We start from the raw sequence: 64,377 nt of genomic DNA, 5'->3' as shown, positions 1-64,377 counted from the left end.
AAGGAATAAAACAAAACTAAAATTGACAGACTAAGAAGACAAAGCGATACACTAGGTAAAGAGAGCGCGGGTTGCAAGCAATCTGAGCAGAGGTTCCCAAACCTATTTGGTCCCCTTTCCAGAAAATAATTACTCAGCGCCCCCCTGGAAATCTCCCCTGATCATTCCAGCACCCCCCAGGGGGAGGTATTGCCCAGTTTGGGAAGCACTGGGTTATAACTTGCATTTTGTGCATTTATTGGGAAAATAAAGTAATCACTATGACTTTAACTCTGTTACACAGATGAAACATGTATGAACGGTTTTTCAAAATGTTCTTCTCTTCTTTCTTCATGCTTCCACCGCCCCCTTATTTTTATTCAATGCCCCTAATTGCGCCCAAGGCTACTTCTGCCCCCTTGGATCATTCCAGTGGGGCAGTATTGCCCACTTTAGGAACCCCTGATCTAGAGCATAAACCTTTTAATTATCTGTCCTATGTTTTCCATCAAAAAATAAATAACAGAGGTGTATCTTTTACATTTATTTTAGTTTAGTATCCCTTTAATAACTTTGCAATGTTTCTAATGTTTAGCGCGATCGCATTTCCCAATATTTTCCACTAGGTGGCAATATAACCCAGCTAAAGCAGGAAACTTCCCCATGCAGCCTGTGGATACGTGGACGAAAATACTCGAAGCGTGGTGTAATTCCAATATGTTATCAAATACAGACACTCTCTCAGGAAGGGGGGGCATTATTTGGGACCAATACTGTTTCTCGGAATCCAAATAGTTACTTTAAAGTTAGTACTAACAACATCTGCTGCTATATATATATATATATATATATATAATTTATGTAGTGCTATCAAATTGCACGCTAGAGTTGTGCATTTGGATTCGTAAAAATTAAAATTTTAATGAAATTTGCCTATTTTGTACAAATGTCCAAAAAACAGGAGGACCCCAACAAAACAATGCCGTGGCTCTGCCATTTTCCAGAAGTATTCCAAGAGGTCAGAATAATGCAGACAGATCTGCAGAGAAGTGTTTATGCATCTCTTATTCTCGGCAAAACAGAACGCCCCACGGGGACAGCCTCTTATCTATTCCTCCAATCAGGGGAGAGGATGTGTGCGGAGGACCTGGCCTTTTGAAGAAGCGCTCCAAGAGGCCTGGATACCGCAGTGGATAGCGGGGAGAAGGGAACCAAGAAAGAAGGCAGAAGATGTGAAGGACAAGAAGAGGCAAGACAAGAAGCGGATCTGCGTAAAAAAAGGACACAAAAGCAGTTGGCAGGGGAGGTAGAGAGTCAGTGACAGAAGGTGTGAGGGAGAGTGAGAGAGCGTAAGAGTGAATGTGAGAGACTGAATGAGCGTGAGTGACAGTGAATTTAATTTCCAAATGGAAAACGCCCTCTGAATTTCATTCATACCTTTATGGTCCTTACTGTAAAGAATCCCTTCTTTTGTTGTCTATGAAATCTCCGCTGTTCCAGTCTCAGAGGGTGACCTCTTGTTCTTTGTACATTTCTGTTAACGAACAGGTCACTGAAGAGCTCTTTATGTTAGCCCTGCATATATGTATACGTATGCATGTGTTTGCATGGTATATGCAAGTGTGAGCGTATGAGAGGGTGCTGTTAGTATACATGTGTGCATCTTACTGTAAAGTGTTAAGAGTGCGTGTGTTAGCATGAGTGTGTGTCAATACATGGTGTTTAGAGTGTATGTGGCATACAAGGGAACTCTCTGGGTGAATCTCTGCCTCCCCAGATGTCCAGGTCATCTTCTTCTGCCCACTGACAGGTTAGGAGTGTTTGGCTGCCCCTTTCCCTGCCTACTACCCCCAATCCCTACACACTAAATGCTCGCCCTGTCCCTTCATGAAGCAACTCCCGAAGAAAACGTAGAGCTCTAGGTAGCCTGCTCTGGAAAGTTCCCAAGTATGGGCACTGGTAGATGCCCCCTAAGCCTGATAATAACTCATGGTGTGGCCTCGACTCCTTGCAAATGAATTCTGTTTACTGCCGTAAGCAGGATAGCATTAGTTTGGTAGCCTGCCTTGGGCCGCATAGAATCTAAATCCGGCTTTGACTGCACTCCATAAAGAGACATCCTTTACCAAATTATTTATATTTACACTTTTGTTCTATCAGCAAACACTGAGAAATGGCTTTCAGCAAAATATTTAAATGACGCTTTAACTTTAATAACCAGCATATTAAGATATATATATATAAATATATATATATATATATATACATATATACAATGCTTGGAACTTTTGTCCTGTTTTGAGTATTTAAAGTTAAATGGGGTAACTGTAATCTTTAGACAGTTGTTGTTATATACATTAAATTGGTTTCCATAGTATTACCAAAGTTCATTTAAAAAGTTTGGAAAATATAATTTTCTTGACTTAGCACGTCAAGAAATGGGGGAAATGTGGAAACACAAGGAAAACTGGAAAAAAAATGTACAATACCAGTGGTTTCCAATTAAATATAGGAATAAGTTGGATATAGGGAACGCTCTGCTGGAACAGTCTTCTTTGTTAAAATATTGAGGGGTTCATTGGTTTCCTGTAGCTCCAATTCAACAAATATAACAAATGAACTGTGGATATTGTGTTCTTTGGCAGTCGTGTCTCATCCAGTGACTCATAAAATAATGTGCCTTTCTGATCCCTGGCATATAACATTCTGTTAGAGCTCTCATCTCGATAAATGATTATACACAGGCAGCTGTAGAACACACAACACTGGTCTGAAGATTTCCTTTTGGAAAAATACGACTCATATGCCATCATTTAACCATTCCATTGTCAAGTGAATGGATGAATGTACACGCAACATGTTCTATCAAGTTAGGGTTCCTGCTAAGTAGTAAAATCACAAAAACTTGAGTGGCAACAAAACTATAAGATAATATGCTTCCATTATGTTAATTATATTACATTAATGACATGTCAGCTTAAACATTAAAGGGACACTACAATGCATCATCCATCGACTAATGAAGAATGTATTGAAGGAACATTATGGTACAATATTTACCAGAAAGAAAAAAAAAACACTACTTTAGGAGAAGCTGCAGTGCCCCACTCCCTCTGTTGTCAGATTTCTGTGCAAGTCACTCATTGACTTATGTGTAAAATGTGTTGTATAGACTGGTACATTCAGATAATACTAATTTTAACACATTTTGTTGCATTTGTTAATTCATATGGATGTCCTAAAATGAGGAAGGAGCACAAATAAAAAAAATAAGAGAAAACTTTGAATTTTCATGGATTCCACTTACCGATAATTCTCTTTTCCCTGCTATTACCTTGGTGGAGACAGATTTTTCTTTCATGGGTAGGCAGGACTCTAAAAGAAAAGTAAAAACCCCCAACCCTCAAGGGCTCCTCATTGAATAAAAAAGAAGACTAAGTTATACTTTATGCTGCAAGAATGACAAAATAATGTAAATAAGAAGGAAGAAAAACTGCCACGAAGGTAATAGCAGGAAGAGAGTTGGCAAGTAGAATCTATGTTTCCCTGCCAAAGCTGGTGGCACATTACATGGGAAAAGCATACTAAGACATCAACAAAATTCAGGCAGGTGGGATGTCCCAGATATCATTCTAATGTCCTCCAAAACAAATGCGAATTTTTTCTCTGAACCCCAAAGACCATTCTCTGTAGATGCCCTGTCCCAACTGTGAAATTTCCAGTTGGCTTATGTCTTTCAGTTGCTGAAAAGCATCTTTGTGCAAGTACCATTCGCCTGGGTTTAACAAATCCGCCTATGCGGATTTGCTCCTTTGATATGATGGGCCAAAAGAGAGACTTGCCACTTTTATGCCTTGTTCCTCCCTGGTGATTTGTGGAGGCTACCACCTCCCTGTTGTCTAATCGGATCGGAGCTGTTCTGTTCGCAAGAAGGTGCTGCCAAAAGACCAGGGCCTTTTCTTCCGACCAAAGATTCTAAGTTTGCCAAGAGATGGAATTCGGCTCTCCCCCAACTGTCCTGAATAGTTTGATCCGAAAAGTGTGCACCCCAACCTCAGCTGGTGGCATCTGTAGTGATGAGCAGAAGTGCAGGTGCCAGCCAATATCTCTCCCGTGGAAGTTGGTTCTGGTCTAACCACCAATGCAGAGAGGACAGAATTATCTTACATGATGCTCTAATAATGTTGTCTGTCCATCCCATCGAGACAGTAGAAAAGGCTGAAGCGGTCTCATGCGCACCAGAGCCCAAAGGGCCGGAGTATCGTCATGCTGTCATACATCCAAGAAGTGGCATTGCAGTTTGGAAGGTAGGTCTGAACCTGACATATTAGGCTTGTTAGTTTCTCCTGCTTCACTTGAGGTAGAAGTATCTTTCCCTGGAAGCTGATGCGTCTGGAAGGGACGAGCTAAAATTTTCCCCAATTGACCATTCGCCCTAGCTGTTGGAGTAGCAAGCGAGTGATCTGCAGGTGTTCTAAGAGTAGCAATGGTAAGCTTTCATGCAGGAGCCATTCATCAAGATACAGGATGACTAATATACCTAGACTCCTAAGGTGTGTCTAAGGGCAGTGCCTGCTTTTCAATCCATAGGACCTGAGAAGTGAGAGCCGTCCTCCAGGGGGGAGTGCAGTTCTCTTAGCCACAGCCACATCTATTTTGGGCGCTTCCCATTGCTGAAGCTGTTCGACAGGGAACAGTAACTTGTTCTCCTAGAGAGGACTAATTTTCTGACGAGATGTTCTTCCTTAATAAGGTCAGCAAGTGGCTCATGGACTGGAAAGGAGGGCAAATACTTTGAGAGGCCCTGAAGGAGGCTTCTTTTTAGGGGCTTCATCCTGAGATACACTCATGGCTGATTTCACTGCTGCAATAGAGGTGTTGATTTCTTCCAAATAGGACAAAAACGGTGAATCCTGAAATTCTCTTGCTCCGAACTCTTGCAGTCTGAGCCAAATTGAAAGGGTTCCAGAAATACAGGTTCAGGGGATAGAGAAAAGGTTCTCTGTGTGACACCCTGAGGCTCAGAGCTGGAAGGCCATGAGCATGAATCTGTTGGTAGGTAGCTTCCAGTGACCCGGGGCTATATGGACCCAGACTACCCTTAACATAGATGGCTCAGCCAGTCCATAAAGACACAACCAAGAGTCCAGAAATACAACAAATTGAGGGAGAGAGTCCTCCTACCTGACGTAGGCAGAAAAAAACAACGAGGAGCCCTTGGGGGGTATTTGTTCTTTTCTCTTAGAATCCTGCCTACCTAACTCACGTAACACGCCACTAAGGCTGGCAGGGAAATTAATTGGTTTGTTTGTGGATTGAAGGTGATGTTGGGCTGAACTAATTTCTAAAAGGGAGGGACATAGACCAACATTGGGCCCAAGGACACTTTCACTTCAGGGTGTGTGCTCAGGGGGCAGATATGTATTTAAAAAAATGTATTTATAGACATGTACACACATTCTAATATTTAGGGAGCAATGTACTCTGGCCAAGGTGGACTAAACCAGAGGAGGCTGCAGCCCCCCTGACTCGAGCCAGGAGTCAGATCGTCTTCCTGGGAAATCAGGCCCCCTGGTGTGCAGCTGCTCAATGGGTCAGTTACAAGGGATATCTCTTGCTCTCCCAAATTGGCCCATTTACAAAATAAAAACAAAGTAAAAAAAAAAACAACATATATATTAGAGATGTACCGATATACCGGTGGCTGAAATATAACGTCCGAAAAGGGCATTATCGGCAAAAATGCAGAAATAAAAAGAAACGACCAAAAATAATTGTCCACGGGGGCCAGGCTGCTTACCGGTGCATTGGTCACACAAACTGCGCCTGCAGGGTCTCTCGCACCGGCCAGGAAAAGCAGGAACCTAGCGGAGTCCTGTGAATGCTCCATTCCTTCTTCCCTTGGGGGGCGGGAAAAGAGAAGTTGCTCGCACAGCCACACACAGAGGGAAGCAGCCGGGCCCCTGCAGAAGTCTGCGAGCGAGAGATCTGCAGTTCAGGTAAGGGGGTGGGTGTATGAGCAAGTATGCATGATTAAGGGAATAAATGAGTATATGAATGAGTGAATGAATGTTTGTGAAAGAGAGTGTGATAGCATGGGTGTGTGTGTGTGGGGGTGTGTGTGTGTGGGGGTGTGTGTGGCATAGAGAGCCCGTAATCACACTCCTATCATGCCTGGGTTCCAGCATGTACTGGCTACCTGGGCATAAAAGGAGTGTGGTTGCTGTTTAAAAAAAAAAAAAAAAAAACACACTCCTATCATGGTAAGTCAGCCAGTACATGCTGGCATCTGGGCATGATAGGCGTGTGATTGCTTATATATATTATATATATTATATATATATATATATATATATATATATGTGTGTGTGTGTGTTATTACATTTTTTTTGTCCAATTTTGGTGTGTTACTTACTTTTAATAAGTGTGGGTTTTATTATTATTATTATTTTTTTTATTTTTTTTTAAAGGGGGGGGTCATTTTCGGCCAAGTGAATCCTGAATTTTCAGGTTTGGTTTAGAATTTTCATTTCGGTGTATCCCTAATATATATCACTTAAACAAAAATGTAGTATAGGGTGATATAAAAAGGATGGATGCGGGTTACAACCGTATTCAGGAGTTATTACCGAACAGCTGTGGCACCTACCATATAGATTTAAATATTTAAGCTAAATTGTAATTTTTTTTTTATTTTTTTTAAACTATATTACTACAGTTTTTTTTAAAAAAAAACCTTTTATAAGTACGGATTGTTTTATGTATTTCTATGATTTTAAAAGAGGGACCTACTTCAGAACAAAATTATGCACAAGTTCAAATATGGAAAAGAGGTAAAAAGATGAAAGGGGAAAAAAAACAAAAAAAAAAAACAAAAAACCCTGCTCCCAAAGGGGTTAATGCATATGATGGCCGAGCGTGCCCTATAAATTTGTGGCATCTCCCTAGCAAATGCAGTTCATATGGATTTGCCCCTTTGCCCATCCACTAGCTATTTTCTGCGCAGGAAATGTGATCGGTGAAACATACATCTTCTGGCACATGCTATACTTATGGTCAGTCAGCAGCCACACTGGTTTGACGAACAATCCTGGGTGGCAAGCTAAAGCTTCCCCTTTACAGTAAGTAATCAAACCCCGCCCCCCCATTTTGAGCAATGCATATAAAAGTTAAGAATGTTCTCACATATGCAATGGTTGTTTAGGGGGCTCCCTGAGAGACTGGGTTTTCCCTTAAATACACAAGTTAAACAAACCATGACATCTGCTTTAACAAGGAAACAGGTGACTATGAAAAGGCCAGGGCATTTTTCAGTTATGAATATGAATTGCTGCTCAATACACCCAGGAAGTTATAAAATAATTACAGACTTGATTTGTTTGAGCATTAATTACTTCTATTAAGGGAAATACCGGGTGTATATCAGCAGCGATCCCTCTATTCTGCTCTGGGATCTCATACCTGCTTATTCTAAAAGCGGTCGGACAGGATACTTGGGATTCTGTATTTAATTTGCCTGAAACTCATGCTTGCCGCAGGGCTTTTTTCATTTGTCGTGTACCTGGTTGGGAATGTCATTAAAAATTATCACTAAGGATACTATTATGTTGGCAATTAACAGTAAACAGTCAAAATAGAAAACAGTGTTCGCTTTTGCTATTTTACTCTGATATTAACCCCTTCTGTACAGAGAATTGTTTCTGCAAAAGCTTCCCATTACACAAAGCTTAAATAACTTGTTTATGTTCTTGTGGGCAACCAAAAGCTGGCGAGATTGTTTTGAACCCAAATTATGTTTGCTTCTGTTTCAACTACACATTATTTTAACATAACTGTACACTAGTCTTACAATCTTTTTGCACTAATGCTGAGGAGTTCCTAAGTTTGTATATAACGCTTTATATTTTTCAAATGTAACTTCGGCGGCTCAAGTAGGACATGCATAACAATTGCTTAAAATGTTAATCTACATGGCCCTAATCTGCTCAAGCATCTCATTTCAAAGTCATGGTAGTTACCCATCCCTGAGCTGCTGCAACTGCCTTAATTTTCAGCGATGGTTTCCCACTAGATGTTTGAACATTCCTGCAGAGATTTGTGTCCAAACATATTAGCAAGGCCTGGACAAATCGCCCATGTCCTAGCAAGCACAGTCCTGCTTAAACGTGTCCCTTTACTGGAATTAAGGGACAATTAATGAAACATCCCTGGGAGATCATTATTCATTCACCTTGGCAATGGAATCGGGCAGGTAGCATTCCATGGCATCTGTCAAACCCAGTACCTGTTCCTTGAGTCAAACATTTAGCGCACCTGGGAACACTTTTCCACCACCCAAGTCCAGCCGACTGTTTTTAGATTGATTTCTCAATGAAGACACAAGACTCTGTTAATACTTTATTAAAACTGAATTTATGAACACCACAATGGGGTAACATTGGCTCAAAAATTAGCTGATAAAATACCCCAAATGCCATTTTACCTTCTAGATTTTTTTTTTATTTTTTTTTTTTTAATACAGCATGTATGGAACTGACAATCGGCAAAACAAATGTGTGCAGGGAAAACAGCCAATGTAAACTTCAATCACTTTTGTATTGTTTTACACAGATCCAGCGCCACTTAGAGAAGCGCCGTTGGATCAGTGTTGCACTCTCAAGGACACATGTGTGAGACAGAGGACACAGCTCTTCAAGTTTTTAGGCAACAACAACGTTTCCATTGCTTAATTGGATTGTGCATTTGGGGGAGGGGGGATGAAAGCCAAGTTATTTTCACAAGGATAATAACTGGTCAGCTTGTTCTACCCCAGGCTGCTTTGGCACGGCAGTCCTTTGCAAAATAAAAAATGTTGGCAGCAAGGCAGAATTTAAATTGCATATCCCAGTTTTCCCAGCACCTCTAAACTATTGTTTTTGAAGCTGTTATATTAATTTAAGAACGGAGTGGATTCAAAAGAATTTAAGAGCTATAACATTTTCCCAGAAGTTTCGGATCTATTGATATGGGATAGCCAATCAACACAAAACCGGCTGAAACTATAGCACACCCCTGCTGTCTTTTGTATTACAAAAAGAGGCCACAAAAAAATTGTTTTAGATCCTTCTACAAATACATTTTCATTTTTAAAAATATACGACATTCACATGGAAATGACAAGCTATCAGAAAACAATCATTGACAGAACACTTTAGAAAGGCAAACGCTTCACATACATACATATGTATATAGACTGAATGTGAGATTTTAAACAGTAAACAATAAAGATGCTACACAACAACAGGTGGATTAAATAGTTTCCCAGTTTTAGCATTGGTTCCACCTGCAAATTTCTAAAATAATTTTAGTTTAGTGGCAATTACTCACTAGACCATCAGCTCTCCTACCCAGGCTCAGGGCGTCAAGCAATGCATTTAACACAGGTGCTTTAAGACTACATGCCATTCTTGGGCACACAAATTCAACCTCTTCACCCTCAGAACAGAATTAGGTAGTTACAAACAAGATCAGCAAGTAGGCATCGTCTCAAGCGTTTGGGCAAGATAGCGTAGTGTATACAAGAAGCTGGAAACTCGGGTCAAGACCATTTAAAAATAGACAATTACACAAACTCCCTGTTCTCTTAAATATTTTAAAAGTTAAATATTGAAATCAATACTGAAGGCCTTATCTCCGCAGGATTTGTTCAACAGGAATGTAGACTATAGTGGCCTGACAAGGGTTTGATGGTCAGTCCACAAGCACCTCAATAAGTGCAGGTATTGCCTTTCCTGGCGTTACCAGGCATGTATCTGGTGTTGATCTTTGTAGTTATTCTTTTGCTTAAAAAGATACTAGAAATTGTTTTAACATATTAAAATTTACTCTAATCATTGAAAACATACTGAAAGTCCCTTGCTATGTTCTATTGTGTTTTCTAACACATTTATCCCATATACTATGTGTGTGTTTTCTTCTATGGTTTGTTACAGTAATTCAAAAACGAGTCTATGGACACGCTAGCCATCATATAAACTTCAAGACATGATATGACTTTCCTTCAAGTGCAAATGCATGGAGGGAGTCATCACAATCTCCTCTATGCATTTACATTGTGTCATTGCCAGCAGGTCCTTGGCTTGCAGGAGATTCCTCCAGCTGAACACATCTCCTGTGCAGTGGTTTTCCACCACTGGTTCACTGGGGATTTCCAGGGTTCCAACAGGACGCCCTATACACATTCATAGAAAAAACATTCCCATGGATTTAAATGGGACCACTTTCCTGCGAGTGCCTGGGTGCTTCAAGTAGCCAAACTAGTGCCAGACAGCAGATTGGTTTGCTTCCGTGTTATTTTTTTCTTTTTCACAGGTAAAATTGGATTATTAAAGTACATTAATATATATTCTTTGCCAGTAGGGCTGTATGGCACACTACAGTGTCCCTTTAACAATGGACGAAAACGGATTATTGGACGTACAAGTGACAGCATTCACATTCGCGACACCACTTCTGAAACTGAGTAAGGGTGAGCTAACAAGAATCAAGAAATTACAGTTTTACCTTAATCTACTGATTTATAGCTGTGCATACATCCTTTAGAAATCGCACAGGGATAAAGAAAATGCAGCAATGTAGTGAAAACCATGCCACCATCTTGGCCTTGAAAATAACCTAGCAGAATATTGTTATTTCAAAGTAAATATTAGACATTAGATTTCAAGGGATGCTGTATCAGGTAGTATTACAATCAAATATATATTCAGCTAGATTAAAACTGTCTCAACGGCATGTTCTGGTTTACAGAAACAAAAGCAACACCACCTTTTTCTGCTGGAGGCAACGTTTATTACAGATTCCAACTTTTTTGGCAAACATTCCAATAAATCACATCTGTAAACAGTATGCTTCCCTTTTTCATTGGCAGCGTTCATTGATGAAGGATAAAAAAAAAATATATATATCTATAATATCTCAGGTTTATTCAGAATGCTATGAACCAAAAAGCTTCTGTTCCCGTGTGAAAAAAAGTAAACTGGTAATTTGCACGAAAATGCAAGTTTGTGCTACTGGATGATCACAGTATTTCAACGTTAAATAGATCTGTATTTTACTCAATTCCTGGATTTCAGGAGAAAAGACAACACTTTAAATATACATGTAGGTAAATAGCTTCTTTGCATATCTTTTTCAAAAATACTTTATCTGTATATAAATAGTCACCTACATGGTTAAATTTCCTTATTCTTTACCCAAAAAGTACATTGGTTAAACACCTTCGCAAGTAGCAGACCTCCCCTCTGCATCGAAGGAGTTTTTCTTTGTATAATAATAATCATAGCCCCCCCTGTAACCCCCCCTCTTTAATGTTAATAACTCTGAGAAATTGTTGAAATGGAAATGCTTTAGTCTTCCACAATACAAGTAGCAAATTCATAGGAAAAACCCTACGATAACACTCATCAGTTGATTTAACCTGAGCGTTTGGCCTATTAGATAGCAGCTTTGTGTTTTCGTCAAACATGCTCACAACCACTCAAACCCTTCCACGCTCGCAGGCACGCTCCCAGACGCTGATAGGCCACAGTGTGCTTCCCGACGCTTTAATAAAGTAGGAAGCGGTGTAGCTAATACTTAACTACACAGAGTACACACAAGCAAACACCTTAAGGCATCCGTTGAAGTGGGGGTACGATTTGCAAGGTAAGTTCAAGTTAAAGACAGACTATATAGAATTTTTTTTTCTTTTTTATATATTCACCTTTCTGTCCATCGACCCTCCATATTTTTTTGTTTTAAAAATATATTTGTGCAAATTTTTTTTTAAACCTTCAGCCACTTAAGGCAAAGGGTCTGCATTAAGAAAAGATCAGAAGACAGACATTTATCCGAAAGCACATCATTCTTTGCTACATTTTAAAATGCGCATCGTGTCTCGTGTAGGCACTGAAATGCCAGTATCTGCACCGACTTCCACAGGATAAATGCGAGTCCAGAGGACGATAAAGGAAAAACGAAGCAGCTTTTAAATAAAGCAGAATAAAATGGGGAGAGGCCAAAGAGAAAGAAAAAACAAAAAACAAAACAAAAAAAAGTCTGCTAATACTGAAACTCCTGAAAAAAAGTTTCCTTTCTTAATCCTAGCGTAACACATCTGGAATTTTAAATAAATAACGTTAAGTATTCACATCTTGTCTGAGCAAAGCTTTAGTGCCAGGACTTTGCCTGTCGTTGGTCAAATTCTCCAATAAGTCTCTTAATGTGAGCAAGCTTGTTGTGCAGATACTCGCATCGGTACTTTTCTTCATAATAGTTGGGACTAGTCTGGGGACAGAAAAAAAAATAAAAAATAATGTAGGTGGTTAGCACAATGGCCCACACAAATCCCTCAATACAAGTGGTCGGGCACTGGATTTGCTTTGTTCTACACTATCCAACAGCTCGTTTGGTCAGACGAAGAGAAAAGGTTCTACTTGGACAATAGACCCATGATATTGACTAAAATACAAATTTAGTGATTTCAAACCCACTTTCTTAATTGCTAATCAGATGCTCGTAATGGGGTGCATTTCCCATATGAATCTTTCCTAGAATTATATCTTTATGAAGGGCATAATTATAATAAGGCGTGAAAAAAATCTCAGCACAATTAAGTTTACTGAGACTACCTACAAGCTTGCGCTCCGCTTGCGCGAGGTAAAAGGGGAGTAAAACATACATCTGAAGTGATTATGAGAAAGGCGTTATAAAACTAACCTCTTTTAATTTGCGGTATTCCTTGAGAACCTCTTCATGTATAACCTGTGAAAGAAAATACATTAATTACAATTACACTAAAACCTTCCATTTAAATGTGTAAACCTACAATACGCTGTGAATGTTTGTTGAGTGACAACCTCCATAATATATAGACAAGTATGCTAGACAAATTGATTGTTCTACCAGCACCAGTAATCTTTAATAAATAAAATACCTTATACTCTTTAGAATCAGTAGAAAGCCCCTTGCGCTGTGAATCGAGCTGCACAAATTTCCTAGTAACACTTTCAACTCTAGAATGCAAACTCCGATATTCATCATACTCCGAGTTGAAATCCTCTTTGTAACTTTGCCTCTGCTCGTTCGTCACAATGACAGTGTATTTGCTGCACATGAATAGAAAAAAAAAAAGTTATATATATATACACAAGCATTTATATAGTTACATATTTTAAGCGCAGAGAAATCACCAAAAAAAAAATAAAAAAAAAAATGTACTTACACCATGTAGTCCGGAAGTTCAGTTGTGGATGAAGGATCAGAAGCAGGACAGGTCTCTTTAGTTTCTATTAAAAAAAGGTTAGAAAACGGCCCAATGAGTATTTGTACACAAAAAGGCCAACCACTAGGTCCATAAGAGATGTAGGGTGCACACGCTATCACACCACATGATATAGGGCTTAGAGCTCCAGCACAATATTCTAGCCCTTTAGGAGCCAATGTGCTAAAACAGGGTTTTTCCGCAGTGGGCCACTTCATCAGAAGTGTGTGCCGCATTCATTTTCCATGGAGAGAAAAAATGGCCCTACTTCCAATATGCAGAGTGCATAATAAAATTGTAACAAAAATGACCTGACGAGACTGATCGATAAGTAACCTAAAGTGTCACTAATTGATTTGGTTGCAATAATTAAAGAAAATGTTTCGTTTTTATTCATAATTTGTGCGGTTTTTGTTCTTTACCCTGGATGACCCCTCTCTCGGACTTATAGGAGAGAGACATGAAGTAGCTGTCATAATGATATCAGCCCACTTCTGTCGGGCTCTGCAGCAGCTGACCCTGAAGCACCTTTATGTTACCACATGGGTACACAAGCCAAAGCTGAATGTTTTAAGTTTAGATAAGGCATGGGTCGCTTGTAATTAGCTGTGCTATATTACAGAAAATGTGTGCATTGCCAGAGCGTTATAGCCGTTTGTCCAGTCCCTATGGTTTTCGGAGCTCGTTTCAGGAAGCTTTTCCAGTTTTAAGAGTAAAAGGACAAAACATCAAGAGTAAAGGGTGCAAGGTTTAGGGCAACACTACATTTGCTTGCTGAAAAAAAAAAAATATATATATTAAAAAAAAAAAGTCACACTTGTATGTGAGTTATACTATAGGTTGTTTGGGCTTTTGAGCATTATACATTAAATGTCCAGCATCAGTTTTCAGGGTTATAATATTGTATATTTTTTTATTGGACCCTCTTAATTCAGTGCAATGCAGATGAAATATACTTGAAAATTACACAAAACAAAAAACTCAGAAGACAGCCAGCAATCAAATCAGTGATTGACAAGACAGTATTAAATGCCCCTGCGTTAACTAAAATCAAAACAGTAACAAACAAAAGAAAATGGAAGTATTAACAAGACAGTATGCTTCATGAAATTAACTAACGCTTTTATGAAACCACGATAAAGCATCAGTGCCTTTAAACCGGGCAAAATAGCATTAAAGGTAAAAACGGGGACTGTTGGTCAAACAGGTGGCCTTAAACTACTGAAAAACTCTAAAAATGCTGTCCCACATGACTACAGATAGAAACTTGAGAGAACCAGTGCTAACAGTTACCTTTCTGTATGTGTAAACTAGGGGACTGCATTGGGAGGCAGGTCCCACCAAAAAAACTTGTGGGCAGTCAGGCACTACCTGTGGGTCCCGGTAATCCTGTGCAGTCCAGAAAGGCTGCCCTCCCGCTGCTCCCTTACAGCAGGGCTTGACAAGCTTGTGGGGACAATTGTTAACCCCTGCAATGCCACGAATGTGTTATACACAATTGTGGCATTGAAGGCGTTAACGCTGCACTGTCACTCTCATGGAGCGATCAGGCAGCAGGGGAGGATTGGGGCTGGTCTCCACACTCATGTGGAGACCAAAGAGCCCTCTCCCCCTGTCCCTGAAGCTGCCTCTGGCAGCTGGGACACAATTGCTGGTCTATAGACCAGCCATTGCAGGGGGAGTCTGATGACTGCTGTAGGCTTCCATGCCTACAGGAATCAAAGGGCTTGTGGGGGCTCGTTTTTGCCGTTGCTGGTCTGCCTGGAAGCCCAGGCAGACCACCAGCAGCAGAGCCCCTTACAAAACGTGAATTAACCCCTAAATGCCGCAATCGCAATGGAAGCCTACAGCACTGTGATTGGCCACAAATGTGGCAGGAGCGGGTGGGATTGACCACAAATGTGGCGGGAGCGGAATACCCACATTGCAGGAGCGGGCGGGATTGGGCAAAAAATCAGCGGGATTAAAAAAGCAGTCCCGCGCAGGGCTCTAGTGTAAACAACCTGTTTATTGCATATATTGTAAACTATTTTGTGTTACTGTACTCTTCAGTCCATAGAACACTTTGAAAGCTTCACAAGGACAGAGTCTCGCTCCAAGAACCCAATTTACACTGACTCACATGTGAACACAAATATCGTTTCATTTTTAAGCCAAGCAAAAAGTTTGGTATCAGCATTGTGCTAGAGGTTGAAGAGAACGGCCCAAGCTGAGCCACAGCCAACATTCCCGGTACAGAAGGAGGACACACCTGCGGACGGACATCACTACCAGAGAAGGAACAGTAAAGAAAGGGACCTGATGCCATAATTTTTGGCTTAAGTAAATTGACAGTGGCTGCGGTTGTTTGCCAATAATTAGGAAGATATCCTCTACGAAGCCAAGATCGGCCACATCATTATCTAATTTGCTGTCCTAAACTTTTTGTCCATCTCCCAACACCCATACAAAGGCTGCATGAATCCAGTAATAGGAATGTAAAATGAGTAAATATCTGTGTGTACACACACACACACACACACAGTTTTGTATTAGCATTGTTACATAGGTCTTGGCTTATAGTAATTTAAAGCTTAATTTTAACACAACAGATCTGCTTTAAGCCGGGTCTGGCTCAGTGGAAGGGCAAACATTTCCTGCAGTGCCCCAACTTTGGAGTGTGCAGCTCTTGTGCCATTGTTTTTCAGCTAGTGCTCTACATACTTAAAGAACGCTCTACATAAAACAAGCAAAATTACCTTTCTTCGTATTCGGAGCAGCGCTCTCTTCAATAGTAACCGATTCTTCTTTCTTTAAGTGAAGATGCTTTTTTCCCTTCGAGCTTTCATCATCAAGTTTTTTACGTTCTTTATCCTTTTGCTTTTTGGCTTTCTTTGCCTTTTTGTGCAATGTGCTGGTTTTATCGTCCATGGGTTCTGACGGTCCCAACTTAATTGGAGTTGGTGCAGACTTTTCCAGAGGAGTCCTAGAGGTATATTTTTCTTGCTGGTCCTCATAGGTGCCACGGTTTTGACTTAAATTGTCCACTGGCAGATCTTGAGTTCCCCGACCCTCAGGCGTACTGGGAGAATTAGAGTTCGAGTTTATATTTTGCGGATTGGAAACTGGAAGGCGTGCAGGAGGAAGTGGTGGAAGCGATGGGGTGGCGGCAGAAGGCGGTGCTGGAGGCGGTGCTGGTTTCTCATTGGTTAAACTTAAATGCCCATTTAATGTCGGAGGGACTCTGTTCGTAAGATGAGATATCCTTGGCTTTTTATTCATTAATGGATCAATAAAGTCTGTATCCAGAGGTCGTTTCTTAAGGGAGGAAGAAGCGAAATATATATTTTTACTACAAAAACATGCCAACACAAAACCAAACACAAACAATATAATTTAAATGAAGTTGTATGGTGATGGAATTGTAAAGAAAAGTCACTAATGCTTCAAGACAAAAAAAACTTCCATTGACAATTCCAAATATATTAAATCCTAAAAAAATAACCAATAAATAGAGTCTCAAAAATACCTGGGTAGGAGATGAAGATGCAGCATTTAAAGGAGGAGAGTCTGATTGACTGGTGCTGGTGGCATTCTGAGACTGATTAAGTTTTCTGTCAAAAATGAAATCACATGCTTGGTTATGGACTTAAAGCAATATTTCATGACCACTGCATTAACTGGTGCTACAGCTAGCGAACATGCTTTAGGACGATCTAACTCTGGGGGTTGTAAAAACCAAAACCCAGAAGAGAGGTCCTGGACAAATTTATGAGGAGCCTTTATACAAGCGGAATTCCTTGTATTATTCCTTCTGTATTTAAAACAGAGGAATTGTGGCATCTCTCTTCTTTCCTTTGTGTTTAGTTTCCATAAACGAGAACCACGCACCACTTGAAGCAGACCATGAAATTTTGCTTTTGAAAGGTTACCCGCATCGGAATAAGAGCGGAGAGCATAAAATTACCTAGAGAGCACTCTGTCTAAAAGCTGTTTATCACCCTCCAGGTAACCAGGCCAATCTCTCTGGATCTCTTTGTACACAAAATCCTTAAGTGTGTAAGAATTGTCCTTGGGGTTCAAATTGGCAACCTAACAAAAAAAAAAAAAAAAAGCACATTATGCAAACTTAATAAAACACACTACACTTTACATATTAAGACAGGCCAGCTTGGCAGCCTATACATTACATGTACAAGATAAATGCATTAATGTTTCACAAACCAGAATAAAACAAATACACATGGATCATTAAGCAATTAAGTCCATGTAATACATTGCGTATTTTTATTTTTGTAATATACACACATATACATATATATATACACACACACACACACACATACACATACACACACCTGATCTAGTATGTGTGCTCTTAATACAGACAATGTACACTGTGCTTTACTCATAACGTCACTGTGGAGAGGGAATACCTACCATGTATGTGACTAAACACAGACATACATTCTAACACCACTGTGGAATGCTCTGGGATCTAGAGCACTTGGATTCTCCAGTATGTCATATTACAATCCAATACAACCAAAGTATTCCAGCTTACCCAGTTTCTTTAAATTGATGTGCTAAATAAAAGCTATGGTACAAAAAAAATGTGTTTCTATAAAAAGGTGCAAGTTACACGGCGGAGTGGAGATTACTTGGGAGTGGCACCTGACTGCAATGGTGGATAACTGAAGTAGTATTCCAGCAGAAGCAGTAGAGGTTAATACTGCGAGGGATCTTGGGACAGACACAGCTTCACTGAACACCAAGGACCAAATAAGGGTTCTCTGTCTACAGAAGGCAAGAACAGGCACACTAGCTGGGCTGAGTGGTTATATGCCAACAACCCTATGTTTAGGTTTCTATATTAATAGTGCCTACAAGCAGATCCCCCACCCCCTCGAAAGATGGGCTTAGACATATCCAGACATGATACATACTTCGGAGGGTAAATTAAACCAAACGTTTATTGAGTATAGATAGGACTTCTAGAGAAAAGTGCCTTCAAGGCAAAGCTGACAAAAGACACTGAACATGGAAAGTGCCCGGCTTTGCTCGGCACATGGAAAGCCGTATCTGCGTGGATGTTTGCTAATTCAGCTTCTTATCCGCCTGCCGCGGTCAGAGCACTGGGTGTATCACACGTTGGCAGCGAACAGTACAGGCTTGTACTGTTTCAGCAGAAAAAAAAACAAAGACCCCACTGAATGAATTAATTAACCCTGATAATCCTGTGGCAAGAGTACATGACGAAAAGAACACAAGGTGGGGGGTGGAATAAACACGCCATAGAGAGGATATCTACACGATATTGTTGAGACAGTAAGATGTCAACCGGATTCATCATCAACTCCTCTAACCGTATTAGAAAGCGAGGCTCGGGCTTTAAACATTTTTCTTTGCATAAAGAATGTGTCCGAGCGTAAGACGATCACGGTGAAACGTAATGCAAAAATACCCGGCGGAGCTCTCTTAGGGCATGTTCTCCATTCAAGGTGTAGCACTGCCCAATAAGGGTCTGCATGGATATTGCAGCAGAAATGATCAGCTTGCCGCAGCTAAAAATAACCGAGGGTATGCTAGTTGCGTATGATGAGCTAGCATTATACCGCAGCACTAGCCGTGCTGACATCTAGCATGCTGTGAGGGAACGCAGAAAGCCATCCTCGTCTGCTCTGTAACACGGGCTTAACATCACCGGCCATCAAGCTCACAGTCATAAGCCCTACGTCTCTAAGCCAGTGCGCCGTATCATTTCACATGCATTTACCTATCACTACGCGTTATTCTTAATCACCTTAGAAGATACAGAGATGGGGTAATATTCTATGGGTCTGCAGGAATGCCCGGAGAGAATGCGTTCTATTGGATGGAGCCTCTGTGCTACACAAAATATTTTAAGAAGCTTAATTATTTTTCCCCCCCCCGTTAACTGCCTGGAGGGGCCAAATCATACAAAAAAAGCAGACTGTTGCGATTCTCTTTTTATAAAGACAGTGTCATGGCTTCAACAGATAGATGTGATACTGCGACAAGAACCATGCTTGACAGAAAGCAAATGAACAGATAACGGGACAGGGTATTGCCCACTAGCACTAAATTTCCTGGAGGTGCGGGAGGTTACATCAGCTTAACACAAGCCTCCCCGTATATTTTCCCAGTAAGAATGAGAAAACTATTATCCGGAACCCAAATTTCATAACTAAAAGGGCACCGATAGGCCAGAATGGGCTAGAAGCCTTTTTAGATTGTAAGCTTGTTTAAGCAGGGCCCTCAACACTCATTTCTGTAGGTTTACCCATTGTACAGGGCCGTAGAATACAATGGTGCTCTATAAAAATCATTTAACAAGTTGTTTTTGTGAACTAGAAACAAAAAACACAGATAAAGGATACATAAAATACAGCCCCATTTACGGTCGGACTCATCCAGCACAGGATATATTAATGTACATTCACCTGTTGAAGCCGGTCTCACCTGTTGTAGAATAACACCGAGGGAGTTCTTGTCTTTCTGATTAACGCCATCCTTGTGTAAGCGAGCAAGGATTTCAGGTTTTTTATATGGCTTCAGTGCTAGAAGGTGAATCACTCGTTCCCTATACGGCCGTTGTGCAATACTGCTGCTTAGGTTTGTCTTTCGTAGGGTGCTTGCAGGGTTAATGGGTGTTGACCGCTTCCTTTCGGGTGCTGTATCTAGAATACTATTTGCTGGTTTACGAATCTGGACCCTCTTCCCTACAACAGACCATAAAGACAAACATTAGGAAGAAGCAAGGATGTCCAGGGAGATTCGGGGGGGTCTTTGGTTGAGGTTCCTCAAACTTTAATTCCACATTGAAAGGAGTATTATGCTTACATGAGTGCGCACTATATTCACTATACTCACGCCCACAACATGTTAGGCTCACAATACAAGCAGCAAGGATGGGAGCGCACAAGATCGGGAACTGTATTGATTGACCCACAACTTTAACGTAGGAACGTTGCTTATAGACTGAAGTCTAGAATCTGACCACAGATAAGAGCTATTCTGGCCCATCTGATGTGCTTAACGCCGCGTTACTGTGGTGCTTTGTACACAAGTGTAGCTGAGGGGAACTGGTCACAGCGGCTGATTTTAGGAGATAATAGATAGCGAGGCTCAGCATTTTCTGCTTACACGCTGAAGTGCATGCTTCAGGCATTGTGCGCTTCATGCCCTAGCCACCCCACCCCCAACTCGGCCCGAGACACGTTTCAAACAGTGACTTAAGTTACTGTGACCTTTGACAGATGCAATATGTTTTAATAAGGAAAACTCCATAAGCATCTCACTTCTCCAATTACTTGCCATGAAGCCAAACAAAATGGGCTTTTTAGGTCCTGACACACTAGACGGGTGGAATGGTCAAGTTTAAGATGGCACACGGATTCTCAGCAGTTCTACTATTTCGTATCCCCAACGGAGTAATGACAAGTAATTAAAACTACGTTAAAGGAATATGACGTTATAGGAATATGATTTTGAAGGGTACACAAACATTAAAATGGAATCGGTACAACAAAAAAAAGCCATAGAGCAACATATATGCAAATTCATGCAACAAGATACGAGGACTGGGGATACATAGAAAAGCTAATTTCACAGCAAGAATTCAGGAACTGAAGCATTCTACCAAACCTGTATAAACACTGCATGACATTTCCTTCAAATCAAAATGCTTTTGGTGACAAACTAGACTTACAGGCCCTTTAAAAAAAAAAAAAAAAAACTACACAACACACGTCTGCAACCGAGAAGCTCATATGCATTACAAGAGCAGAGGTATAGTTCAAGAGTCAGCCATCACTGATCAGGCAGTTTGCCATACCTTTAGCGGCTGGTGTATAAAATGGTCACAAACATTATTCAGAAGCATACTAGGAATATTAAGCTATACAAGGTAGTTTTTTAATGCTTCCCAACAGTTCGTGTTTGGTTACATCCTTATCACCCTAAATACGTATTAAATCGGCTCTTGTGGATTTTATCAAGAACCACTGTCAGTGAACAAATGAATCGGCCCCTTGGACAACTGTCTTCAGCAGGGACCTTGTACATAACTGCTTGTTTAAACCAAAACATGACAGAGCTAGGTTACCAAACTGCAAAAATGGTGTAAGTTCCATACCTACATAGGGGCCACCAGGCTTTATAACCTTTGTACTACGGCTCCGTGTTTCTTCTTCTGCCTGGGTCATTCGGTCTCTTGTCAGCTGGTAGGAGTCATTAGTGGCACATACTGTTATTTTATCTTGTATGAATCCCAGACAGTTCAACTTGGACAACCCCGAACTGCAGAAGGAAAAAGAATGTTATGAAACAATACATCGGATCATAAAAGACCAAACATTAACAAGAATATTACACCGGGTTTAAATTCTTATAAACTACTAAAACGATCACCATACCAATTGCCACAATATAGACACGCAATGTATAACCGCAGACAAGCTGGCATGTGCCATCTGTAGATGCTGTAGAAGTCCCCACTACAAGCAGCGTTCTTACCTCGAGACAGTTTGCTGGATGCAGTCAAAGCTACCCTGAGGGTTATCTTTGCCCACATTTGACAGGTAAAAGTTAAAATTGTGCAGGTCACTGTGACTGTCTGACTTCGGGATCTTGATACACTGAGGGGGGAAAAGAAAAATGAGTTCCCAAGAGCTACGTGTATGGGCATCGACACAGCAGCTGTGGCATAAGCCTCCAATTCAGGATATGCTTGAAAATATTTGGAGTTTAGAAGACAACTTAAGGACTAGTAAGATATAAGCAAAACGAGCAAACCTATATTTATTTAGCTAATGTTAAGATTTAACCAATTTAAGAAATATGGTGGACAGCATAACCTTCACAGGGAGGAAAGGTAGATGCCTAAAAAGGCAACATACATAAGATGTATTAACGAGTCACACACAAAACATTCCATGTGTAGACGGAAAAATGTACCTCACATCAATTTACACGTTAGTTTTTCCCTATTAAAAAAACCGATAGGATGCAATTTATCACCGGGTTGCACTCGCGTAGCTGAAAACCTCATTGCACAACAACACGGCTAACCATTAACCTGTCAGGCTGTACAAGCTTGTGGACTTTGACTATCAGTTTGTCTTATTAGAATAATAATCTTCGCATGAGAAAATATTCTGTAATACTGAACTTTCTTGGAGCTTTATCATGCAAACTTTCCATGTTTCAGTGCAACTATCTACATATTTACAACACAGCATAAGGCCTACTGAAGGACCACACACTTATCTGGATATCTAGAATTTACCCATCGATGGCGGATCACAAATAAGTCGGGAAATTGAGAACGGGACAGGTGGCTGCTCTATAAAAACTGTTCAGATTCATAAAATAAAAACATTAACGCAATACTAGAAAAAGGTAGTAATTCTCCTTGGAAGACAAGTGACAGAGGTCTTGTGCCAGTGACACCCTTGGGTCAATTTTAACGGGCATGCCTGCTGCTGCCAACCATGACATGAGGGGGAAAGCAAATGATGTGAGGCCTCTAATTTACCGCTCAGGCCTGAAGCAAAGTAAACAGGTGCTGCTTACATTCGGAGGATAGAGACATACAAAGCTCGGTCTTTGAGCAGAACCACAACCAATATAGCTTTAAGTATCATATATTCATTAAAACTTACAGCTTGAGTTGTGTTTGTTTAACAAATGGAGCAGCCATTTTAAAACCTGTTCACAGTATTTGGATGTTTATTCCTCCACTTTTATGGCCGGGCGTCGGGTAAAGTTACATGCAGTGTTTTAGCTGGGATATAAGGAACAAATCCTAGAGAGTACAATGTGTATATATTATATTATCAATAAACAAAGGCCTTATAAAGGAGTAATCTCACGCAAAGTGGCAAGCTTGGAGGAACCCGCAATTCCACTAGTTTCACCTGATTGGCACATGGCGTTCTTGAATAGATTCAGGTATTCTATTTCAGGGAACTTCAGGAGTAAACATCCAACTTATATGCACTCTGATCTGTGCAGCCAAATGGACGGAAGCTTCATCCCCGCAGCAAGGCTATTGCTGGTTCTTGGTAAGGACACGCGGCCGTAACAGGACTATTATTACGCCTCTAGAGCAGACACCCATAACGTAACATTTATGAAGGCAGCATGGTGCTGAGACAGTGCTGCTAATCGGCCTGCTCTGCTAGATGGGACAATTTCTACAGCATCCTTACTACACAGATCACTGATGTTTAGCTTATCGTTCAGATGAAATGTTAATCAATAGCAATTTATTTGGGTTCTTTCAGTGGATGAGTGGAGTTATAGTATTTGCAGCCTAACAGCCCTTCGAATGCAAAGTCAGCATAGATCTTAATGTTACGAGACTTGCATATACTTTTTGCGGATCAATTAATTGCTCATGCATTTTCCAGGCAGATGCGTCCCATGTTTCCGCTCATTACCTGTTCTTGCTAAAATACAGGGTTTCCAAGATATACAAAGGACTAATTCAGTTACATGTTCCAGAGGACAGTGATGTATCTGCTAAGGAACGCCAGTAACCAAGCTTTAAGATGCCTCCATCCAACAGGCAACTGTATTACTGAGAACGCTGCAACCCATCACCCTTAACACTGAGGTTAAGATGTGTGCTCCATAGTATAGTCACAGCAAATCTGTATGCTTCTTCCCATCTACACAGTCATGGAATAATATTCTTGAAAATAGTTGTTTCTTCAGTAAAGAGTTGGCAGGAGAGTTAATTCCACCTTCATTCACTATTATGAAGGGTCTACCACTGGTAAGCTCTTCTAGTAAGTGGGGCTAAGCTGGCCATGTATAATACATAGCTGAAATGATGAGAAGACAAGACAGCTCACTGATTAGACAAATGGCCCCCCAAAGTCACAATTTTCCCTGCAAACAGTCCCGTCAACTGTCCCTTGAGAGAATAGACACCAAAGCTCAATCATGCCGTTACAGTAACCGTTTCAACACAGTAAGCCACCGAATTTCAGAACCTGTCAAGGCATCAACCTTAATGAAATAAAGCATGAACTTTGTAGTTGGCACATTCACTGTACATCTGAATGTTTAGCAAGATGAAAAAAAATCCAATTTCTTTTACCCTACTTAGCACCAACTACCTACCACTTGTACGGTTTGTCAATCAAAATAATACAACTTGTAAAAGCCAAAGGGTACTGTTCCATACATTAGTTTCATGCTACGTATATGTTGTACCAGTAAGCCTGTTGTGCAGGCCAAGTACCATCTCATTTATGATAATTAAGGTCAAGTAAGTATATCAATACCAAGAGGAAAGACTATGTATGCTCAAGGCTTTGTGTATTCTTCATAGATAAAGTAAAAAAAGTTGACTTTCAGAACGTAGGCAGCAGTATCAACAATGACCTTTAATCCAAACATGACTCAAGGACTTCTTGGTAATAACAAGCACAAGTGCTGAATGTTTGTCAGAGGTAACTTTACAGTATTTACTGTTCCTATTTGTCATACTGGAAATGACAATATGGAGATGTACGGTCACATTTACAGCCAACCATTAAAGGGAAAACCGATCTACTTGATTCCTTGAACCCATGTAGTTAAAGCTGTAAGAAATAAGGTGAGAGCGGCAAATACATTTCTACAGCACACATTGTATGGAAACCCAAAAGACGACGATTTATTTTTATTTATTTTTCTAGACACTGTAAAGTATCCTGAGAATGCTAAAATCTTGAAAGTTGGGTTGATAGTAAACATTTAGGAAACGTGTGTTTCTCAGTAGGAAGCTTGTTTCTTAAGCCTGGGGAACTTTACAGAAATGGGTTTTGGGAAGTACCTTTCTAGAAAGTATTCTAGAAAGCTGGAAATTAAAGCCACGCATCCAATAAACCCCATATGTTTTCATTGTAAAACCGAGACCGGTCCTACACAATAAGACTAAAGCACTTCCTGAAACTGCTAAAGCCTTACAGTACCAGGGCACCAACTGGTCAAAAGAAGGCTCTAATTGTTTAAAATGGGAGAATAAGAAACGTAACGTGTCATACATGCACATACATGATTCCAACGCCAGTCAATATTACTTCAAGACAATTGATCTCAAATGTACAAATGAATAGCTAGAATAAGAAAAATAAAGGCGCATACTTACCCCTTGGAGTCCCTGAAATTGAATTGATGGACGTGAAGTTACAGAATTCTGAAAAAGAAAAATACGTATCAACAAACGGCTGTGGAAAAGCGGAACATTCTATTGTATGCAATGCTTAATATTTATAAATCCCAAGGATAAAAGGTAGTCGGCAGGCAAGACAATAGTGCCTTAAATAAAATTTAAAAAAAAAAGTGTGTCTCAATAACAAATTTGAATTTCCTCTATTCCTAATTTCTGCTTTTTGGCATCAGGCTACAAGACTAAAGTAAAAATAGTTCATGTAATTAACCCCTTAAATTGTCACGTCTTTCACCAATAGTAAGTTTCCTTTCTCCCTCAAACTACATTATGTGAGACATTCCATTAACCGAGCATGGAAGTGGCTTTAAGAACCATCATATAGGCAGACGTAGTAGGGATTGGCCGTCGCTGGTCTGCCCAGGCGTCCTGTTGCACCATTTGGGCCACATAGTCTATGTACAACCACACGACGTTATCACCGCATCCACGCATGGGACAAACAGATAGAAAATACATTTTAAAAAAACTACAAAAAAATAAGGGGACATGCACGCAAGAAAAATACAAATTGTGACGACAAATATATAATCTCAATTTCATTACTGGCTCTAGCCATTGGCTGGCGTTTCAAACTTCCATATCTAGCCCAAAACATTGCTATAATTCATCATCCACATTAAGACCCTTTCAGGAATAAAACTGAAGTGTCTTAAGAGCAAAATCATACATAGAGAAATACTATTCTCCTGAAAGTAGAAGCAGTCACGTAGACCATATAGATAGAATCACTGAATGATTACACACAGTATGTATACTAGGTACGTTCAGACAGCACAACTAACGCAGAGTAAAGTAAAGATTTCACCGATGATGTCTACACCTACTGCGGAGACTCGCTGGGCTTCTCCTGTGCCATTGGAGACTAAAGCCCTTACACATAGAAAGATTTATTCCAACGCCAGCTCCAGGAGGGCACAATACCCGAACATTATGAGAACACATACACTATATTTATACTGTTCTGTCCTGGCTCATTGATGGAAACGTGCACAAGACATGCGCTTACAAGATTTTAATTTTAAATTACGGGCGTTGTGCAGTAGTCAGACATTTCGATCAGGGTACAAAAGGCAAGAAAATTGCACACCCTACTACTATTTCAGTATAAGTAGTAAATCTTTGTAAGCATTACCCAACCAATTTACTTTCCCGAAGACCCCAGACTCTACAAGGGCTGCCTGAACCATGAAAACTTAATGGGGGGGGGGGCATTTTCAAGGGATCTATTTTATTCCTCTCCACAAGTTAAGACATTTGTCCAGATTATATACATGAGTCTATTTGTTAATTGGTCTGCTTATTTTAATATGTAAACCGCATTCCATAGGTGCAGTTAATGTAGAAAACTGTAGGCATTTGACAATATAGCAAGTCTGCCTTACTTAGATTAATACATTTAAACCAGTGAATATTTTTTTTATAGAGAGTACGGAGAATAGGCAGTGTGATGTCACCCATCTTTAACTCGTTCGCATTGATAGGGTGTACTATTACATCCTATGTGAACTGACCAAATAAAACATGTCATAGCGCGTTCTAGTTATTTTGCATCAACAGGGACAACTCCTTGCTGGCACGCGGGAGTTCACACCAACTTATACCAACCTGAGGCCTCCCCATTCAGGAGTTGCAATTGCTGGGAGAATAAGCAAACGTTTTAGGCTTCTGACAGATCAGTCTGGGGATGCTAAACGTAATTTAGAGATACATTTAAGTGTAGCAACGTTCTCCAACTCTCCTTCTCAAGAGATCACATAAAGTGGTCCCATTTCCATTAAACATTAACTGGGCCATAGTTCTGTAGACGTTAGTCTACATAACATATTTCAATTGCAAATACGTCATCTCTCAACCCCCGCCATTAATGCATTCCCATTACATTCATTACCCAACTGCAAAAGGTTAAATACATCCAGAAAACTGCATACTAATTAATAGAGCTTGGTACTAGAACAAGACTAAAAGGGAAAGTTTAGTGTGTCTGAAAGCCTCTACAGAAAATATACAAGTACTTTAATAGGCATTCAATCTTAGGAGAAGCTGCAGCTTCCCTCGCACAAGGGGGACCCGTTAAAGACTGGCTGTTAAGTATACGACGTGCCAGGAGAGGAATGCAGCTGAACACATCTCCCCCCACCACACACACACACAGAAAATAGCAAGGAGGTAGGGAACGGGGCAAAATAACATGGGGGCGTTAATCTGCAGAATGCCCCCATGCATTTGCAAAGCACAAACTGCTATAATTAAAAGGGAACTTGGATCTATCACGAGCATTAAAGTATGTGATGGCTGCAGGGTCCCATTAACTCATTATGGTCACCGGCTTTCCATTTCTGTAAAGGGGAACTTTCCCTCTTGCCTCCGGTGTGATATTTATAGTCCGTAGGGTACGGAGTAGGCTTGTGTTACTTGTGCCGTGCGTGAAACCAGGGAACAAATAAACACGTGTTGATATTTTGTGACAGCAGCATAACTTGTGAAAGGCTGTTTAATGCCATTGGTGGCCCAAATATTTACGAAATTGCGTTGCACACGATGCCATATGGAATGCAAGCGATACCGGAACTAGCTTCGTAAATTGAGCATTACTGGTACAAACATGAAACAGAAATGATCTGTGATATTTATGAGAATTTCAGAGGGCAATACACCAAAAGCATACTAAAGTATGGTGAGAAAACCCCTGGGGGGGGAATTCTACCTAAAATACATAATTCTTCCCATCTTAAAGATGCCCTTCAAATGATTTCAAAATAGATTATTACATATTATGAAAGACTAACCCAACAGTGTTTGTCCTGAATGGTGAGAGACTTATAGTTTAGTGGACAAGCCCCATTATGCCTTATTACCTCTGAATCGTACCCTTGAGAGCAGGAGCCTCATGGAACCGGTTCTTTGCCAATGCATGGCTTACGGACCACATAAAGCAGAGTTTCACGGCAATAACATTTAATAGAAAAGAAAAACAATGACTTCACAGAATATTATTCTGTACCCTGCGCTCTGCCAACAATGCCATGAAGACAGTAAGTGGCACAGACACTTAGTTTATTCTCGCTGTAAAATCGCGGCTCCTGGTTTCTTTATGGCCGCAGCATTTCTCTTCCTGTACTATATTTCAATATATAACCCATTAATTATTTCTACCTTTTTGTAGAATTTTATCCACAATGCATATTAACGGACATTTATGCCCTTCAATGTGCATTCTTCTACCCAAAAGAAGAACACTGCTATTGCCACGGAAACACCTGTAAGATCTTGTTCTGTCTTTAAAGATCTAATAATTTGTTTCTATTAAATGTTTTATATAGTGCCATCATAATCCATACGTTGCTATCGTGTTTTAGTATTGAGCGTATACATGCAGTCGCTTGGCTGAAGTGTATTGTTTAAGTGTCCAGTAGCCCGTGCTTGTCGCGCATGCCGTTTCTGGACAGATCGGTACAGTACACACTGTGCTAGCCAAACTGTTACGCAACAAACTGCGGATGCACGGTGACATTATATTACATCACAGTTACGCAGACTTCGCGTAAAAGTGACATCTTCCTGGAAAATAGAAACTGTGCAGAGGGTCATTTATAACTTAACCCTTGGAGTGCTGTGGCGTCAGGATATTTTTCCCCTGGAAGGAAAATTAGGAGGGCGACTGCGGTTTTAATCACAAAGCTTTTCTTTGAGGACAAACGCTAATATAAGAGTTGTATGGGATTTTTACTTGTGTATATAAGTCAGTTACAGAGCCATGTTAGCAGGGATCAGACTTCTCTGTACGCTGACCAGCTAATCATACATCAGTAAATAGCATGCCGGTGCGTTTTTCCTTTTAATGTGTATGTAACCATGGTAACAAACAGCCATATTAGGCTTCCTGCTCCATGCACCAGTCTCTACAGACAAAGCAATTTTAGAGTAAAGGTTAAATATAAAATGAGCCACACTTTGAACATCCACCAGCCAGGGGCAAACTAGTGAATTCGGATCAGAAACAGGGACACTGCATTAACAGAAAAGCTTACATTTAATGCAATTACGCACTTTTTACACTGTCTAGCAGGGTAGATGTCACCAGACAAGGCTCAATCCTAGAAGCAGCTGCTAAGGAAAAAACACAAGAACGCACCAGCAGTACCTGCGCAGGCAGCTTTGTACACATCCGTTGCAGATCCATCCGTGCTGGAAAAGCAAGCAAGCAGGAATTGTCAACGAAGCCAGCAATACTTCACTTACAAGGAAATACTTGATGGGTGGAGACTGCACGGCTGCTCCTTTAAAGAGCATTTGGAAGAGTATATTGTTTCCTGTACACCATAAATGGCTTTTGACATTAATCACGCAAGGTGGTGCTGGCATTGGGCATTCTGGACAGCTTATAAACAGTCTTTGGTGGAGGAAACAGGAAGCTCCTTCTGGCTCAGATTATGCGTGAGGCGCACCACTCCACCAAGGAACCCGTCCCAGACAGATTTATATAGCAAAATACATACATATTACATATAGTCATGTCAGGTGTGTGGATGTATGTGTATATATATTATATATATATATATATACACACACACACACAAAAATATATACTCAAAATTACATGTTTTGATTGCATGTATAAGTTTCCTAGCTACACTTATGCTATGCACTCCATAGTTCAGGATTTTTGTTTTTATTAACAGTATAGGGTCTTGAGAAGCAAGAGAACTTCATGGCAGGTTTGCCACAGACCTCATTCAGCACCAAAGGGGTAAAATAGTCCTTTACTTTTAAAAAAAAAATAACCAAAAACAGAACATGCTATACACGATTGATATTACGTTATGCTAGAAGCTGCGATCTCTCAGCTATCATACGCATTACATTGTATCTTTACACAATATTCTAGCTATAAATTGGATAAAAAAAAATAAAGATTTCCAATAGATTGACTTTGTCTAGGTTTTGGGTATTTTTACATAAATGTTTTTCTTTAAAATATTAAGTACTTCAAAATAGTTATCATACTTGTGTTAAAAGTAACGTTAAACGGGAGCAAAAACTGCCATGCCCCTTTAAATGTTAGGCAATTACATCATCACTACGATAGACATCTGAACATGGCTACTGTCTATGTTGTAATTCCAGACAGTCCAAGGAACGGATTAAACTAGCATAAGAGTATGCCAAGTATCCTTACGGAAAAAATACACATTTCTAGTTATGATATGTTTCTAGGATATTACGACATACATAACCTGGGAATGAATATTTAAACAAAGGCTTCAGAGTTATGAAATAAGATAACTTCTATAATTAGAATATCGTCACATTTTAAGCACGTCGTGTCAATTGAAATGTGTACAGTGTGCGAAGGGGGGGGGAGCAGGCATTTCAGCAACACCTCACACCAGGAACAGTAGATCCCTTTTATAGAAAAACAAGAATTGTTTAGTAAGCAGTTTCCTGTGTGGGATTTTTGGGGTATTAGGTCTCCAATGTCCCTTTACTATTCAATAAAGCCTTTATAATCAAGGCAGGCAGCAGTGATTAATCCTGTCAAGCGAGAGGCCAGGCACGTACTTAGATTTCAAACGCACGCCACATGATCACTTAAAAAAAAAAAAATTATGAAATCGGAAATCCTTTGGATGACGGGCTAACAGCGAAGATTACTTTAAAGGCACAACCCAGTTTAATGTTATGAATCCTGATAAATGCGCTACACACACGCACAATTAAAATTTCGACCTCTTACGCAATAGTTAAAAAGGCAAAATGTTTGGTAGTTTTCAAAAACAAATAGACTGGTGGATTTTCATTCTGTAGATCTCATCGAGGACGTAGCCTGAATCGTCGTACTAAAAAACTACAAATCGTCAACAATGGGAACGCCGCACGGTATACTAAAATTGTAATTGTGGTGGTTGGAAGTAGAAACAAGATCACAGCTTTGCTAGTCCATAGCGCTACTTATTTTGTCTACGTCACAAAAAACAATGAGGGCCTAACCAAGGCCTCTACTGCGTTGTTGCTACACTGATGGTGCACTAAAATGTAGCGTGGGGGATGGGAAGCCTGTTAAGGGACATTACGGTTATGTTTTGAATAACCATATCTTTCCAGAATATGTCTGGAAAAGCCTATTTTAATAGCTCTGGAAGGCGCATGGCAGAAATAGATGATCCAATTTAAGTCATGCTACAGCAATATACACTAAAAAGGGTAGGTAGACAGGGCTCCAGTTTAGAACGCAGGCCTGTGTACACAAAGGGGGGGATGTGCGCAGCCAGAATATTTTGTATTTAACCATATGTTGTGCATACATGCAATAGAGGGCAAGCAAAGCATTTTATATCCCGGACAACTATGCCATTGATTTATTTTTATTATTTAGAACTAGAATAGCGATTACATAATACATGCATTTGTTAAATCAAAGCTACTTGTATACCATATGGAAGCGCACGCTGGTATTAGCAGCTACGCCTAAGTAAAGCTCAGTGTGTCAGATGGGGGAGGCAATTATTTTAGCCAGAATGGAAGCAGTTACCATCTTATCACTCTTTGTCCCTCCCTGGCAATTCACTCATATGCACTGCTTTGCATAGGCACATAAAAGCCCATGGACTGCTCTCTATTATTTTGCATGCAATACTATGGATCACATAAGATCAATTATATATATATATATACATATACATATATATACATACACACACATATATATATACTGTGTCTGGAGCACATGGATCAAGTATAAATGTAATATATAATATATTATATATACTCACTCCTCAATGTAAGACCATTGTACTTATATTGCGTCAGCATATTCACAGTGCTTTTGAGCTAGAGATGCGCCCATACACATTTTGAAAGCAAGTCTATGCACTAAGCTAGTCGGTGTAGGGGGAAAAATGCCAACATCACCGATGGGGAAAATTCACACTGGGGCGGAAAAAAAAATTAATCAGCCATAAGTAGAGTGCTAATGTGAAAAAAGCCAGTGTGAACGCAGCCAGAGCGAACGCAACTGATCAGAAGAGGAGGGGCTGAGCTCTATAGGCCCAAAGCTAGAGAAGTGAAAAGTGACAGCTCAGCAAAACTCTCTACCCCATTTTCAGCTGGGACGTTGGCTCAGTTTACTGAATGATCCAGAGACCAGCTGGCACCAGACAGGAAGCGGAGAAATATCTACTCTACTAGCCCAGATATTTAAAAGATGGCACGGCGAGTTGGAAAAGCCGGCCAAATACAGCAACGCAGCAAATAGCAAAAAAAAACAAAACCCCAAAACAGCCTCCGCCAGATTAGTATCCGCACTTGCCACATAGACAAGGGAAGCCACACAGTCAAACACCAACCACTACATTAACCCCTCAACTGCCAGGAGACTTTATGGCACCTTAACCACGGATTCCACGATTCTATTTATTGACAGCAAGTACACGTCTCTAATAAAAGGAGAAACTCAATTAAAGAGCAGCAAAATAAAGTTGTAATTACAGCTTCACCTTTATAGCCAAACGCTATTTCCCTCATTGGGCTATTACTAGCAGCATATTCCTCATTTTAACCGGCTAGCTTTTAAAATTACTGGTAGCCGGCAAAATTAGCTGTAATGCCACAGTAATGATTTAGCGTATATATGAAAATATAGTTTAATTAGGCTGGACAGTTAAGGTATATGCACAGAGGGGCTTCCTATGTTTACAGACCCAGGAGATGGACAGCTCTTTAAAGATCGTTTAACCAGCTGGCCAAAAGGACCCAGATATGGGGGATGGTGTCACTGGGACTCACACAGAGCAGCATTATAAGCCAGCCCCAGCTTTTATAGAGCTTGCTCAGCTCTTCTCTGCAGGTAGAACTTAAAGAGATCTAACATGAAACACCCATATAGCATTAACACATATATAAAGAGAAGGAAGACTACATACAAGATCTAATCAGCATGAAGACACCAACGCAACGATGAGCTGGAGGAGCCAAGTTTAATGATCACGGCAGTTTAGGGGTTACTAAAGCTTCGATCTCGCGTAAAAAAACAATTAAAATGATTTTGCCTTAAAAGTTTAGCACCATATGTTTTAAGACATGGCTGCCGAGTGGCTGTTCTATCCATTTAATGAGAATGATACGATTTCCCATAAGAAGGAATAAAATCAGCAGCCCAGGAGGACTACGGGACTCGATGAACAAAGATGATTAAGGAAAGCGATGGCGAGAGTATCATGGAGGAGCAGGGCTGGCATATGAACGGACCTAAACTATGTTAAAAGTGTCCCCTCCCCCACCGATCACGACTCCAAAGCGAGAGAAATAAGATGTAAGAGACACGGATTGTCACGGAGGTTCTAAGAAGTTTAAAGGCTGTAAGGAGAGTAATCCATGGGCAGGAAGACAGGAAGTGCTGCGTACCTGGGATACAAGGGACCAGCTGGATCATATGTGGGTGAGGTCACCTCACCCCAACACCTACCCCCCGAGCCCATTACACACCGTCCCCCCAATCTACCCCGGGAACGGTTACTGTGAACCCCAAAAACAGAACCAATACAGCTCCACTACAAGCTTCAACTGGACCTTCCTACCCCCCCCCATCCATATAAAGTCCGTGCCATCACCCACCTTAGTGTTCTGATAGCTTTCCAGGGCTCTGAAGGCGGTCTCAGTGAGTTTGACGTGCAGTACGGTAACCTGGTCTTGTGTCCCTCTCCCGCAGGACAGCCCGTACCTCCCCTCCTCACTAAGAGCCGCCATCTTCCTCGCTCACTCCCTCTTTCCCCTCCCGAACCGAAGCCAAGCAATGGCTTATGTATTTCACAACCTAACTTGCTGCAAGCTCGACGAGACGGAATCTGCGACGCTAATTGGCCAACAGGTTCTGCTCCGCCCAACGGACGTAAGTCTGCGATGCATAACGGCCCGGCTCTTTATAGCCTCTGCCAATTTTTTCCCCTTCTAGTCCGTACATCGTTCAACGTCATTACGTTAAGTGGGCGGAGCTATCGCTGACGTACTAAACTTTAAATGGAGTGGTTTTTGACATAGAGGATGACGTTTACTCCCCGGTGAGGGCTGAGGGAGGCATTGTTTGATCGGTGCACGGGGGTTTGTGGTGCTATTAGGTATTGTATGGCGTGTAAGTAAGCAGATCTAGACGGTCAACGCTTATACGTAGCTTTTTCAGAGTGAACTTCATTTTGTGTTTATAAACCACTTCCGCCTGCAGGTCACAAAGACCCAAGTTGCAAAAAAAAAAAAAAAAGACATCTAAATGTATTATTTTTCCTTTTTGGTTAGTATGGTTGTACAGATATACTGTAAACTTATATATATAATATATATATATATTAAGCTCGTTTGAGCAGGGCCCTCCTCACCTGTTGTCTCTGTTAGTCAATTTATGTTACATACTACTTGTTACGTCCTGTCTACCCATTGTACAGTGCTACGGAATTTGATGGCGCTATATAAAACAATAAATAATTATATATATAAATATAAATAATCACCTTGAAGGATGCCTAAAACAAGGACAGTTGCGCTTCCCCATGATGAGCAACCACCAGATATAGGCTATAAGGCTTCTGCGGTGGCTTTAGTGTCTCTTAACTGCTAAGTTTGTCCCGTTTAAGCGTTATAACATGTCCGCACGTGTTTCTACCACATAGGGTTTGCTGTTCCTGTATATACCAAACCCATTATTGCAATTGCAAGCTGAGCTCGCATGCATTACTGTTAATACGGGGGAAGCATACTTAAGTATGCCACCTTTTTCAGTATGTGCAGGGGTGGACGAAGTTCTTCTAGATTGTAAGCTCCTTTGAGCAGGGCCCTCCTTACCTGTTGTTTGTGTAAGTCACATTGTTATGTTACATGTTCCATCCAAAATGGACACCAGTGTGCAAACACAAAAAAAAATGATCTTAGTTGTGCAATATGCAGGGCTAACTCGGACCTTCACACAGGAGAAACTCGGGAGGGTGGGCACTTCATACCTTGGGACTTTTAGGGTGACTTTGCAGTGTATTTACTAACCTGTGACTTTTTATGAGCATTTCTGCTTCTTGTGTTGTCATTTCTAGAGAGTTATGACAATGATCTAATTGTGCGTCATTCAGGCCCAGCTAAGGACTTCTTGCAGGAGAAGCCTACCAGGGTCGCCCCCTCAAACTACATAGTTGTAGTGGAAGCATTCAGCTCTAAGGTAAATTCTTTGAAGTATAAGCCATGAAGATTGGAGTTAGTAGGAAAGTTGCAGTTTCATCTTACTGCCTTCAGTTTACATTGTGAAGGGTCAACCTTCATGAGCTTCTGCTCCAAAAATAGGTTGGAATCAGTGAGAGCCGGCTGGGTTCTTGCATTTATCAGTTTCTATTAACCCTTCTGGTTGGTGAATACAGAGTGCTGGGCCTTCTATAAAGCAGGGGGAAATAACCTGGGCCAAACCGTTCCAGAGGGATCTCTCAGGATATAGCCCTAAAATGGCGTGAGGAAGAGACATATGTTTGGTAACCATTGTCATGTACAGAAATGGTGGAAGGGGAAAATGGGGAACCGTGAGATGGAGTGCCTTGAGAACTGTAGGAGGGAACCAAGGAGAGTCTTGCATTACATTAACTTTAACCCCTTCCCATCCCTAGGATTATCATTGCTTTGTGAAAAAAAGACTAGGACTTAATAGTACATCCTCAATATTTAGAAACAGCAAAAAGAGAGATCCATGCAAACAATGGGAGATCAGCATGTTGCTGGCATGTGCTTATAGATTGAGTGTATGCGCTCACACTGCATGAAACCGTAGGAAATCTTTGTGATCCCTGGGAAAGCACTGCTGCACAACCCTGCTTCTCAGTAAGAAGTCATGTAGAAATATAGGGAGACAGCTGCTGTTCCAACAATTGTTTTTTTTATATTGAAGAAACCTTACTAGGTTCATACTTTCATGGGAGTATTTTGGTGACATGCTTAACATGGTCTTCCAGGGAGAGGGGGAGAGTACTAGGATATCACCCAGATACACAACTATTAATAGATTATGGTAATCATAGAAGAGATTGTTCCTGAAATTATTAAAAATAGCAGGGCACTGTACAGGCCGAAGGGCATGACTCTGTACCCATACCTAGATTGCCTTCTGTACTATCACAACCTCAACCAAGCACACCTGACATCCGAAGACAAGCAGTGGTCACTGCCTTGCTCATGCGTACCGAGAATCGGCCTAGGCGGAGATACGGGTCATTGCGAACTAAACGAGGGAAGGAACTGATCAGACCGGCAGGAAGGAAGCGGCATGGCAAATTAGTAGAAAACACGACGGAGGTTGACTTGGAAGTAAGCAGAGGTAGTCATGGAGGCATTTAGCAGGTGTCGGGTGAATACAGGAAAAGGAGGACAAATGATGACACAGGACGAGTGTCAGGGGTAAGCAGCTTCCATCAGGAGCAGGCTAGACAGGGGACCCAGCAGCAGTAGTCAGGACTCCCAACAAATCAGTCAATCATCAGGAACCACAGTTGGCAAACCTAAGGGTCAAAGACCCACAAATCAATCGGTAACAAGGTAGGCTATCCAATAGTGATAGGATCAGGAATGTGCCAGATTAATAAAGAGACCAAGAGCATCAAAGACATTTGTGCACATGCACCGGAGCAGCCAGCAGTGTGCCGCACAGCTTCCAATGTAGGAGTCTGCAGACATCAGGTGTCGTAATATAGGTAAGTCCATTACGTGACGTCCCCATCCTAATGCCTGACCTTTCGGCACACCTAGGTTTCTAAAGGGCTAAGTATGGAGTGCCCAAATGAAAGTTGGGTGATGGCAATCATAACTTATCTGTGATCGGATTAGAATTTTAAATTATTTTTATGGATGATTGGACCAGAGGAAGATGGGTTGCAGTACTGAATATGGAATGCAGAGGTGTCAGAGTGTGTCTCGATATATAATCTTTCAAAGTACATATAGCATCCACTGACTTCACAATCTATTATTGTCATCATTTCAACAGTTCCTCCAATACCTTTGTAGGGAGGCAGAACGAGTTAAGTGAGGGGCTCTCTGGACGTTTTGGAAGTAAGGTACGTTTGAGATGAGAGCAGCTTACTGTCTCAAAGCTAAGAGCTTCTAGAACAAGGCTGACATGGCTTTGACTGTCCTTGTTGACACAATAGGGACTTAAGTAAGCTGATAAGAATTTACCCGCAGTAAGTCTGGAGCCCAGGGAAGATGCTTAGGACACATAAGGTCACAAATTAAATCAAGGCATAAAAGGGCCATGCAAATAACAATGCAATGGTCAGCGCAAGCATCTGAGATTTAAAAACAGCAAAAGGACAGTAATTCAGGCAACAGAATGGTGCTGAGTAACTGAGGAAAGCAGCTCAGCTCATCTGTTATAGAGATCTCTTCTGGTGATAAGGTTTCTCTGCTGCCACAACAGTGACTGGATGTACCCATAGGCATGGGCAGAATATGAGAGGCAAGGCACAGACAGAATGAAACAGTGCTGAAGGGATAACAACTGGATAATGCTAATTCACCCTACCCATAACAATGGTGGGGCATCTGTTGAATGAGATGGAAGATTGGCAGGCCTAGCAATTTTCCATGCACACAGAAATCAATGTTTTTAAGCCAATCAAATAGCAGACTTATAGAAGTAAGTACAAAAAAAACCTAGATGAGAATAAAATTGGGTAAAAAAAGCTTTGAAGGTCCATAACATTTCAACCCTGCTCAGATGACATCACGTGATCGTGGGCAGATCCTGCAGGGCCTTAATGTTTGCCACATCTAAGAGTGGCACTGTCTGGGAATCTAGGCTACAACTACCTAGGTTTCTCCCATTTGATTGGGATTATGTATGGGCTTGGCAGTAGTCTAGCTGACCCAGAGGCACCTGTCGGCTCATTTGAAGCAAGACTGGCCTCGGTCATCATCTGAACAGGTAAACGCTGTTTAGGTGAGCAGGTCTTAGACACTTTAGTGAATACCCTGTCATAAAAATTGTCTTGAGGTCATTCTCAGGCAAACGAGTGCTTTAGTGCATAACACATTATGGCATAAATTATAGGAAAACTAAGATGAACATTCTTATTATCCAATAATCACACCATTGTTTTGTATTGCTAGTGTTGCAATAAAAATTAATTTTCAAAGATATTGTGCATTTTTGCTTAGTATAATGTTTTCGATCAGTACCCTGACTCTTTATTATACTGTCTTGTTTTAAATGTGAGAATGGCTTGGTCTTAATCACAGTCTGACACGTTTTAACAAATGAAAGTCTATAGAGGATAGGCCTCATGAGATAAACATGGCTTCATTAGCACTGCCATAAAGAATCGGCAAAAAGTGTGTCATACGTCAGATCTTTATGATCACGCTAAGGTTTCTGTTGTTTAGAGAACAATAATGGCATCATTGAGGGAGCAATCTAAACTGAGCTCACCCAGCTTGACCCTGCTCACCAAGAGAGGACAACCTCTTCCCCTCACCTAGTATTTAGATACTCCGTGACGGTACGTGATGCGGTCAAGTTTGGTCTCATGCTGTGCCACCACCGAGCTTGCCAACTCTAAATATATTAGCCAATAGGAAACAAAAACATAAAAAAAGACTGACCCTTTTCCAGTATTTTAAATTGTCATATCTGTCCCCTCTAAAACTTCCATAATATCAACTTATAAACAATTCTGAAAATAAACACATTTTTAAGTAAAATTTAAGGATATAAATCAAGGGTTTCAAGTCCTTAATCAGCCCATCATTATTATTAGGAATAGTGTTGTGGAATATATTGGCTTAATAAATGTTGTTAATAATAATAATGTTAAGCACGCTGTTCAATGTGTCAATTAATAATGAATTTCTAATTCCCTTATTTTGGCATTCATGATGCAAATTCACCGAATCATACTGAGAACATACATCCACAATACAAAATGTGAAAAAAATATATGATTTTAATTGTAGCTGTTGTGTAAAGAGCAAATCTTAAGTTACATGCAATTTATATTTAACTTATTATGTAACATGTAACTGTGTGCACCTGTTGTGTTAATTCTTTTTTTCACTATTTTGCCTAAAAGTGAAAATAACAGCGTCAAAGCACTTTCTATGCCAATGAAGATTCTGTCCTCTGGCAAGCACACGTGTAGCCAGTGCTTAAACCATTCCTAAAACAGTCTATCTAGAGAGACCTTGCTTGCCGGAGAGGGCAGTGGAATGTGTGCTGTGGCTTGGAAGGCACTGTGAGCTTATTGTGTGCTTCTCAGTACTGTAGCTGTTAGAGTAGACCTGTCTGTTCTTTAGGAATGTGAATTGCCAGAATGGAAAGCCTAACGCTTCCCTCTGTACATCCACTCACTTAACTCCTTCGGCACTCCAAAGAGCTCCCTTCCTTTTAACACTGAACGGCAAATGGCTGTTTTCTTTACAATAAGTACCAAATACTATGTGCAATTAGAATTAAATGGTACCACCCATCCAGCCATCATACGCACTTAATTGCATATGAGAGCAGTGGCCCCTTTGAATGTACACAGTGTCTCCTTGCAAATCCCTGGGGTAATTCTGCAGAACACTCCCATATGCATTTGCCCCTTTCCCCATCTGGCCAAACACTTTTCCTGACACTTGGTATACTCGCCTCCAGTGATGAATGTTGCGAAGGGACGGGGGTTCCTATTCATTCTAGTAGGAGAACATTCCTGCAACTGATTGGCTGCTTCAAGCAGCCAATCAGCGGAACAAATCATTGGACTACAGAGGAGACATTCTGAGCTGCAGGTATTTTTTTACACATTAAAAAGTGCTCACAATTACTTTAATATGAATTATTTGTTTAAAAGGCTGCACCAGGCCCTGGAGTGTCTCTTTTAATGTGTGGTTTAATCAGACACCACTAAATTTCCTTATTTTAGACAATTAAAACATGGTAATTTTTGTTGCACCATATCTGTTCATTCCTCAGCAGTTTTGTGATAAGCCCAAAAAGTTTACGGTGTAACTTGGTCTAGTGACTCTTGGAACTCTAAAACAATGTTGACCCAGTTCAAGCGCCTGGCCAGATAACATGGAGGTTGCACGAGTGGTTAATGATTACTATATTTTGTTATAAAAGTTGTAAATCAGTTCATTAATGTACTAGGAAGGCATCAAGAGGAGCCTACAGCCCACCCACACTTACAGGATCCTTTTGTTTTTGAAAATAGTGACTCCAGTTCTACTTGAATCTGTTGACAACACAGTCTTTCAATGGGTCTACAAGAGCAAAGCGGGGATGGGATATTCTAAACGGGGGAGGGGTACTTATCCTAGTGTAGTTTTCCTTAGGGTACCACTGGTTGTATTGCATACTATGAACACAATAAACCTGTGTTAAAATAGACAGCATGTTACATTTTTGCGTGCTGTGAAAATATTTAATAAGGGGAGCGCTACTCAAGGTTTCCCCGATGCTTCCTGTGAATCCATTAACAGTAATTACTTTAGCACCATAATTTTGCAGGGTCTCGGAAAGGATACAGCCTTTAAATTGTAAATACATTTTGGTTTTCTATTTAAAAAAAAACCAAAAAAACATTTTGTATATTTAGCAGAAAGCTACATGCTATTCGCATTCGGTATACGTTTTGTTTTATAAACTAAAGAGTTAGTGTGAAAGTTGGAAGTATGAAGATCAGAAGAATACACTAAGGTTTCATGTTTTTGCATAATTCTATTTTCAGTTTTGGTGTCATGGGAATACGCAATGCATTATTTTATGTTTACAAAGTTTGTGTTTTTGCATTTTTGTTTTCCTTTTATAGGCCTTTTCTAAGCACCGTAGCAAGATAAGGCTACCTTTGTATCTTCAGTAATGGTTTGCAGCTCATTGCGACCTAGGTGTGTCCTACCATGATATATGTACCAGAGGAAAGATAACTCCAAGGACCAACACGGATATTACCAAACAGTCTCCAGACTACTTTATGGAGGTATAGCATCATAGTGTGTATGTGATAACTAGGGCTGAAACAACGAATCGATAAAATCGATAATAATCGATAACGGAAATCGTTGTGGACGATTTCCATTTATCGAGTGATCGATTCGTTGTTTACTTACCTCCGCGAGCGTTCCCCGCTTCTGCAGTCTCCGCCTTCTTTTAGTTACGTGACGCTTTCCGGAGGTAAGTATTCTTCATGTCTGTGCGAATCGCTCTGTGCGAGTGGCTCCATTCGCACAGAGCGGTTCGCGGGGGTGGGGTTTCAGGGGATGCAGGGCAGGGTGTGAGTGTGGGTGCAGGGCAGAGTGGGGGTGGGGATGCAGGGCAGGGTGTGAGTGTGGGGCAGGGCAGGAGACTGGGTGCAGGGCAGAGTGGGGGTGGGGATGCAGGGTGTGAGTGTGGGTGCAGGGCAGAGTGGGAGACTGGGTGCAGGGCAGGGTGTGAGTGTGGGTGCAGGGTGTGAGTGTGGGGGCAGGGCAGAATGTGGGTGCAGGGCAGAGTTGGAGACTGGGTGCAGGGGCACAGTGCAAAGTGCCAGGGCTGGGTGCAAAGTGCCAGGGCCGGGTGCAAAGTGCCAGGGCTGGGTGCAAAGTGCCAGGGCTGGGGCAAAGTGCTGGGTGCAAAGTGCCAGGGCTGGGTGCAAAGTGCCAGGGCTGGGTGCAAAGTTCTGGGTGCAAAGTGCCAGGGCTGGGTGCAAAGTGCTGGGTGCAAAGTGCCAGGGCTGGGGCAAAGTGCTGGGTGCAAAGTGCCAGGGCTGGGGCAAAGTTTCTTGAACAGTAATAGTCCACCTCTTTTCAGAATGTTTGGGGTTATTTTGTTTCATAAATATTGTGTTTGGGTTCTTGTACTTTGAAAATATTGTTTTTTATTACATCATAACAAAATAAGAATGTTAATGTAAATTTTAAGTTGTTTTTTAACACCCAGTTCATTAAATTATTTTAAATAAATGAAAAATTTGCATATTTTTTTTTATCCGATTAATCGAAAAAATAATCGGCCAACTAATCGATTATTAAAATAATCGTTAGTTGCAGCCCTAGTGATAACTTTAGCCTCCATTCCTGTCTAATACCATAGTCTTTCTTTAACATGTATTCTTTTCCTATCCAAAAAATGACTTGCCTAACATCAGAGCTACAGGGTACCATCATTCTGCCATCTAGTTTGGGTGCTAAAAGGAACACTTTCTGTGCATACGTGTGTAGGTGGGGGGTCCTTTTAGAGCCAGTGCTGGAGTTGGTCATCAGTATACATGCATGCGCAAGGGATGTAAATAGCCTGGGGCAAATACATAAGAGGGAATTCTCATGAATCCCTTTATGCATTTGCATACAGAACATGAGCAGGGACTAGGTGTGGCCACACGCCTCTTGCAAGCCCAGAGAAAGAAGAAACTGACCCGGGGGAGACATCTAGCACTAGAGACCGTTTACAACTTGCAATTCCTCCGTAAGAGCATCACAAATGTTTTTCACAGAGGCGAAAATTAGTGATGCAGCAGCAAGACAGAAGTTCTCAGTAGATGTCATTTTCCTATTTATACTTATCTGAAGTTAAAATATAAGACTAATAAGTCGACAAATATTGCTTAAATTGCTTTAATAAAGGTATATTGTGAGATTCAAAATATGTGTTATTATTTCTATTATCTCAACAGTATATGCAGTACTGAAAACATTTGGAAGAAATAACATATGATGGTATACACATTCAATTCATGTCAGTAATGCATTTAATAGAATTTGTTTTTGGAAACCACAGAACGATGTTCAAAAAAGTATAAGATTTGAGAATTGACTGTTCTGCTATCTGTTGCTACAAGATTCCCTATGTGCTACATAAAAGCAGTTAGAACGGAGGAGAAATACAAACAACAAAAATCTCATTTAAAAACAAACCTATAGTTTGATTGCTATCTCTTTAAGTACAAGCTGACTCATACAAGCTATAGATCCAGACAGCGTGAAGTGCCAGAGATACTGAGGTCATCGGCATAGTTATTTCTAAGCAGAAAATGACTAGGGAGGAAAACTGGTCTTGGAACTATAAACCCAGGGGCTATGGAATCAAATGTTTGTGGCCACCTAATAGGTTCACGCGTTCTGTGCGGTACTTTCTTACATTATCCCCCTACACTTCTGAAGTGTACGTGTACATATATACAGCAGGTGGACACACACTAAAGAATTATATGACTATATGAGCAACGAAAAGGGTAAGAAGGAGACACAAAGAGCATTGGGCCACACGGCTTTGGCTCGGTGAGCCTGATGGCTATTCCAGGCTTGTTACTAACTAACTGTCAAAAGGTTACTGTCACTAAATATGAAACTCTTATGTATTTTATTTTTTACTATATATAATATATATACCGGTATGTATGTATGTTTATATATATATATATATATATATATATATATATATATATATATATATATATATCCCTTATTAGTGGTCTTATCTGTTGTATGCATTTTTTAGCCTTACATGACTTTGCATTAATACAAAAGTTTGACTTTGAACACCATATAAAATAAATTCTAACATGTATGCCTTTAAAAAAAAAAAATAGGGAAGGTTTTCAAGTAAACATTTCTTTCTGACTACAAGTGAAAGGAGAAAGCTAATATAAATGCTATGGGTTGAATACTGTAGAAGTTGAACAGTTTAAAAAAACACTTTGCAGAGTTCTTATTTATTTGTTTTATGTTTTTCATTAATATCATGCTTTTTTTTACAGATAACACAACTGTAGGTATATTTCCATTTGTAAAACACAATTTGCTTTGAAGGAACACTCTAGCCATCGTATGCATTTTAACGCAGCTCCTTGGCTTGGATGAGATGTTTGGCCGGACACGCTATTCTCCATTTTATCAGCCAAGCTGGCTTGCGCAAGCAATTTCTTGGCAGTGACTGATAGCTTTAAGCCAAAACTGTCCCGAAAATCAAACGGAGGGGACAGGACGGGTATTTTAAAAGGTTTTTTTTTACCCCCCTTTTCCTTTCAGGTAAATAATGCATGTTTAAGTACTTTAATTTTCATTCTTCATTGGTTGAACTGCCTGGGCCACTGGAGTATTCATTTAAAATAGGACCACCCTGAGCACATATGAAAAGAAAGAGATAATGAGAGATAAGGACTGTCATTTTTCTTGTCCAAATGTTTAGCCAAAATGCAATCAAACGAAACAGATCACGTAGTGGAAACCAAGCCCTTCTTTAGATGCTGTGCTCCTATGGGCAGGGACTGGCCTGCTCTGGAGAGATATACTCTGCCCTCGAATGTGTTGCAGAACTTTTCTTGTCAATAAACTTCAAGGTCTCTGCATTTTAACTACTTGAGTGAATTTCAACCTTGATTAAATATTGGTATACTTATATTAGTACTCTTTGTATTAGCCTGCTGGCTTATGAAAACACTTGTTTTACTTGGTAGAACTAAAAGGGGCTAGGGGACAACTCTTGGGAACGTCTTAGCCGGCTGGTGCCAGACAGAGACCAAGTGCCAAACTGTTACAGTGTAAGCGAGATCTGTTGGATCGTAGTACCTGTTGAATGTAGCTCTTGGACTTTCCTATATTTTATTAACAGGGTTTTATTGGATTCATTTCCTTTGTGATCTCTGCCCGAGTGTGGATTTGTTTTCAGGTTCTCTGGGTGTGTATACCCATGTTAGTTTAATTGAAATGAATTATGAATTTAATAATGCTTATAGTCACAGTAAGTGAATATCACACTGTTTTAAACTATCTATTGTATTCTGCACCATTGTTTGTTTATTTGAAGATTTTTTTGTTTTGTTTTGAACATAATTGGTTATTTAAAATCATTGGATTTAATTCTAAACATCAAATCACATTAATATATTGATTGGACGTCTTTTTTTTATTACCAGGCTATCCATGTTCCTGCTAACTGTACTAGGACTTTTACCTTTGTAGTAGAACTGCTCTTTATATACATTGTCCATTGTATCGTCAAAGAGATGTAAATTAGGTCAACCTTTTTCACTGCGACATTGCCAGAGAGCACTGTAATGGATTTTATTAGTAAAAAGCACAGCATTCGTCAAGTTCCAATTTTACTTTGTTCCACAAACAAATACTGCAATTCAGACTCTTGTGAAAGCAACTGAATTTTGAGTTTATCGTCACCTGTGCCGTCGGTAGAATCGGCTCCCTCCGCCTCATTAGCTTAGACATTTCCTCATGGTAGGTCGGAGAGTTTTGGTAGTATGGTGTCACTTTTGGGACATGAACAAATGATGTTTTATTATGCTCAAACACAGCATTCTCTTTAACATACACACACGTTTATGTGTATTCAAACACAGAAGAGCTTGAAACAAATATATATTACATTTATTTACACCTCCACTCTAACTTCCTTGCCTTACAAATCTAACACGGTTTCGCCCTCCTTGTCAGCGTTTTGTATGTTTCCCCCCCCCCCCATCGAACTATGTCCGCAATACTCTCCTCCTGTGGGTACATTTACATATACTATAGAGTAACTTTAACACAACTCAAAGTCTAAGGCAGATCCTATAAGATTTTTACAGATTTAGAATTTTATATTATGTATTAACAAATACAACATTTCTCACATTAAAAAGTGCCCCTTATATAACAATATATTCGGAAAAAATCACACTTCCAATGTTTCATGCTGTATCTGAGTTCCAATAACTCCAACAACCAGTTGGCACAGCAAAATATACAAATCTAAGGTTTCAGACCATTATTTACCAATACAAACAAGACATTTTAAACAAAATTATCATGATACAAAGGTTTACTGCTGCAAACATTTTTTTTTTATTTTTTTTTAGCAAAGATGTTTTTCAAATTAGTGCCATTTACACCTATAAAAACGAGGTGTGATGTGACTTGTTCCCTATGAGCGAAGTAAATGGCACCATAAAGCTGTAGTGACAGAGGCCCTTTGGACACTCCGGTGTTTACTGTGTAAGGAGTCTTTTCAGGGCCCGGCACCGTTCTGAGATTAACTACTTTTACGTTCACTTGACGCTTTCCTGTTATTTTTACTAGAGAAGAAGAACTGCACCTGGTCACCATTCACTGGATCCAGAATTATCGTTAACAGTCCAAAAAGAACCTCATTTTTCCCCATCTTGCCAATGCAACGAACATCTTTAAAAACCCTTTTTTTTTTTTTGAGAATATTTTTTTTAATAGTATTAATAGTAGTAGTTTTATTTTAACTAAACAATATCAAATAATCATGTTTCTATGAGAGTACAGTATGTCCAATGGAACCTCTGTAGATGTAGACCTCTACAAGTCCAAAAAGACACCATGAAGCCCATAGAAGGGTGCGTATCCCAGACACTTACTTTTTTTTTTTCCCCCTTCTTTGAACAGTTACTGATATTTTAATTTATTTTAGTAAGTTCAATGCATGTCAAGGACATATTTAAATAGGGTGTACAGATTTTCATAGCATCTATCACTAATAGGTCACTAATGATCTAACTCAGAACTCAGGATATAACATCATAAGAAGACTCCATGGAGGAGGAGGAGGAGGACTGGCGTATGTGGTTGAGTGGGTTGGAGTCCTAAGGCAGCCACCCCCATAAATAAGTCACTGACTACACTACATATTAAGCTGAAATATTTTCATAGTGTTTAATGAATTTCAATAAAGAATTAAACAATATTTGTTTATCTTACAAATCCAGTTTTCACTTCCCCAGATCCCTTGAAAAACTGCAGGTTGCATAGATCATATGTTAGTGATCCAGAAATCATGCTTTTCCTATTCACTTCATTAAGGAGAGTTTACTGAAAATAATATTAATAATAATACTAGCTCTTCAAATATTAACCCTTTAACAGGCCATCACAAAGCGGTAGTGATTCACTAATGGTGGTAGGTTTAGATAACTTGGCAGGTGGTGTTTTCATTACACATAAACTCAAAAATATAGTTTTTTTGTGTTATTTTGGCACTGATGCGTGTTGTCTTAAAAAACAGACATCCTCATGGCAAACAAACTTATTTGAAAACTCATTTTTGCTGAAGACGATTGCAGTCTTTGTAGCTCACACTCCTCACCTGGACTGGGGGAGGGGGGCAGGGGAGGGCTGGCAGCCTAAGGCCTGGGGGGCAAGTCAAGTGAAGTGGCTCCGCCCCCTCGCACTCACCTTTCACCCCTCACGCTGCTCCCATCACTATGCGGCCATCAGACTGCTTGAAAACTTATCTAAACGGCCGCTGGGTGCTGATGCCACCGGCCGGAGCTACTTTAATCCTTTTTTTAATTTATTTAATATACCGGATCGGCTTGCCATATTAAAAATAAATAAATAAAGTATTAAAGTAGCGCCGGCCAGCAGCATCAGCACCCAGCGGCCGTTTAGGTTCGATTTCCAACAATCCGATGGCTATTAAATGAAAAAAAATATTATTAAAGCAGCGGCGGCGTATGCGATGGCCGCCAAGTGATGGGAGCAGCGTGAGGGGTAAAAGGTGAGTGCGAGGGGGCGGAGCTTTCACCCCTCACGCTGCTCCCATCACTTGGCGGCCATCGCATACGGCCGCTGGGTACTGATGCCGCCGGCCGGCGCTGCTTTAATACTATTTTTTTTTCATTTAATAGCCGATCCGGCATCAGCACCCAGCACCCCCCTGCCCCCCGGCCCAGCCCGCCCCTGGAGGGGGGGCATTGTTATAGTTATCTCAGATTGTAATGCGATTTCCTGTAATAGGAAGTATTATAACACAGAATGATGCAAAACATTTTCACAAATGGTACCCAGGATAGCTCTTCATTCTCTCATCTGCATCGTACAGCTGCAGAAGGTTTTTGCTGTTTGGTTGTGAAGTTGGATATTTTTTTCTGTGTTCGCTATGTTAGAATTGACCTTGTCCACAGCTAGACTTATTTAGCATTGCTCTAATTCACATGGGTAAATAACATTGTTTGTTTATGCAGGGTATTTACAGAACTACATTTTATAGACAGTCCTATAATAAAGCTTTTAAGCTGTGCCCTCCAGCAAGCTGTCAGCGAACCCTTATTTATCATTACCTTCAAGAAAGTGAATATCCCATGCCATTCATCTCATTCAAGCGTCACAGTACTGAACTTTGTTTAAAACCTTATTCCGAAAAAGCCATAGAAATGTAAATATTCACCAAAGAAACACCTTCTCTGTTGGGTAGACAAAGGCGAAGCTTTAGTAAATAGTCAGAAGACATGATAAACAGATAATCCAGTCTACCTACCGAGCATACTGTACTTCAATGATACTTATTTTTTTGATCTTACATGTTAGTTGATGTTAACCATTCTTTTGCTGCTATTCTAACAAGATAAAGGCTCACGTTTGACTCTTTGAAGGTCATGCACTGCTGTAACTGCAATAAGAGATGGCAGGGTTCTAATTACAGCTGGATTATTCCACTATACTGGTCCCAGTTAGCAAGCAATCTGATGGTAACTGAACAGGACTAAATGTTCTCAGGCTATAAGAAGCAGGCATCTTAGTGATCGTGTTAGTTTTTTTTTTTTTGGTTTGTAAATATTATTGTTCGTTCAATGTAAAGTTCATTGAAAATCTCAAAAAAAGAGTAAATGTCATTGAAAGAAAAAAGTGTTATGTACTTAATAGTAGGTAGTAGTAATAGTAGTAGTAAAACCGGGCGTTATGGATACTTTCTATCCTAAATCACCATGTTTTATTTTGTGCATTTAAGTTTTTGATAGATCTAGTGGCAACAGTTTTGGAAAGAAAAACCCTTCTTAGCTGCTATGTCCTGCTTTGTAAAGAGCTGCAAGACTTCTTGTTCCCCGGAGGGCTGGGATCATACCTGACAAAGATTTTCTACTTAGAACAACAGGACAGAGACCACTCCAGCAACACGTAACAAGTATATTTTTCCTTGAAAAAATGGCGGATGCAGTGGCCCTACTTTAGAGACCACAGTTTTTATGGGTATGTCTTGATTTTACCAATTTATAGGGTTAAATGGAATAGCACATATGGAATTTGGCAAATATAGGTTGGTGGCTGTATTGATTTAAATAATTTGCTTTTAAGGTATATAAAAAAATTAGTTTTATAGATATCAGTGGAGAACAGAAGTATTTGGTTGAAAGGTAGTCTGGCAGGAATATTTGGAGGCAGACATTAGACAACAAGGAAGAAAAGATAACCAAAAAAAGACAAAAGGACGTGTTGGCACCCACAGTGTTGCTGTTTGAGGGAGCAGATCGAATGGCTGATTATTAGCTATGATGACATGTAGGTTATTTCAGCATAGGTACCACAGTCTGCAGGGCCAACAGCGTGTTGACCTGGTTACCTTCACATAATCAAACACTGAGAGTGGCTTGAAGATCTATTCCTTCCCCAACCTGAGAAGGCGATGTACTTGTACTGATCCTTTACTGATCCTAAATAAGATGTAAGGAAGGTAAAAGGCAGCTCTGAACATTGTAAAGGGGTACTGTCACAGCTTTTAGCATAAGTAAATGCATTAGTTGACTCCTTCAGGACCAAGGTCATTGTGGAAACACTGCAACTATTATCTTGCACATTATTTCTTCCACATGATAGGAGACATTTTTATTCAGTAAAATCCCCACAGTATAGCATTTTTTAATGGGACTACAATGTTTGTTTTTTAATCAATGGGTTTTGTGGGCGTTAAAGTTTTTTTATGGGTTTAATGGAAACTTTTGTAGAATTGTTTTGACAGTTTCTTTTTTCTACTTAGTGCCAGTATTCTTTTTTGTACTTTTCTTTATTGGAGAGCAGTGCAACATGATTAGATATCCTGCAGTATTTGTAAACTTAAGGGATCTTTCTCGTAACTAGAGAAAATCTGTGATGCAGTTGTGGGGACATTACAAGAGTCAGTATTATCTGAACTTGATGACCCTGCCTAGAGATCAGTGACCTATTTCCCTAATCACATCTTGCCACCATAAACCACAACAGGGTCTGTACAGACAATGTAGGGTATCTAATACCGTGACTAAAGGTTCCTTCAGATTCAGCATTCGTTCTGGAATTGAAATGCTTTTAGTGTTAACCATGACAGATGGGAGACAAGGCTATCATTAAGCATCCATGCCCTGGAGATCACAGGGGCATTTTTGTGACATACCTGGTACGTCATCGTTTGACGTGTACATGGTGCATGCACTTTTAAATTGGCTATACAAGTGAATAAAAATATACAACGGTGATCTTTAATGCCGCTGAGGAAACACATCCCATGTGACATGTTTATTGAGTGTTCTCGGGGGCTCAGAAGGACCATACCTTTATTTTCCTTGGTTGTTTCCAACTTTTGAACGTTTTCAGTAACAGTTGTGTATAAACTGGTTTGTGTTCATATGTTTATTACCTAGAAAATGTATGGATAAACATTGTAGCTGAAATCACAATCTTAATAAATTGTAACTTATTACAAGTTGTTATAAATAGGGTCACATCAAGTTGCCACAGGGACCTTAGCATGGAACCACAATTATTTTACAATGCGCAGTCTACAGTCATAATGGACAGATCCAGGACTGGACTGGCACACCAGGCAAATGCCCTGTGGGCGTCTGGCCGGCAGTGCCCCATTCTCACCCAATCTGCAGCTCCAACGGCAGACTGAGTGCTGTAGCATGCGGCTGTTGGTTGGATATGCCAGGTTGCATGCTACATGAGTGTAAAAATGTAATGTACAGCCTGTTATATATATATATATATATATATATATATATATATATAATAGGTGTCCGCTACCCTTAAGGTGTCGGGGTCGCCTCGTTATCCGCAGATGGGCCCTTGACAGCACCTCATATAACGCTTGCTGTGGCTTCTTGAAGCCCCACCACCTCCAATCAGTTGCCTTGATGGCCAGAATACAGGCATCGGTTCCTAATGGCTATAATGACATATGCTGGCATTACATTATTGAATTACTTGTGTTTAGATTTGATATTCTTATATGCACTGTGAAACAAAAATCAGAACATAATAGGAAGGGCGCTATGAGCAACAACTGACAATGAGTTACTTCTCAATTCACTGCCGGTGTCCATCACCTGTGCAGAAACATAGTTAGCAGGAGCAGGCACGTGAGAAGTTATTAAGTTAATATAAATGTGTAAACAATATAAGCAAATAGCTACTTCACACACTAAACTGATAAAATAAATATTTTTCCAAGATATATAAACAAAACATTCAATTTTGTTTTTTATAAAAATATTGCCCGTAGTATTGGACATTTTGTGTTTTCATTTTTTAGTCTTTTTTTTTGTACACTAGATATTTCAAAAATATTCAAAATGCATGGAAGGTATATAACACATTTATTTGATATATTGTTTTGCTATGTACATGAAGTATTATTTGTTAAAACATTTATAAATTTGAATTGCCGTCTTTTATCACAATTGAAATACAGCATGTTTATATGTTTATGTATATATACTGTATATATATATATATATATATATATATTACATTTTGCTAGTGTGTTTGTTTACAAATGATAAAAGGCACACATCTAATTGCATGAAAAATCTTTAAAGCCTGGGACAGCAGGTCTGGGGAGGTGGTAGCCATTCTGCCGCAAATTAGTGGGGCGATCAAGTTCCTTGGTGCATCACTTGCTTAATGGGCCAGGTGAGGAGATCAGAGATCTTTGTTGTAACCTGCCCAATTACATTATGAATAGGTTGTAAGAGCAGGGTAAAAATTGCTCCAGGGCTCCAGCATTGTGCAGGCCCCTAACTCTTATCTGTCCCATGACTTGGTCTCCTTTAAGGCAATGATCCTCGTTTACTCATATGTGCCTGGAAATGATGTCCTTCCTGGACACTCAGCACAGTGAAGGAGCTACCAGCCATGAGGAACATTCAGGACCCAATTGTTGGTAAGTATCTAAGGGGACAAGAGGGGACCTTTTTCTGTAACTGCTAAAGGGCCCCAAGTGCTTTAATCTTGCTGTGGTCTCAATGTCTGTTAAAGTTTTATTTCACTGTTCACTATTGGGGAGCGATATAAATAAATTTATTTTTACTTATCATAAGAACAATTAATAATTATTTGATTTACTGAAGTTCTGTTTTCCACCTATTTTATGCTGGCTGGAACCACATGGCTTTACCTACTTTCTGTTCCTAATAAACCAGTCCTGATACTGTTAATAAGTACAAATACCTCCTTGTTGTGTAAGAGGAACCAAAAGGAGCCAGCTACTATCTCATCCATCTATAAGTTGCTTCAGATACCTCTCTATTGTTATTATTATTATCGTTTATTGATTAAGCGGCAAAATATTACACAGCGCTGTATATCAGGAGTTGAGGACGTAGAGAAGTTTAGGCAATAGTGAATGGATAGAATAGAAAAATAGTTGAGAAGAAAGGAGATATTGTATTCATTAGTTCAGGCAGCGTTTGCAAGGGTGGTTGAAGAGGTGGGAGAGAACTTAATGACAAAAAAACTGATCAGATAATGTTGGCACTGCCAGAAGTTGGTGCCAATCACAGCTTCCATGAGGTCTACTAACCAATAGAGCCTCTATATGTTGTTATCCTTACAGAACCATGGTTTTCAGTATAAACTGGTTTCCAACTTTGTTTCCTAATATCGGAAATAACCTTTATGTTCACTAAAAGTGATGTTTATTTCCTTACCGTACAATGGTTTAATATATAGAATGACTAATTGTCTGTTTAATGAGTTGTCAATGACTGATGTTCCATTAATTGGAAAAGATGTTTAAAGAAAAAGTATATCACCGGATTTATTTTATGGAGCTATTTTACTTTTTTCCTAAAGCTGAATGATTAAATGAACTTAAAACTACTAAGTTCTGACAAAAGAGTGGATGGAGCCACTAGGCCTAGGGTAGCCCCAGCCTAAATACACCACTGTTAAGGATATTTTTATATATGAATATGTGAATATCCCAAACAAAAAAGATATTATCATACATTTGGCCCATCTAGTCTGTCCATGTTTGATTAAATAGAAACTCAGACTGTAGTCATTGATTTTTCTTGTCTTAGATTCAGAATAGCTTAATGCCTCTCCCATGTATGTTTAAATTCCCTTACTGTATTAGGCTTTGCTGCTTCTGATAGGAGACTCTTTCATGTATCTACTACCCTCTTAGTAAACTAATGTAAACCTTCCTTATAGTACATCTAAACCTCTGGCTCTCTAGTTTGAGACTATGGCCTCTTGTTTTAACATTTCTCGTCTGGAATAAAGTTTCCTCCTGTACTTTTGTCATATTTAAGCATGTAAATGTTTCTATTACATATCCCCTCTCTTCTTTCCTCCAGGCTAAACATATTAAGATCTCTTTTGCTTATATTGGTTTTATCCTTCTGGAGATGTGGTCTTTAGGACTGTACATAATAGTCTAGGTCAGGCCTGACCAGAAATTTGTAAAGTGGCAGAACCACCTCTCTCTTTCTGCTACTAATGCCTCCAGCTATACAACCCAGCACCCTGCTGGCCTTTTCTGACGCTTTATCACATTGGCTTGTTACCTTTGAGTCTTCAGAAATAATTATTCCCAAGGCCCTGTCTGTGTTTGTCACTGACAGAACAGTGTCCCTAATGCTATATTCTGCCTTGAGATTTTTATACCCCAAGTGCATATTTTACATTTATCAACATTAAACTGCAGCTGCCACATTCTTGATCAATCTCCTAATTTACTCAAATCTCTTGCCATTTGGATTCTTCCATCAGGAATGTCTACCTTGTTGCAGATCTTTCTGTCATCTGCAAAAAGACATACTTTACCATTAAGACCTTTTGAAATATCACTAATAAAAATATTAAAATGTACGGGATCATTTGAGGTACCCCACTAGTGGCAAGACCTTCCTCTTAATATACACCAATAACTACAACCTTCTGTCCACTGTCACTCAACCATTGTGTTATCCATTCAACTATTCTGGCACCCAAACCCAAAGACTGCAATTTATTTATAAGTCTCCTATGAGGGACAGTGTCAGATACCTTATTGAAATTTAGATCTATATCTATATGTATGCTATATCTACTCCTCCCTTTTAGTTAACCAGTCAAAATAAATTACTTAGACTTTGTCTTCCCTACTACCTTTTTGTGAAGTGGTATATTAATCACCATTTATATAACTCTCTTCATTTGTCTTTAATGTGATTATTCCTTTTTTTACTTTTCCTCCTTTCACTTATATGAAAAGTTTTATCATCCTTTTTATTACCTTGGCAGTTTTGTCCTCTGTGTATGCTTATAGTTCCTAAACACTATCTTCTTGTCCTTCAGTACTTGTGCCACATCTGCAGAGAACCACCATGGTTTCCTATTTCTTTTATTTTCACTAACACGTTTAATGCATTCCACAAAACAGGCAGCCATTCTAGACTAGGGTCTATGATGCAGTCCCAGAAAGCACCAAGACTAAAGCAGACTGGAGGTAAGTAGTAAGTAGTAAGTACAGGGAGATGTGTTTGGCAGAGGCACCATAAAAATGTAAAGGATCATATGATGACTGGTATATCCCTGTAATAACTAAACTGACAGTTAGTAGAAGTCCCTATCTATTCGATAAAGTTCCTCTAAAATAGCTATAACAGTCATTGTTGGCCAGATATAATATTAAAGAAATGCCATGACCTTACTGAGAAACTACGTTCAGCTCAGCCATTAACAGCCTACATCTGCGTCTCCATCTAAATAGCTGCTTTACATGACTGCATTGCTAATCAGCAGCCCTTGCAGTAGTTTTGTGTACTATTGAGTCATGCGTAGATTAAACACATTGTCGTTGTAACAGCTGACATCATTAGCCTGCCATGCATTTAGTGGAATGTCACCTAAAGGTAGTACAGGAGTCTTGAAGTGAAAGGAAATTAGTTTGTCTTTGTTAGTGCAGCTTTATGTTGGAAGGGGCAGATGGTGAATAGTCTGGCGTGGCTGATATGAGCATATCTCTGTATTTACTTTGGAAAGGCACACAATAGAAGCTTCTGATAGCAAAACAAATATGACCGACTGGCACACTCCAGTTATGAGCAGGGATGTCTGCCTTTACTTGCCGGGTTCTGCTGTATTTAGTCACAAATACATCATCCTCTTCATTCAATAATGTGTTTGCATAAGAAATCTACGATCTGCTGCAGCTAAGAAATGATTGTTTTACAATATTGTTAGATGGTGAACCTGGGTGTATTAAAAGCAATTTGTGTTGGGTAAATTGAGTCCAGAAAGCTCAATTTGATTTATAAGCCAGGAAAGAAGAATGCAAAATGATCAGCATACAGAGACAATCACCAGTTTTAGCAGCTCTTCTTAAAGGGACACTCCCACCACCATAAGCATTTTAATGTGTTAGCTGTGTGGCCCCTTTTAAATGTTCATGTTTGCCATTTTATTTTTTTTGTATTGTATTTTGTCATATGTATTTGTCTCTTTCCCCACCCCAGCTACATGATGTGCAAAAAATGTGTTCGGCGGAACACAAGGGTGATCTGATAAAGACTTTAAGTCGAAACGTTGGGGGTCTCCTCTCTTGTGCCATATATGTACTTGTTTTTGCTTAATTGTAAGAGTGTATGCATACTCTAGCACTAGTGTTTTCTACTTTTTTTGCATATACAAACAATGTAGATATCATCATAAATTCGTACTGGGACAAAATTCCGATATGTCTAGTGTGACACTGTACACACCCTGTACAGGCCCTTGGGTGCCCTCTCCCTCTTCACTTTGAACAGATTAGAAGTCCATGCTCGATTTTGAAGGTCCAGCCAAGATTTGATGAAGCCCACAACAGGTGCGGAAGATGGACATTTAAAATTCCTCAAACCTTAAAATTAGACTACTGAAGGAAGGGGAACTTTCCTGTGCTTCCAGGGCAAGGAGAGACTCCGAAAAGAAGATTCCTGAGTCAAGTAAAGCATTACCTGCCTGGACCTGTGTGGGTTGTCCAGGGGAGGTTTTCCAGAGCTTAGCTAGGCCTGGCAGGGAGGATAAAGTGAGAATATTTAGGCTGATCAGTCTAGGCCAACAAAGTGTAGGCCAACAAAGTGTAGGCCAACAAAGTGTAGGCCAACAACAACTCGGATCGACAGTTTGTTTTTTTTTGGAGGTCCGGTATTTGCTGTGTTTATAAAATCACATTTTGTCAGAGGTATTGTTCTAAAGACTTACTGCCCTAGAGGACTGTGCTTTAAAACCTGAAAAGTGACTTTAGTGGCCCTCTAGTAAAAGTAGATTGTCGGTATTGTTAACAATCGTTATCTTTAACAATCGTCATCCAATGCAACTGTTTTCAGATAATAAAGTCCTGCTCAGCCCTCACACCTCTTCTCTCTGTCTGAAGATTTCACATTTAGATCTCATTGTACATGGATTGTCTCGTCTGTTGCTGCTGCATGAATTAAAGATACAAGTTACAATATTTAATATGAAATTTACTGATTTTGTCAGGGAAAAAAAACATTGAATTTTAACAGCAACATTTTTTAAACAATGTTGCAGTAATGGCACTGTAAATTTATGTAAGAAAGTACTCTATTATGTGTTACTTAGCAGCTTTTATTCTTCTTCAGGTTGTCTTCATTGTGGTACAAAGTGTGAAATGTGATGTAATCTCTATAGAAACAAATAGGGTGGCGGTGGTGATTGGGTTATTCTACTGGTTGCTATAGTGATAAGGCCACATGTGAACATTTTTAAGACTGTAGAGTATCAATCTTCTTTTTTTTAGCTCAAAAGCAATTTGGCGATGGGGGTAGGGACAGATCCCTTGGCTAATTTGAAAGTTTTGACAATATGTGCAATCTTTTTTATGTTTGCTTGTAATTCCAAATATAGCCACCTGGACATCTAAATCTGTGCATTAAGGTGCATAGAGGGGGTACTATGACAAGAAGTTTCTACTATACAGGCAGCAGGGCCAGTTGAGGAGATCTGCAATTTGTGCCTTAGTCTGCATGGACCTCCATGCTCCTTACACTACCTTCTCCTTTTTTCAGTACTGGAGTATGATGTCATATACTAGTTCTTAACTACCTGAGGCTAAGCATAACATGAGCTAGGTCAGGAAACAACCTGTGTAAAGGCAGATCTCCACACTGAATGTAGCCAGTCCGTACCTGGTAATACTCAGGACTTCCAGACCATTTTCTGCTCCAGAAACAAGTTTGCACAAGATGACAAATTCTATCAAATGCTTTACAATAACACACAAGGGAATGTAAGAAATATGTTATCCTTACAATACATTAATTATCTTTTAGATCCTTTACATAACCCTACTAAAGCTCACCGCCATGCTTTTGCCATATGATCATTTCCAATAACAAGCTGGAGAACAATAAAGGATAATCCGAAAACAGAAATATGAGACACAGGTTTCCACGTTTATAGAGTGCGATGTGTACATTTTCAATTAATAAACAGACCATATCCTTTAAGGGAAAAAAAGCTAGTTTTCTGTTAAAGACAGTTTTTCATCCTCATAAAAAAATGCTTTTAACCACAAAGAGTGTTACACCCACCCATAGTTTGAAAAGTATATGTTTTGCCGTGCATTGTCACTGTAAATGTTGGCTTCCAGCTGGCAGTGTAAATAAGGTCCTAAGACATATTTAAAAGTAGGAACCATCTATTATTTCATATAGCCGTAACCCCAGCTGAAATAACACAGCAGACTGGTCCTATGTGAACAGGGTTGATTGTTTAGGCTGTTTTAGGATTGCTGTACAGGAAACTGGTATCCAAACTGACAGTGTGCCAAAAACAGCATTCCTGCGCTATGTGCTATGCCTTGTGGATGAAAACATCCAGGAGTGCACCAGCGTAAATTAAACATTCGGTTTATAGTGCTATCAAAGGTGTTACTTGTTTCAGTTATCATTCCCATCTAGACCCAAACCTACAAAGACTAAAGTTAAAAGCGTATAAACAGACGGGGAAAAAATAATACTCACAAGAAGTTGAAATAACATAAACCTTTCATTAGAGAAAATGATATATTTCTGAAGTTTATTGTTTTAACTCATTCTATCTGGATTAAAACAATTTAAGCATGATGTGAGTCATAAGTAAATCATAGAAAAGGTACACTTGATGACATTTAATATGAATAAATGAGTTTCCAGTTGAAAACTATGTAGAAAATTATACACTAAACCACCCAAAAATATGTATATATATATCTGACCACAGAAATTATTTTGTTTGGTGATGCTGGATGTTATAATGAGGTAAAATGGCAATATTTAGCCCGGTGTAAGACCAACCAAGGGGCTCGGTAATATTGCAGAACGAAAATGCAGAACCCAGACCTCCTTATCTTGAATAGATTAACACAAAAATAATCTCAGAGTGGTCCTCAACAGACTGCTGGTTCCCCAACAAACAGCACCAAAGTACATATTGCAACATAATGTCCATAAAGTAACGTTATTATTGTCAATTGTTTTATGTAGCTCTTTAATATTGCACAGTGCTGTGGGATGGCCAAATAAACAAACATGGTGGGTATCAGTTTATAAGTTTAAGAGATGTTCTGGAAGCACTGGGGACACTGACAGGGTCTCATGGGCCAACATAAAGCATTCTGTAGGACAGGGCCAGCCCTTGACAAGTCTTGAATATGAGGTTAGAGAGGCAAAGGCCATCAGATGAGTTGTGCACGTGAGGCGATGCAGGTATATATAGTTTTGTAGGTATAAATCCACATTTTTTTTTATCGAATCCCAAAGAGTATAGGCAGCAAAAGAAGACCTCGACAGAGATGTTAGTAGAGTTATGGATAAGGAGGATAAGTCTGGCAGCAGTATTCATGATGGACTGTAAGTGGGCAAAACAGGTATGAGGGCAATGATCAGGATCCTACAACTTTGGTTCAGTTTATAAACTGGAGTTTAGATTGTCATTTTAATTACTTATGGTTAAAACATGTTTGGTTACACTTCTCAAATTAAGGCTGAGAGGGAAATATAGGTTTTCGTAGGGAATGTGACTTATAAATGAGTTGTTTAAAAACAGTGTTATTTTTATCTGCTTCTATTCTTTGGGAATGAGCTAAATCAGGAGTAGTCAATATGAACATTCCTTACTGCCAAAAGAATGTTTCTGCTGAATCTTACCTCACACACAACTATTTTTCATGGAATTGCTCCAGTTTTGCTTTGATAAATATAGCCCTGTATGCTCTATTAAGAATACCAGTCATACTCCATAATAAGTATATCTAAGCATTTGTCATTTCAATAGTAAGGGGTCTATACAGTAATATCCAATAATTTTGGCGGACCTACTTTACTAATTTTATTTCCTGTTCAAGAAAACTAGAATACTAAATACCGTAAACTAAGGACATTAGCCATACGACCATAACTGTGAGAAATCAGAACTTATGTAAAGCCATAATATTAGAATGGGTTTACTTATCGCATTTTACAGCTTCTTGAACAGCTTAAAGACAGAGATGTGAGTTGGAACACACATAATCATTCAGAAAAGCAATGCTTAATGTTGCTTTTAAAGCATATCATTTGTTCCTTTACATTATCCAACTGCCAGGTATTACAGATACAGAACGTGTTGGTTTTATAGAACGCTTGTGACTTTTCCACTCTCCTAATTCTTTCCATGTCCTCATTTCATTAGAAATAATACATTGACTATGAAGTATCTCTAACATGATTCTTATTGAAGGAAAATTCATAGACTGAATGATAGGCTTGGACTGATGATGTCAGCTTTGGAACTAAAAGGATTAGTGTGAGAACATCAGTTTTGTTTTTTTGCAGCAAGAACGTGATAAAATTACAAGGAAATTGTTTCAAATGTAGGAGAAAAATCTTTGGAATGTCATGTTATATTGGAAATCAAATAATGTTTTCAAAGATCTTAACAATGAAAATGGGAAAGATTCGTTATTCCCAAATAGGGTATGTGGAATATGATTTTAGATTAATCTCAGACACATACTGTTATCTACCTGCTCATTAGTTGTGATAATTAGTGCTTCTGTGGGGGGATATGTACCAGTTTGTCTAGTAACATGGTTCACGAGACCTCCATGTCTATGGACCCGCCATGTCCACTTCATCCACCAGACCCACCCCTCTTCACCTGTTGTCACACCTCCCAACACAGATTCTTGATTTGGACACATGAAATGTTGAGGCTTGTAGTTCTATTAGTGGGTCACCAAAAACATTATGTAGATCATTTGTATGTGATTTAAAATTGGCGCTCTTTACAACAATGCAAAGCTGAAGACTGTAAATTCCCCATAATGAGAAGTTGCCAGTGACTTGCCCTTCATAAAAGTACACAGTGTCCTGTAGAAGAAACAATTTGGCAGTAATGGGCATGTGAAATGTCCTCATGAGGTTCACCAAGGAGATATCAACCACAAACTGATATACACACTGTCCTCCGCAATTATCTTAGAAGTGAAAAATCATAAATGGATGCCACAAACTCCAGACATAAACAAAATCCTTGGTAATAGCAGATGTACCATATGCAATGTATCTGTGTTTTTAACCCATTGAAGATTAACTCTGTCCTCTGTTATAGGTTTTTCTCTAATTACCATTTAATCAGACCTTTTATGACCATTATGTATTATCGCACCTGGGCATATCCCAGAGATCACTCACTGAGGCCTTCTTTCCTGCTCCTTATAGGTGGTGGGGAGGTGGGAGAGGGTATATAGTGGGGATAGCCCCAATAGACTGTAAAGGGACTGTGAATTGGAAGGGCCAAAGTCACTCCACCAATCGGATATTAAATACTGACGAGGGGCCTGATAATCAGCTGTGATTGCTGCAGATTCCTGATGAAATCTAGAGCATTCTCATGTTTGTGTATCATCCACAAATATGTTATGTTTGTGGCTTACAAGATCAGGAACTCGCACTCGTTGCTCTAATCCAACAAAAAATCACCCCACCGCTACACAAGTGCAAGGCTTATTGAGAGACTGGATAATTAGATACAGTATAGTTCTGTTATTGTTTGTATTATTGCTGTCATACTCTTGCTGTTACCATTGAAGTTAATATATGCAGGTATTTAGTCCATTTTCCTTTTCATCTGACTCATTTAATAATATAAAGGGTCCCGGCTGGTGATTATAACCTATATCCTAGGTTACCAGCCAAGTGGAGGCATTGCCAATAAAGAACGCCATTGTCTTGAATTTACACAGAGGCTTAGGATCCCCTGTGGGCACCTACGGTGGTAACCACGTAAGAGGCTGGTAAGTTTGGCACACCCAAGGGTTTGCTAGGTAAATCCTCTGATCTACCCCGATTAGCCCAGGGAGGTGAAAAATCAATGGAGGTCTGTGTTATTGCAGCTCCCACTTTATCTCTTTGTGACATTAACGTTGTGATGTGGCTATTTGGGTCAGAAAGGTAAGGGCCATGTCTCTTGCTTCTCCCACTTCTGAGGCTGGGCTTTCCCCTCCCCACCGCTTGTCACATCCCTCCAATACAAGAGTCTTGATATGGACAGCTGAAACGTTGGGGGTATGCTTTAGAGTATGACGGGTTTCTGCTCCTGCTCCATGATCTGTTAAGCGACCTTTGAAGTTTCCCTAGAGACAAAGTTGATGGCGATTAAAGATTCCTTTAAGCAAAAAGTGTTCATGATGTATCCTTTCAAAGTAATTAACATCACAGCAACCTGTAATTTAATACCCGCCAAGTATTTGTCTTGTAGAGCACAAGTAAGTAGTAACACATACGTAGTGCTTTCTGTGGACCGACACTGTTTACTTGAAGGTTCGTTATACTTTGCCTTTAATTTAAAGATTTTCATCATCACCCTGCCTATATTTCATGACATAAACATGTTAGTGGTGTGACAGGATGACAGTAACAAAAAGTGTTTTTTAATTTTTAGATAAAATATAATTAATAAAAAGTGTCATCCACACTGCAGGATATAATTCTGTGCTGATTGCTTTGAGGGCATCCTTCTTCAAGTATATTCATTATTAGTCAAACTGTCCCCCTGGAGGGCTGGGGCCTACACATTGTATTGTTTAACACAATGGGGTGAGATAAAGTGTTGATATGTTTATCTAGTAAACAAATAACGCAATATGTACCAAAACATTTCATGACGCTTCATACCATGCTAAAAGATGCCAACACATAATTTAATTCAAACTAAAATGTGTGAAGTTCAAGGAATGATGCCCCTTTTGGACCATATTGATTTTACCTCGGATAGATGCAATATAGACTATATACGGTTTACATATGCAGTTTATAGTATAGTATGAGAGAATGGTGCCAAAATGTAAAAAAAACCCATAATTTACCAACTTTCTGTGGGGATTTTTTGTCACCACATAATTTCCTTTATAATTTTGCACACATGGAGGTGGCCATTGTAGGCAGTCATGCGAAATTTCCCCGCCAAAACACCACACTGAGCTGATTATTTCTGGCAAGGAGAAATTTAAAAAAAACAAAAAAACTTTTCTCAAGTTTCATTAGTCAGAGTGTCCGACTGGGTGATTAGGAGTGAGCCATTCTATTGTTTAACACAGGCAGTATGATTTCAGGGTTTTTTTAGATTAGGTCAACATTATGTAAAAATCAGAATTGTTTTAAACCATATTTTTATAACACATTGTTTAAAAAAGAAATTTTATTGTGACACTACAAAATTTGTTTTTACACCGCCTTTTAAAAAAAAATGTAAACTTATTTTAATACAAATTAAAATGGCTCACAAAGCCACAGGCACAGAGGCATAGCATCCAACCAGTTACAAAAAGTTACAAACTGTGCAATTATTAATTCACTTCCCTTCCAAACGTAAGCATTTTTGAAGTGTATATCCATTTTATATCCAGAAAGTCAAAACATTTTGGTAAGGTTGGTATCACGGGCTGATTCATTTTCAGCTGCCTAGCATTACTGCTGACAATACAAACCCACAACTAATAGCCGAATATATTTTATGCTACTTTTTCATGCCTAACCCTGATGAAGACCTGTTTCTAGGTTGAAATATTTGTATCACTTTTGGGATTTTTTCAGGACAATAATGACACTATAGCACATAACATGCCACTTTGTATCTATATATTTTTATGGTGTGCACTTTAGCCCCCAATTCTCCTAATAACCTCACCTCTAAGTGCTGCCACAATACAGTCTCCATGCATGAGGGCAACAAGGTTCACTTCCCATTCATCAGCTCCTGATGGTAACATGACCCCAGGCCGTGGGGCCGCAAGTGTCATTGTTGAAAGATCCATCAATGGTGTGTGACTGTCCTTGCATTGACAAAATATTGCTTTACCGTGTGGTAGATAAGTAACAGTTTCAAGTGAAAAAGTGTGCAATTTATATAATTGAAGTATGTCAGTAAATACAGACTAAAGGCTGTTTTTAAATCATATATGTGACCCCCATACAAGTCCAGTTTAAATAGTTAATTTGGAATGGTCTCTATGATTCAGCATAAACAAGAGATGTATGATACCGATGTCCAGAGGGTAAGAGATCTATTTAAAACACATTTAACATGCTTTTTTAAAATCTGTTTTTGTTTATACACATTATTCAAATATTGATAATTTTTTTTATAGAAAGCTGTGAAATAAAAAGAAACATATATTCCTTCTCCGAACGTTTAATCATGTATGTATGACATAAAATGTTTTAAGAAACATTTTAGTTTCTATGGAAACAGCCTATCGGTGCATTCTTTTGTCTCACATGACAAATAAGCGTTCCCTGCAAAGAAATCTGAATGAGACAAAAATTTGTATGGTTACAGAATTCTTTCCAAGAAGGGTTTGAACTTTCAGCAGTATCAGGAATGATACAAAAACCAGTCATTCTGGCAAGTCTACAGACTT

General features: G+C 39.7%; 1 protein-coding gene across 2 annotated transcripts; it reads right to left on the bottom strand.

Annotated features, from left to right (window-relative positions):
- Nucleotides 1-12,165: 12,165 nt before the first annotated feature.
- LOC149303025 (RNA polymerase II elongation factor ELL2-like) lies at nt 12,166-34,229 on the bottom strand. 2 transcript variants are annotated; one of them, XM_089481793.1, is made up of 12 exons: nt 34,098-34,229; nt 25,404-25,451; nt 21,776-21,897; nt 21,396-21,559; nt 19,721-19,980; nt 17,205-17,329; nt 16,767-16,851; nt 15,997-16,555; nt 13,220-13,283; nt 12,932-13,103; nt 12,715-12,759; nt 12,166-12,282 (listed from the first exon to the last, which is right to left on the bottom strand). In XM_089481793.1, exons 1-12 carry the CDS (start codon nt 34,227-34,229, stop codon nt 12,166-12,168), a joined length of 1,893 nt encoding a protein of 630 aa, XP_089337919.1. The 2 variants fall into 2 exon arrangements, with proteins under 2 accessions (XP_089337919.1, XP_089337920.1); XM_089481794.1 differs by having other exon boundaries at nt 16,021-16,555.
- Between the last annotated feature and the right edge of the window lie 30,148 nt (nt 34,230-64,377).

Source organism: Sceloporus occidentalis, unplaced genomic scaffold (genome assembly GCF_023333645.1).
Source record: "Sceloporus occidentalis isolate IW3139 unplaced genomic scaffold, rSceOcc1.0.p SCAF_16, whole genome shotgun sequence".
Taxonomy (NCBI): domain Eukaryota; kingdom Metazoa; phylum Chordata; class Lepidosauria; order Squamata; family Phrynosomatidae; genus Sceloporus; species Sceloporus occidentalis.
Note: the sequence above shows the minus strand (reverse complement) of the source record. Positions and strands in the feature narration are given on the sequence as shown.

What these genes read in the sequence shown, in the direction of transcription:
- LOC149303025 (XM_089481793.1), bottom strand. Translation starts at nt 34,229, where the DNA reads ATGGCGGCTCTTAGTGAGGAGGGGAGGTACGGGCTGTCCTGCGGGAGA. An exon ending in TCGGTGTTATTCTACAACAG is followed by an intron (nt 17,330 to 19,720) that starts GTGAGACCGGCT and finishes TTTTTTTGTTAG; the next exon opens with GTTGCCAATTTGAACCCCAA. An exon ending in CTGATTCTAAAGAGTATAAG is followed by an intron (nt 12,760 to 12,931) that starts GTATTTTATTTA and finishes TTTCTTTCACAG; the next exon opens with GTTATACATGAAGAGGTTCT.